Raw genomic sequence first — 72,089 nt, 5'->3', positions numbered from 1 at the left:
ACTGGATGTTCAAATCCTGAAAAATAACAATGGGAAGAACATTTTAATTATACACAAACCAATAACATAAGCATTTGAAATTATAGATATTAGTACACTAGCTCATTCACAAACCACAAATTCTCGACCAAGAGAAGATAATGTGACAAAAAAAACATGGGGTTAATATGATTTTTTTCCTTTGTAACATGCATCCGTCTTTCAACTTAGCCCTTGTGTGCCATTTTGGACCCTGCGGTGCACCAAAATGGAGGCAAATTTGAGACATTGATGAACTACAGGGCTGGATCAAGGCACAGAGAAAATATACAAAAATTAAGTAAATTATAGGGGCCAAAATGAGAGAACTGACAATGTAAGGCCAAAATATAAAATGGAATATTAACCAGACAATGAAACTAATCCTTCAATTTTTTCCCCATTCTTTCCCTTCTGCATCTCAGTTGTTCTTCATTCAGATAACAATTAAACTTTTCATATATATTTTTAGATACTCTAAAATTTGCTTAACGTAATCCACGACTCCACATTATTTATGTTAACTGCTTTGCAAAGCTAAATGGAAAAATGTTTACTCTGCTGTTGGAGGAAAAAACTCTTAACTCTGAACAGTCACAATTTCTTGGCAACAGATGTGATGGTTTGGTCTTAACCAAGATTCAAAGTTCTCATGGTAGCTTTAGTTCTACTTCTACTGCCGATCTGTTATGGTATAAAGCACACTGCCGGGAAGAAGATGAAATCTCTCTCTCCCTCTCACTTTTTTTTCCATTTTTTATTTGGATTTTTATGTTTGCATGTATCATTCTGATGGAAGTCTGCTTCTTAGTGGAGGTGAGTTCTCCATGTTTTAAACAAGTATTATAGACGTGAAAGTTCAAAAGTATCTTCCAAAAGCCAAGGTGTAGCATGACAAGTTCAAAAGTATTATAGACATTCAGTTAAATGTGATATAAACTTCAATTTGTAAAAATTCAGTCAAACTCAGAGCTATAACAATTATAAACACCAAGTTTATAATAGGTTAGCTTGTTGTCCATCATATTAAGAATCCATACATGTGATATGACTACTACATCGCTCTATTTTATAAAAATTAACACTGTATATCGGACTATGAATTAAATTCTTAAAATGCATTAAATTTCACAAAACTAATCTACAAGCAATTCTTAATAATTCAATTATAGTTCACTGGAAGGTAATTGTTAAATAGAGCAATGAACATGTCACATGTAAAAATGAAGACGAATTACAATGCCTAGGACTGACAATGTTGGACATAACTGAAACTCAAATTACACAGACAATATCAAAAGTGACACGATATGCTAATAAAAATGGGGAATAATAGAACTCCTTTATACATTTTTTTTTACAAAAACAATAATAAGTATACATCATAAATTAACTTCTAGAAAATTTATTGATCATGTAAGATTATTTTCCAAAAACTAAAAAAAAATGTTTTTAAAAGAATGAGATGGCCCATCATGACATAATGAACACATTATGACTTAAAATTACCAAGCCTTAATGTCAGCTTCACTCGAATATCACCTTGTATTCACAAATTATATTAAGATACAGTGAGCATCTATGCATGGCTACCCCCAACAACATCAAGTAATGATGCCAAAATCAATATCAAGTAATTATTTCTGGAGCCAACTTTCCAATTATAGCCAATAAACTTGAAGAAAGATTAAAAAGAAAAACATCATTATTAACTTACCATATCGAGAAAAGTTGGCTATGAGGTTGAATTTAATGGTGAAGACATCAACATAGGTTATGTTGGCATCTGGAAACAGATATCTCAACTGTTTAGAAAGTGCATGAAGCTGAATATTGAACTGCTTAGCAGCTCGGTTGTGAGCACTTAAACAGCCATGCTCATCTTGTTTTGATGGATCTTTCCCGAAAATGGCTATATTTTGTGCTAAGCACCCAAGAGGACCTGTATTATGAATCCAGAATCTCCTAGCGCCTTGTTCATATAATTTCTGTTAGCACTATAAGAAGGTTAAAATTATTACAGTTTAAGAGTATATTTTAAACGAACTAAATGCTTTAAATATTATAGGAGAGGCATATTGATTTCAAGATTGACAAGCATGGAGTGTTAATGAATTGATAGGATAGTTTTGCTAATATCTTGTAGTGTTAACTAGCTATGTCAGCTTAGCTTCCATCGTTAGAATCACAATTTATATGGCAGTTCAAAGTACACTTGGTTCCATATTAAACTCATCCTTAAGAGATGGGCACCTATCTATTATTCATCAAATTGATATTACTGTCAAAAAAAATAAACAACACCTTCAGGCCTCTTTCAAACTCTGACAGTATTGTTGGAATGGAAGCAATGACTTGGTCCTCGTTTTTGGAATAAAAAGCACTAGCAAGATCATTTTGGCCAATATCAAACATATAAAGTCCCTGACTAAAGTAATCTGCTTGAGGCATGTACTTAACATTCAGTTTTCCTGCAAGGAAATTTTAAAAGAATTATCACGCCACAGTTCCAATTCAGATATCAAGCTTGGTAAACTACAAAGAAATTAAAATGTTTCTGCTTGTTTGTTTAAATTTAGGGGTTTACCTCTACTCTCCATATTGCAAATTTTAGAGATTAAATAGAAAATAATTTATATTTTTACCAGAATGTTAGAGCAAGCAATTTCCAATTCATCACACATTAAGAAACTAAATGTATGGCTTTACCTTCACTTAGTAATTGAAGGACTTCATTTTTCAATCGAAGAAATTGAGCAACCTGGACCCCAAAGGAAAATGGACTGACTGAATATTTTGTAGGTGGAAGAATAGTGGATCCAGCCGCAGCAAAGTTGCAACCATTCTGAAAGCTTGGCATACCAATTGAATTCAAGTATGCATTCAAGAAGGGGAAGTCTATAGCATCCACTGCAGCGCTGAATTAAACTGATTAGTCAAGCAACATAAAATGACATCATAGGATAAAACTTGCAGCATAGAAGCTAAAATAGCCAGACGAGGGAAAATAAATTAGCAACTGCAAAGTGTCCTAACCAGTTTGAGCAATAATTATTGCAGTTGATTTATCATCCATCATCTATATTTAACACAAACAAGTTATGGAACTTCCACCTGTCAATACCTTCCTATTAAATATACTGCCACAACTGCTATGGCTACCTTAATTTTTGGATTATCCACCTGTGTGGGTGCATAGAGATGTCTTTTAAGTCACTATTTTCCAGTCTCAAGTTACTGAAGCCTCATCATTTTCCTTTTTCAACTCAAACCATGGATGCTTGTAGCACAGAATATATGTACAATCTTGCCTTGTCTTTATTCAAATTCAGTGTTCTCAATGAACCCAATAAGAATTTGCTGACATCATTTAGATTCTAGAACACCAAGACAAGTGAACTAGTGAAAGTATCTGCTCTGTGAAAAGGTTGAATATCACATATGATGCTAAACTTATTGTTGTTGGGGAAAGCATAGTCTTACCTGGCATCAATTATCGATCATCTCCATACACCTCCTTACGAAATATGCCACCAAGCAGCTTCTATGAGTCATAGTACTTACCGATTGTGGTGCTGCATAGGCATGTCTTTATTTGCCACCTCTAACTCATGAAAAACAAAGAAACTGCTCTCAGTATGTTTCTTTTCCATCTCAGACTTGATCATCAATTGAAGCCTCATCTTTCCATTTTATTTCTGTATGATTTCACTCTACTGATAGAATGGTTCATTTGCTAACAATTTTCCGTATTAAAACTTTTGACCTCAAAATTCTTACTCTGACCAAGTAATATTATGAAGAGACAAAAGGTTGCTCATAAAGCATCAGTGCATTTTCCCCGAGGAATTAACAAGACTCCAACATGATGCTCAGTTAGCTAGTCACCACCAAACAAAGGCAAATCAAGGTCATGGTGTCAAGTTGTCAAATGAGAACATTATGTCAATAAAATTCCACGACCCAAACAACCACCTGTAAAATGTCATCTAACTGATTGACCACTAAGCTCCTTCCCCACCCATTGCATCTTCAAAGGATAGGGTGATAGTCTCAAGCTCCTTAAGTTCATTTTCTTGAAACTGTGACTGACTAACTTCAGTGTCTAAGTGTGACCTTGTACGGCAGATTTCAATATGCAAAATTGACTTTGACACTAAGTTTCCCAGAAATTTCCAAGATCACGAATTTCAACCCAGAAGCCTCGAGCTGTCCCATATAAAATTTTGAAGCATGTTGTACAAGATCTACCATATCACATGTTCTTGCTATGCTGAATGTGTATTGAATCCTGCTCCTTATTCAAATCCAAAATTCTTATTGAAGAACAAAATAATTTGTCAGTATTCTGTGGCTAAGCTGCATTATACTATATAGGATAGATATTCCTGAAATCTGTAGAAAGAGAATTAACACAGTACATACTAGACAGAGTGAAAAGAAATTTTTAAATAAAAACAGAAAGGATTTTTCATAATATGTGCTAGAGATCATACAATCACATAATGATATCTAAGAAAAGAGAATTAATAGGGGAAAGACAGCAATAGGAAAAATGAAACTAGGAAACAGAGACATCTAAAGATATCTTCAACAGCCTACAATATTAGCCAATAATGAACTGGATAATATTATTTAGCTTCTAGAACACGCAATAAAAGTGACCCATTGAACGATCTGCCTCGTGAAGAGGTAGCCTTTTCCGTGCATCTGTGCAGCCGAACTTACCGGAAAATAGTCTTACTAGAAAACGACAATCTTTGCACCAGATAGCAACGAACAACAACTCCAACTCCATCTCACCAGATATAGATCAGAAATAAATAATTTGTCGATGATGAAGGAAAAGGATGTAAAAGGAAATTACTGAGAAAATCGATGACGAGGCGGCCATCGCAAAATCTCCCGGCCGGCCTGGAGAAGTAGCTCCTCCCATTAGGATGCAAGAGGGGTTCCCCGATACCAGCGGCGACGAGATCGCCGGTGTCGGAGTTGGAATCGCCAAAGTTGAACACGGCAGGGAAGTTGAAGTCGATGGCCAAGGTACCGGAGTAGAAAAGGGAGACGACGCAGATGGTGGAGAAGATGTCGCCGAGGGCGGCCATTAGGGCTGTCGGTGCGAGGTCTCTTGGATGTTTCAAGGGAACCGTCTACTGCTAAGTCGTGCCCAGTGACCGTCGTTCGTACATCAAGACGATGCACTAGGAAATAATAGAAAATAAAAATCTTAAAATCAACCTTAACGTTATAAAAAAAAACAAAAAATTAAGGGCACGTTCGTTTTTTATACAATCAAATAAATTTCAATATTAAATTTGTTAACTTCCCTTAGGTGTTAATAATGGATTAGCAGTCCATAATTTATCTTTTTTTTTTATTAACTTTGAGACGGAACATGTTGGGACAAACATATTCATCTTTTAACACCATAAAGTTCCGTGAAAGAATATATCTAGCACTTAACTGTGAGATACTCGAGATTAACACGTTGAGTGATGATAATATCGAACATTAAAGGTCTTAGCGTTTGACAAAGAATTGAAACTAGAAGCGAAAATGCTAGCCCCTTTGCCCTGTTGAAGTTTACAACACATAGGAATTAGTCCGCCAACTGCAACAAGAACTTTCAAGGTTTTGCGTCTTCTCAATTACCGCCGATATAAGTATTATCTTACTCTTGAAGTATGTATGACTAGTACATGCTGTTGAGGTAGAGATAAAGGCCAGCCAATCCGATAACTCCGAGCACTATCGCGATAGGCAGAGCTTGCCTGGAAACAAAAAATGCAAGGAAGTTGGATCGTTTCTTATGTGTTTTCAGCTCAGCTACTAATCAGAGGATTACCCAAAAGCTTCATCTCTTTTGATCTGTGCCTTCCTTGCTTTACGAACATCTACATCGTTGGCGTTCTTGACTACTGCTGGTTCATAAGGCTTGAATCTTCGCTTAGGAGCACTACAAACTGCAAACGCACGAAAGATGCAAGAAAAAATATCACTTATGGTATCTAACAACATACGGAAAGCATGCTCCTGATGGATTTGATACATTGATGGGAAGAAAAGATAGGAAATTCACGATGCTGACTTTGGTTAAGAAGATCTAAATGATGTTCGATCTTATACAAGAAAAATAAATCCATAATTATCTTGTTCTAAAAAATAAATATCATGTGGCAAGAAATTGAATTGAATATGATCAAGAACTATACCCAACAATAAATGAAAAAGATATGAAACAAATTGTTTTCCCTAGACAAATTTAATTATTACAAATAATCTTAAGATAATTCTTGTATAAAAAATCAGTAAGGTTACATTTTCCGAAAAGAACTTTCTGAGACTTTTATGTAATTTTTTTTTGTGTGTTGTGCTTGACATCATAATAAAGGGAAAAAATTATTTTCCCCTTCAACAAGGTGAAGGGTGGCAAGAGCTCATGAACGAAAATAAATGGAAGATGAGAGATTTGCCTATGATGATGGAAAGTTTGGTGGGACAATCTGGAAGGGTCAAATGATGCAGGTTAGGCCAACTCATCGATCTAGTTGGTCTAGGCAGGACGAACCAGGCGTGCATAGCAAAGTGAGTTGAACTATACAACCCATGTGGTCCAAACAAACCAATCAAATGAAAGGGTCAGTGGATTTGGAAAGGTCAATCGTTTCATGTGCAATAGATGTTCTAAGTGAGTGGACAAGTTGAGCTAGTTGGTACAAACGAGTTAGGCGGGCTGATCAATCTATTTGATCTAGGCAAGCCACATGGTCTAGATTAAATCAAGTGAGTTTCAGTGGAGGTCCAAACCAATTTGCAGCTCGATGACTCATCCCAGCCACCATCCATGACCTCCTTAACAGTAAAATTACAGTAGTTGTGAGACTCAAAGGATCAACTAACACTCAAAGGTGACAAACTTGCAAATTAGTTCTCAATCGATGTTAGTTGTCAATTGTCTTGCTTGCTAATCAGTGATGCTGAAAGGTATGATTGACAGCTCCAACGACGGGGCAAGCAAGTCTGCCATGCTAGTTCTACGAACTGAGGGTAGTGTACAATGGAAGCAAGACGAGACAAGGTTTGCAAGAGGGAAGAATGATCGCAACAAAAAGTTGCGTAAGGAGGGTTATCTTATGATTTCACAGGTTTTTCCTTCCACTTTTGTTCTGAGTAAATGAAGGAACATCCATCTCCACTGTTTGTTGGATTCCATTAATTTCCTTTCCTCTTCCCTTGTGCCTCCCTTCCACTTCTCTAGGTGCTTCCTTACCTCCTCTTCATATCCTCCGCCGTAAACAGACTTTCAATCATCACTTGGATACCCAATATATGAATATAATCAATCTAGATGAAATCTATCCAATTAAATCAATCAAAACATTTTTTAAAAGCTGATATGGTAATTAGAAAACAAACTAATGAGAACTATTGCTTTTATCCAAAAACTCGTGTAGATGAATGGTGTTACCAACTAGCCCAAATGCTAATGATTTAATTGAGAGACTCTGATAAAAAAAAATGCTTTATATGAAAAAAAGTCCAATTTAAGCATCCATCCATTTGTCCTTGCCTACAAGCAAAGTACAGATTGAATATGAAGAAATGCGGAATTGGAAATTAAACAAGTGTTAGGAATTTATTCTGTCAAACTTGCATCAAAGGGACTAAATTTTCATGAATAATTTCAGTGATTAGGTTATTGAACTCACCAGGGCAAAAGTAGTTGTCAGGCAGCTTCTCAAAGGGAGTCCTGTCATTGTAGATATAGCTGCATCGTATGATATACAAATGAAGTCAAAAGCAAGGGGATCAAGTTACTGAAGAGATGAAAGTGGCAAAAAAAAAGAAATGACAAAGGATGAAAAAGGACGAGGAACCCGCAGTCGCGGCAGATGTAGGCCTGCTTGGAAGCCACCCGCCTCATGGAGACCTTCGCGCCGGGAGCGGTGCCGCCTCGGCTTACCGGCAGCGGCGGCGCCAGGAGAAGCTGCGCCGAGGGGGAGAAGTACGCCGATCGGAGGACGTGGGAGAGGGGAGGTAGTAGGAAGGTGCTGCGAGAGGGCGTAGCGGCGGAGCGCCGCCCAGCAGCAGCAGCAGCAGTAGCTGCTGCTGCTATTGGTGATGGAGCTTGAAGGGCCATGATTTGCGCTCTCTTGTTGAGGTCTCCCTCAGCCTCTCATTAGAGAAGACGAAGAGATAAAAGAGAAGCGGCGCGACTGACGAGGGTAGTAGGGGATAAAGCAGCATCGTTGGCAAATTGCCACCGCCTTCTTTTCTTTTTTTTCTTTCGTTTTATTTCTCTTTTTTATTTTTTATTTTTTATTTTTTTAAACAGACATTAATATGTTTTTTGGGACAAAATACCTTTTTAGTTGTCTAGTTCGATTGAACATGGATTATAAATGACCGGAGGTGGTTGTAATATACCCATTAAAGCCTCTAATAAACTAGAAGGCAACCCTAATGACCCAAGGAGTGAGTCTGAGTCTGAGTCGTCTCCTTCCCACAATCTTATAGGCACGAGAATTGAAGAATCCTCAGGGCGATCGAAAGGAGTTGGAGTGTGATGTGGGGACGGAAAGGGCCTCCATGTGTCTCCGCTAGAGTCAAGTTATCTGTTTACATGGAAGATAAAAGTTAAGTCAAAAGATCATTAATAAGGTAAGATCAGCCCGAACCGTACTGACCAAGGTTAGATTCGTAAAGCTACTCCGGCTGCTACTCCCGATCGGCTATGGTCGCTTGGGCATCATTTGAGCCAAGCACCAGGAGCTAATGTCACTCCCGCTCAGTCGCGCCTGCCCGAGCATCACTTGAGTCGGATTAGCCAAGTATGATTTTGTAAGTACCCCAAAATAATTTTAATGTGATCAACCAAGTTAAGTTAGGTTCTGTTATATTTTAACCCCTGTGTCTAAATGTGTAGAAACTTAGGAGCACAGGAAGTCGAGCAAAAAACACAGCTAACGAGAACGACGGCACAGCAGACAGCCGACGAGCTTGGTGCGTTCGTAGAACGAGGTGCTGCGGAAGAGTACGCAGGAGGACGAGAAGGAGGCACGCGACGTTTCCGAGGGACGAGAAGCCGGAGCGGAAGATTGCTCGAGAAGACCGGAAAATAAATTCGAGTGAGCCCTATTCTGGATGACCGAAATCACCCAAGCAAGTGAAACCGGAACGGAAGACCCGGACCAATGCGAGAGGAACCGGAGCGGAAGACCGAGACCAAAAGTCAACAAAATGTTGACTTTTCGGTCCATGCGCCCAAACTTGGTCTAGGCGCCTGGACTTGGTCCGAGCGCCCGAACCCCAAGGACAGCCCGGGGGCGCCTCGACTCTGCGGAGTCGCAAATGGCAGTTCAACCCAGTCCAGGCGCCCAGAACCCTTTCGAGCGCTAATAGCTTAGTACAATCACTTGTAATTGTCTATTCTACTACTGTGTGAGCTGTCAACGATGTAAGAGGTTTCTCCGCCTGAAAAGGACTTTGATAGTGAACTTTAACTGCTTTGGATTAGCAATCATCTGATTGCAAACTAAGTAACCTCTCTGCGCCTCTTCTTTCTTTCTAATCAGTTTGTTAATTATTTTTTATGCAAGTGTTATTTTAATAAAACTGTAAAGTTCGAAAGTTTTTATTTCTTTTATTTTTTTATAGGGTTATTCACCCCCTCTAGCCTACCGCTAGGGGACCATCATATTTCACTCAAAAAGTCAGACGGGGCAAAGGTGCAGACTTTGGATTACCAGAGTGACAAACACCTAGGACATATACTTGGTTTCTCGACTGATTATATAATACTTAAGAGGTCCTTTCTTCTTTATCTTGAACCAAAGTAACCAAATTGCCCCAAACTCATGCATAATTAATATATCTCAAAACATCCATGATCATTAAGGATGACAAAATATTACTATAACATAGGAAGGTGTGAATACCAATGAAGAAAGGTCATTAATACAAGAGAAGATCAAGAGTGATCAGATAATCATTGACCATTAATGCAGGAGAAGGTCAAAAGTCATTGAATAATCATTGACCATTAATACAAGATGATCCGACGGTAAGAATGGGGGGCCCACAGAGGGGGTCCCGTCCGAGCGGCGCCAGAGATTATCCAGCCAAAGGTTTGGGTTTCCGACGCCAAAGCAGTAGAACCGGAGCCGAGTGGCCGAGCGGAGGTGTCCGCTCGGCCGAGGACAAAATGGCCGAGCGGGGGTGTCCGCTCGGCCGGAATCATGGCGAGGGAATAGTGATTAGCCGAGCGGCCTATTCGCTCGGCCCGGGATATGGTATGTCAGCAAAGGCATGATGATCAGACTGTGCGCAAGATGACACTATTAAAGGTCATACCATCACGTCATGGAAAGGTTGATACAGTAGTGGGATGGCCTTATGGATGCCCTTCTGACAAGTCCACACCTAGGCATGGTCGAGAGCAGGTGATTGTTTCAACAGTATGGTCTTATGGATGCCCTTCTGACAGGCCCACGACTGGGCATGGTAAAAAACAGACGATTGCTTCGATTGGTGTGCCCAGGCTCCTTCGAGAGGTCTATATAAGGCCTCCACTTCTTCAACCGGAGGTACGCGAGTCTTCATCCGGTAGCCACTTTCTTCATCTATTCCCTCGCCTGACTTGAGCGTCGGAGGGCCGTCGCCGGGACACCCCTCCGGGCTCGGTTTTGTTGCAGGTTCGCCGGAGCACTCGAGGATCCATCAGGGAGCGCCACATCCCCAGCGTCCGTTGACTCCTGGTTCGGACATGATCAAATTGGCGCCGTCTGTGGGAACGCGCCTGATCTGGAACGTGAAGATGGACGACGCCGGAGAGTTCTGCTATTCTCATAACCTAGGTCAGTTTTTCTGTTATATGTTCTCGGTTAGTTATATGATCTGTATTATTTCGAGTCAAGGCCCCCGAGCCGATCGGCCGGGAGGTTTATATCCGAGCCATGGCTCGAAGCCGAAGGCCCCCGAGCCGATCGGCCGGGAGGTTTATATCCGAGCCAGGGGCTCGAAGCCGAAGGCCCCCGAGCCGATCGGCTGGGAGGTTTATATCCGAGCCAGCGGCTCGAACCCGAAGGCCCCCGAGCCGGTCGGCCGGGAGGTTTATATCCGAGCCAGGGGCTCGGTAAACCCCGTGCCGATCGGTAGGAGGTTTATATCGAGCCGGGGCTCGAACTCAAGGCCCCGGCCGATCGGTAGGGAGGATTATATCTGAGCCGGGGCTCGATGGCGAACCCCGAGTCGGCAGGGAGGATTATATCTGAGCGGGGCTCGATGGCGAAGACCCCGAGCAGCGGTAGGAGGATTATATCTGAGCCGGGGCTCGATGGCGAAACCCCGAGCTGATCGGTAGGAGGTTTATATCCGAGCAGGGGCTCGGCCGAGGCCCCGGCCGATCGGTGGGAGGTTTATATCGAGCCAGGGCTCGAAAGGCCCCGAGCCGATCGGCCGGAGGATTATATCGAGCCGGGGCTCGATGGCGAAGACCCCGGAGGCGGCGGGAGGATTATATCGAGCCAGGGGCTCGTCTGAAAGGCCCCGGCCGGCGGAGGTTTATATCGAGCAGGGGCTCGAACCCCCGAGCCGGTCGTGGGATGTTTATATCCGAGCCGGGGCTCGGCCGAGCCCGGCGATCGGTGGGAGGTTTATATCCAGTCGGGGCTCGAACCGAAGGCCCCGGCCGATCGGCGGGAGGATTATATCTGAGCCGGGGCTCGATGGCGAACCCGAGCCGAGCAGCGGGAGGATTATATACGAGCCGGGGCTCGATCAAAAGGCCCCGAGCCGATCGGTAGGAGGTTTATATCCGAGCAGGGGCTCGAAGCCCCCGAGCCGATCGGGAGGTTTATATCCGGTCGGGGCTCGAACTCAAGGCCCCGGCGGTCGGCGGAGGTTTATATCGAGCCAGGGCTCGGTCAAGGCCCCGAGCGATCGGTAGGAGGTTTATATCTGAGCCGGGGCTCGATGGCGAACCCCGAGGCGGTAGGGAGGATTATATGAGCCGGGGCTCGATCGAAAACCCCGAGCCGTCGGTAGGAGGTTTATATCGAGCAGGGGCTCGGGCAACCCCGAGCCGATCGGTAGGGAGGTTTATATCCGAGCCAGGCTCGAACCCGAAGGCTCGGCCAGGAGGTTTATATCCGAGCTAGGAGCTCGATGGAAGACCCCGAGCCGATTGGCGGGAGGATTGTATCTGAGCCCGTGGGCGCCACGGGCTCGATGGTGAAGACCCCGAGCCGTTCGGTCGGGAGACGAGCCACGGGCTCGATGGTGAAGACCGCCGATCGGCCGGGAGGATTATATCTGAGCCGTGCAGGCTCGATGATCGAACCCCGAGCCGATCGGCGGGTTTGAATAGCCCTCCGTAGCCCAGACGTTAAGCCGTAGAGCCGCGACTATAAAAACCCCGGCTTGAAGACCGTCTAGCCCAGACGTTAAACCGTAGAGTCGAACCGGCGACTATAAAAACCCCGGCTTGAAGACCGTCTAGCCCAGACGTTAAACCGTAGAGTCGAACCGGCGACTATAAAAACCCCGGTTTGAAGACCGTCTAGCCCAGACGTTAAACCGTAGAGTCGAACCGGCGACTATAAAAACCCCGGCTTGATGACCGTCTAGCCCAGACATTAAACCGTAGAGTCGAACCGGCGACTATAAAAATCCCGGCTTGAAGACCGTCTAGCCCAGACGTCAAACCGTAGAGTCGAACCGGCGACTATAAAAATCCCGGCTTGAAGACCGTCGAGCTCCGACGTTAAATATCGAGAGTCGAACCGGCGACTATAAAACCCCGACTTGAAGACCGCTACATGGACGAGTTTATCAGATATTCTATCTCCCCCGTTCGGGGTTGAGCGCATCAGTTATTTCATCTCCCCCGTTCGGAGTCGAGGACCAGCTTTAGATATTCTATCTCCCCCGTTCGGGGTCGAGCGGTCGGCACTGGTCGAGGACCAGCTTCAGATATTCTATCCACTCGGCATCATCCTATTCAGTACCACGTGATTGCCAGGTCGACATTTCACGATCGTTCGTTTGATATCCTATGGGCTGCGCAGTCAGCACTTTCATAGCCGTCCGATCGGTATCGCGCGGCATCGTCCGCCCGGCATCTATTTGACCGATCGACATCATCCCGATCGCACGCGCGGCATCGTCCGCCCGGCATCTATTCGACCGATCGACATCATTCCGGTCGCACGCGCGGCATCGTCCGCCTAGCATTTATTCGACCGATCGACATCATCCCGATCGCACGCGCGGCATCGTCCGCCCGGCATCTATTCGACCGATCGACATCATTCCGGTCGCACGCGCGGCATCGTCCGCCCGGCATTTATTCGACCGATTGACATCATTCCGGTCGCACGCGCGGCATCGTCCGCCTGACATTTATTCGACCGATCGACATCATCCCGATCGCACGCGTGGCATCGTCCGCCCGGCATCTATTCGACCGATCGACATCATTCCGGTCGCACGCGCGGCATCGTCCGCCCGGCATTTATTCGATCGATCGCCATCGTTCCGGTCACACGCTCGGCATCGTCCGCCTGGCATTTATTCGACCGATCGACATCATCCCGATCGCACGCGCGGCATCGTCCGCCCGGCATCTATTCGACCGATTGACATCATTCCGATCGCACGCGCGGCATCGTCCGCCCGACATTTATTCGATCGATCGCCATCGTTCCGGTCACACGCTCGGCATCGTCTGCCCGACATCTATCCGTCCGATCGACATCATCCCGATCGCACGCTCTGCATCGTCCGCCCGGCATCTATCCGTCCGATTGACATCATTCTGATCATACGTTCAGCATCTTCGGTGTTGTGTGCCCAGCATCGTCATCGCTTGCAAAGATGTTTTTGTTTCACATTCGGCATCTCCACGGTCGCACACTCAGCATCGTTTGTCTGCTCGGTCTACTCGGCATCAATGTGTCGCTCGGTCGGCATCAGGTCATTTGTCTTGGTATTATTTCTTGTGATACTTCTGGCACGAAAGGCACGTAGATACTGTCCGAGCGGCGTCTATTTGTAAGGTCGGCCAAAAGTATCCAGCTAGCAGGATCTTCTTAGCTAGTGATCGTCCGCCCGGATGCCCTCCGCACGATCCTTGATGTACTTCTTGGAGAATGTAAGCTGAGTCTTCTGAGCTCACGCATTTCAACAGCGGGCGAGAGAAAGCATTTTTGTAAAGTTGGTCGCCGATGAGTGTGAACCGACCGGCTCTTCTTCTCAGCAACTGGGCTTCATTCCGGTCGGCTGATGTAGCTCCTGAGCGGAGGAACTCTATGATGGGTGCCCTCCAGTCGCTTGGAAATGTGAGGCTTTCCATCCGGTCGACGTGCGCCACCAGCAGTACTTTTTCAATTGGTTGTTGAATGGCGACCAGCGCTATAGAACTTGCTAGTTTGGCCAACTCATTGGCTGCCTGGTTCTCCGTTCGGGGAATCTTCTGAATAAGAACCTCTCGGAAAGCAGCTTTAAGTTTTTCAAAGGCCTCAACGTAGAGTTTAAGCCGAACGCTGTTGATCTCAAAGGTGCCAGAAAGTTGCTGAGCGGCCAACTGTGAATCCGAATAGAGAGTCACCCGACCGGCTCCCACATGCCGTGTTGCCTGCAATCCGGCTATGAGGGCCTCATACTCCGCTTCATTGTTGGTGGCTTTGTAGTCCAGCCGGACGGATAGGTGCATCTTTTCTTCTTGGGGTGAAAGCAGCAATATTCCAATCCCACTTCCGAGCCGAGTGGAAGACTCATCCACATATATTTTCCATATAGCTTCCGGCTCTGGCCTTTGCACTTCGGTCACGAAATCAGCCAAGGATTGCGCTTTGATCGCCGAGCGGGGCTGGTATTAGATGTCAAATTCACTTAGTTCTGTCGTCCACTTGATGAGCCGTCCGGACGCTTCTGGATTCAACAGTACTCTTCCTAGTGGACTGTTCGTCCGGACAATGATGGTGTGAGCCAAGAAATATGGTCGAAGGCGCCGAGCGGCTAGAACCAAAGCAAAGGCCAACTTCTCGAGCCCAGTGTAACGAGATTCGGCATCTTTTAAAATGTGGCTCAGAAAATACATCGGTTGTTCCTCGCCTCTGGACCTTACAAGTGCCGAGCCTACCGCATGCTCGGTTGAAGACAGATAAATATAGAGTGACTCACCCCCGATCGGCTTGGCTAGTATAGGCAGAGAATTAAGATATGTCTTCAATTCTTCGAATGCTCGGTCGCATTCCTCGTCCCAGTGAAATTTAGTGGCCTTGCGCAGAATTTTGAAGAAAGGGAGGCTCCGGTCGGTAGTTTTGGAGATGAATCGGGACAATGCGGTTATCCGACCGGTCAAACGCTGCACTTCCCTTGCATTTCTTGGAGGCGGCATGTCTTGTAGAGCTTTCACCTTGCTGGGATTAGCTTCAATTCCCCGCTCGGTCACTATATACCCCAAGAAACTCCCTCCTTTTGCTCCGAACAGGCACTTCTGGGGATTTAACTTGACTCCATATTTGCGTAGCGTTCGGGAGGTTTCTTCCATGTCCTTGAAGAGATCGGCTGCTCGGGCGGATTTGATAAGAATGTCGTCCACATAAACTTCCAGATTCTGCCCGATCTGCTCCCTGAACACTTTGTTCATCAAGCGTTGATAGGTGGCCCTGGCATTCTTCAATCCGAACGGCATCACGTTATAGCAATATGTGCCGTCGGCCGTTACGAAACTTACTTTTTCTTGATCTTCCCGGGGCGAGCGGCACTTGATGATAGCCTTGGTAGGCGTCGAGCATACAAATTAATTCGCAGCCGGCCGTAGAGTCCACCAGCTGATCTATTCGGGGCAAAGGATAAAAGTCCTTGGGGCATGCTTTGTTCAAGTCCCGAAAATCAATGCAGACTCTCCACTTGCCGCCCGGCTTGGAGACTAATACTACGTTAGCCAACCAACTCGGGAACTGGACTTCTCGTATATGGCCGGCCTCCAGAAGCTTCTCGACTTCCGCCCGGACTATGGAGTTCTGCTCGGCACTGAAATCTCTTTTTCTCTGCTTTATCGGCCGAGCGTCCGGTCGGACGTGCAACTCATGTTGCGCTATGCTCGGCGAAATTCCGGGCAACTCATGTGTCGACCAGACGAATACATCATGATTTCGTCGGAGGCATTGGACCAGCTCCTCCTTCTGCTTCTCCTCCAGATTAGAGGCAACAAAAGTCGTGGCCTCCGATCGGGTCGGGTGAATCTGCACTTCCTCTTTTTCTTCATAAATTAAAGAGGGTGGCTTTTCAGTGATGGCATTTACCTCGATTCGAGGCGCCTTCCGAGCGGAGTTGGATTCTGCTCGGACCATCTCGATGTAGCATCGCCGAGCTGCTAACTGATCTCCCCGTACTTCCCCCACCTTGTCTTCGACGGGGAACTTCATCTTCTGGTGGAAGGTTGAGACGACCGCTCGGAATTCGCCGAGCACCGGTCGTCCCAAAATGACGTTGTAGGATGAGGGAGAGTCGACCACCACGAAATTTATTGTCCTGGTCCTCCTGAGCGGCTCCTCTCCCAGCGAGGTAGCCAGCCGGATCTGTCAGGTGAACCGTTACAAGTAAACCCGTAGAGCGGGGTTGTCATGGGAAGCGGCTCGGCTCGATCAATTTGTTGTGGTCAAACGCCTTCTTGAATATGATATTGACCGAACTCCCAGTGTCAACAAATACGCGGTGAATAGTGTAATTTGCTACTACCGCTTTAATGAGCAGAGCGTCGTCGTGGGACACTTCAACTCCTTCCAAGTCCCCGGTCCAAGTGATTTCCGGCCCACTTGCCCGCTCTTGGCCGCAACCGATCTGGATCCGTCGGGCGGACGCCTTTCTGGCTCGGTTGGAGTCTCCTCCGGTCGGCCCACCAGCAATAACGCTGATCTCGCCCCGGGAAGTATTGATCATGTTTTCCTCTTCCCGAGTGGACGGTCGGGACCGTTCTCTGGACGCCCGGCGATTCTCCTGTCTTAGAGATCGGTGCCGATCGGGCGTCTGTTGATGTCGCCTCTCGGTGCGAGTCCGATCGGCTTCATGGGTCCTTTGTCTCCTGTCGATGGGAGGAGACCGTCGTTCGGCATTCCTGGGAACGGGATTAGCCACGAAGGGAAGATTTCGACAATCCCTCGTGTTGTGCGTATCCGTCCGGTGGAAGAAACAGAACATAGGGGTCCATCTCTTCTTTGGCTTGGGCCGAGCGGCAGCCACCTCTGGTACGTGTGATCTGGCGTGGGGGGATCGGATTGCTTCGGCCCTCGGTCCTCTGGGCGGCTGATGAGCGGCGTGCTGTTTCCGTTCGGCATGAATAGGTGCCCGCTCGGTTGGAGTTTCCTTTTTCCGGGCGGCTTGCGCTTCTTCCACGTTTATGTATTCGTTGGCCCGATGTAGCATGTGATCATAATCTCGGGGCGGCTTTCGGATGAGCGACCGGAAGAAGTCCCCATCCACTAGGCCTTGTGTGAAGGCATTCATCATGGTCTCCGATGTGGCCGTTGGAATATCCATCGCCACTTGGTTGAATCGCTGGATATAAGCTCGGAGCGATTCACGGGCTTCTTGCTTGATAGCGAACAGACTAACGCTAGTTTTTTGATATCGCCGACTGCTTGCAAAGTGGTGGAGGAAAGCCGTTCGGAAGTCTTTGAAGCTGGTGATAGATCCGTCCGGCAGCCTCCGAAACCACCGTTGAGCCGATCCCGATAGAGTGGTAAGAAAAACTCGGCATTTTACTCCATCTGTGTATTGATGGAGCATAGCTGTGTTATCAAACTTACCCAGATGATCATCCGGGTCTGTTGTTCCATTGTACTCGCCGATCGTCGGAGGCACGTAATGCTTGGGCAGAGGGTCTCGTAGAATAGCCTCCGAAAATTGGCGATTGATCCGCTCGGGAGATGAGTCCGCTCGGGGGGCTTTTCCCTTTCTATCATCTCGCCTAGGCATCTCGTCTGAAGAAGATCCTCTATCTCTTCGAGCTGGTACGGCTTCAGGGGTGCGAAATAAGGCTCGATGGAATGCGACGGTGGCTGGAGGTGCTTCCGCTCGGCCACCCGACGCAGACGTTGCTTGTTGCTCCGGCCGCTCGGCTGCTGCTTTCTGCTTTTGCTCCACAAGTTTGGCGGCCCTTATCTCGACCAGAGCGTCGAGTTCTTCCGTGGAAAGCGTCACCGTGTGTTGTCGTCCAGCCTCGTTCATTGTTCCCGTTCGGATGCAGGAGCGTTCCCACAGACGGCGCCAAATTGATCCTGTCTAGAAGCTAAGAAGACGAACCTGCCGGTATGACGTGTCTGGAGGGTTTACCGCATCCTCTTGACCCGGTGGTGAGCTATCCTCTACGTTGACCAGATCGTCAGAAGTCCTCCTACGGTCAACTGTACCTGCATCCAGCGACCGGGTCGCCCCGAGCTCTGGTACCTCGGTGCTCGAGGCGAATCCCACAGATATATGAGCAATCGAATACTAATGACAGAATAGTTAACGAAATGTAGAAAAGGTACGAGAACGTACCCTGGCCCAGGGGGGCGCCCTCGGATGGATGGATGATCTGGTCGTGGTGCTGATCGAGTCATCGTGCGGCAGCATGTGCTCTGATACGGCAGGGGTCCAAGGAGACGGCTCATAGGCAGGCAATGGTAATAACACCACGGCGGGAATATCACAACGGCTCATAGGTCGGCGTACAGCGCGCAAGCCAGATAGTGCAGATGACTCACAAACATGGTAATGGTGTGACGAATGAAATACCACGGCCCGATGGCCGGACATAATCTCAGCGCGATGGCCGGAAGAAGCAAACCTGAGTCCGCCGGATGGCGGCTGTCCCGTGGGGCGACGGAGGAGGCTATCCGGAGGCGTCTGCAGCGGCACTCGCAGCCACTATAGGCTGCGGTGGGTGCCGGAAGGAGCGAGGGCAGCGGCTATCGCTGGAGGCGACACGCCCTGTAGGCGTCGGCGGCGGCGATGGGAAGCTCCGATGGCCGCTGGTAGAAGTGTCAATGCCCCTTGGAGCGTCGGCAGTGGTATCCATAGCCGCCGGAGGCGGCATGAGGCAGTAGTGATGGCTGCCGGGGAGCGGCAGCACCCGCCGGAAGCTGCGCCAGCGGTCGGCCCCTGCTGGAAGCAGTAGCGACTATCGGAGGTGGCGCCAGCAGCTGCGGTGAAGGTGGCTGCGGTCGGGAAAGGAGGCGGCGACGATCGACGAGAGGGCTGGAGGCGTCAGCGACTGCCGGGTGCGTCAACGGCGGCTTGACAGACGCTGGAGGCAGCAGTGGAAGTGGGAGATGCCGCCGACCGCTGCAGCTAGAGGCGATCTCTCCCTGTGGCAACTGCGTCAACGAGGGGATGAGGTGGCGGCAGCGTGGAGGAGAGGGAACGGAGTAGACGGCAATGCCTCTCGACTGTGTTGACGTGAAGAAAATCGAAGGAAAGGAAGAGGGGGGGGGGGGTCTGCCGGCCGCTGGTCTCGGAGCCGACGAGGGATGGGAGATGAAGCCCCCCCCTCTCCCTGGCGGCGCCTACCCGCCTCCCTCACGAACCGGCTCCCAAATGCCCCCCTAACCCTCCACCTCCTAAATGACGCATATGCCCCCTCTCTTCTCCCTAATCCCCTCTATGCCCTCTCTTGTGATCCGGATCACAAGCCTCTCCCTCAAGTCCAGTCGAAGGAGGCGTGAGTCCGACTGACTGGACAGTCTATCGTAGCTCGCTCATAATCTTCATAGCCATCTGGTCAGTATCTCTTGGTCGTTTGCTCGATCGTGCCGATCGCTTTGCTCCACGTCGCCCAAGCGTCTACTCGATATCACTCAGTCTCGCTCAGCGCTTGATCGATTTTTCGACATCCGCGAACGCGCGGGAGGCATTATACGAGGAGTTCAACGATTTAATGTCGATATGAAGAATGATGCAGTCTCAGCGATAGACTGTCCTGTCAGTCGGACTCACGCCTCCTTCGACTGGACTTGAGGGAGAGGCTTGTGATCCGGATCACAAGAGAGGGCATAGAGGGGATTAGGGAGAAGAGAGGGGGCATATGCGTCATTTAGGAGGTGGAGGGTTAGGGGGGCATTTGGGAGCCGGTTCGTGAAGGAGGAGCGGAGGGGGCTTCATCTCCCGTCCCTCGTCGGCTCCGAGACCAGCGGCCGACGAACCCCCCTTCCTTTCCTGCAGCCACCACCGCTGCCACCAGTGCGCGCCGCCGCTGCTAGTTTGCGCCGCTGCCGCTAGTGCGCGCCGTCGCCGCCAGTGCGCGTCGCCGCCTCCTGCGACCATCACCGCCGCTTCCTGCGGCCACCACCGAAGCCACCAGTGCGCGTCGCCGCCACCAGTGCGCGTTGCCGCTGGCAGTGCGCACTGCCGCCTCCTGCGACCATCACCGTCGCCTCCATCGGCCGACGTCACCCATACTATTTGTCTATACCGGCCTTCGAGCCAAGATGGTGTTCGGCCGCTGAGCCGATGTAGTTTCGGCCATCGAGCCATTCTGTTTCAATATTCGGATTGTTATTATGCTTGTGAGCCTACTGTTGGACGCTACTTGGAATTCTGTTCTGTTTCCCTTGTTCAAAAATTTGTACAAGAATAGAATTTTTCCTAGCAGCCCATGTGCTCTACAGAAGTTAAGCTTGGATTGCAAACGAAGCATCCCCCCCTGGGCCAGGGTACGTTCTCGTACCTTTTCTACATTTCGTTAACTATTCTGTCATTAGTATTCGATTGCTCATATATCTGTGGGATTCGCCTCGAGCACCGAGGTACCAGAGGCCGGGGCGACCCGGTCGCTGGATGCAGGTACAGTTGATCGTAGGAGGACTTCTGACGATCTGGTCAACGTAGAGGATAGCTCACCACCGGGTCAAGAGGATGCGGTCAACCCTCCAGACACGTCATACCGGCAGGTTCGTCTTCTTAGCTTCTAGACAGGATCACAAGAAAAGATTAAAAATTATCAGATGATTGATCATTAATACAAGAGAAGACTTAGAGCCATCGAAATCATAAATATCATGCATTAGTACATAAAAAAGCAAAAGGTCATCGATGAAAAATATAAAAAGGGTTCAACAAGGAAAAGTAGAGGGTATGTTTTTCTCAGGAACTCTAGTACTTGTTGATTGCATTCTTCTTTTACCTCTTTGTTGATTCTAACTTGAACGTCGGAGTGGCAACGCTAGGGTATCCCAGTATCATTCTAACCCTTTTCAAGTGTATGTAACTCTTCAAGCACTTGAGAAGACAGTGGTTCCTCCCTTCGACCTCCCCCCTTTTACGAACTTCAACGGTAGTAGTCGACACCCTCGCCTCGTCATTGGTGGATCTCCCTCCGACTGTCTTTGGGGCATGATCAAATTAATGTCATCTGTGGGAACTTATATACCTATACCATCACGCTCAGATGAATAACACTGGAAGGACCGCCACCCTCACTATGACGCAAGAATAATTGGATCAGATCGTGGTTGCTATAGTGAGAGGCGTGTTAGAACAACAACAAGTGCATAAGCTAACTTCCTAGGGGCCCTCCTCTTTAATTGGAATACCTCCGATCTCTCAACTGGCGTTGGCACAACCAACTGGCCAAGCACAAGTCCCAATCGGGAATCCTACTAGAGCCCATGCTTGGGACACTCATTCCAACTCTTCTGCAGGAAATATGCCACAACGTGTCATCGCCCGTAATGCAGCGCCGTCCACAATCCACTAGAGAGCCATAATAACTCTGTTCTGCACCAGTATTCTGGAAAATCCGCTACCTCGTCATTATCGAGCACCCATGATTGGCGAGTATAGTGGCACAATTGATCCGGAAGACCATGTGTGCAAATTTGAAAATGCCGCCCTGCTACATTAATATTTTGATGGGTGAAATGTCGGGTATTCCTGACAACACTTTCGGGCTCGGCTCAAAGATGGATCAGTCGCCTCCCTATGATTTCCATTCGATTGTTTGACGACTTCAAAATATTATTTTTGTAGCATTTCGCTAGTAGTCAGAGGTATCACAAAACACCTTTAAATCTATTCGCTCTTAAGTAGAAGCTCAAAGAGACTTTGAAAGATTATATTCAACACTTTAATCAGACAACTCAAGATGTCCTTTCGGCAACTTCAAAGATATTGACAAGTGCATTCTCACAAAGATTGACAAAAGGAAACTTCTTCAGAACCCTGGTAATAAACTATCCCAAAAGTTGTGATGGTCTATTGGGTCGGTCAGTAAAATATGTAAATGTAGAAGAGGTTTAATTTACCCCTCCCCTACTCAAAGCGAAAGGCTCCCTCCCTTTACGTGGCAAAGAAGTTCATTCAAATTATCATCGTCCAAGAAATCACCAAAGAGAGAAGACAATTCAGCGGGTAGAAGCGAAAGTTCAATCGAATCAGAGCGGTCGACAATGGCTCCCCAAGACAAGGGAGCGATTTTGTATTCATCACCAATCAAGAAGTCATTCAACGAAATGTTATGGTTATTCTAACTACCTCAGAAGAACGACCGATCAATAAGCGTTTAGAAGGAAGCCTTCCTTTTACCACCCCTATCCTCCCCCTTTCCGATCGAGCCATCATGATAATAAAGCTCGCATATCAGGTCGGCCAGATCGGGTTTCTCCCAAACGACAGTGAGAAGAAGGTGGTTCTCCCCTTTGACCTCCCCCTTTTGAGGACTTCAACGACAACAGTCAACACTCTCGCCTCGTCATCGATGGATCACCCTCTGACCGTCTTTGGGGCACGATCATAGCCACCATCTAATCAAAACTTTGGTAATTAATACGTTTGTGCAGAGTGGAGCACGCACGGCGAGTAACATGTTCTCGGGCTTGGCTCTACTCCTCTGGGCTCTAGCGATCTTTGATAGGATTTGATCGTCATTGTGATAATACCGCTGCTTTCTTGTTCTCACATTATTCTGAATCACACTTATCTTTCTGACTACAACTACTACACATATTTTGTCTGAAATAACTAGAAGTAGTTCATATTTGCATGCACCAATTAACTTCAGACATATTTATTCTAAAAGGAATAATAACTTACTTCATCTTCAACTGAAATAAGATCCAGAGCATCAACTTATCTTTTTTTTGTCGCATTTTATTATGAAGATTATGCAACAATGCGTTGATCTTCTCAGACTCGCCGTGAGACTTATCGCGTATCATGAAAACATGAACTCTGTTTCCGACCTCAATCTAGCTACAACTTGGTTGCTTCTCAAGTCCTTTATGTTGGAACCGAAAATGTAGCTAGAGGGGGAGGGGGGGGCAGTGAATGTTAGCTAGAGCCCTAGAGCCAATCATTTGATGATTGTATTTTTGGACTTCTTGTATCATATTCTATATAAATAAATGCATTTGGTTTTTTGGTTATTATACTTACTTGTATTGGTGCCAAATAAACTAAGTATAATAACGTCCTTGAGTAGAAGGTTTTTACCTATATCAATCGATTGGTTGAATCGATAGTGAGATGATATAGGGAACACTACTCTTAATCATTCCTAGTCGAGTATTAACATCCAGGGACAATGTTAATGCAATAAGACTAGCATGTAGGTCAACTCGATGACTTGATCTCACAAGTCATGGATATAGAGATATCAAGTTGACACATGAGTATACATTAGAGAATGTATACTGAATGACCCGCCATGAGAAAGTATCATGGATCGTTATATGAGTGGCATATACTTTCTCATGTGGCTATTAGTATGACTACTAGTCCTTAGACCTGAAGTCACCATGGATCCCTACATAAGGAGTTATGTACTTTGGTTTCGTCAAACGTCATCCGTAACTGGGTGGACTATAAAGGCGATTACTGAGTATGTAACGAATTATGCAGAGGGATGTGAGTGATGTAGATGGGATCTATCCCTCCTATATGACGGGAGTGACATTGATATTCTTGATAGAGTGAGACCACGAAGTGCATGACCATGCTCAAATGAGTCAATATGAGATATTGAGCTCATTTGATTGAGTGAGTCTACTTGGAGTTCAAGTGGTCAGAGGATGACACGGTCTATGCCTCACATTGATCAATCTAGATGTCTAGGATAGAAGGACACTTGTCATATATTGTGAGGAGTCACAATTAGTAGTCACAAGGTGATGTTGGATCTCAACATTCTTGTAACTTGGATAATAATGATGTGTTGCTAGATACCGCTCATTACTTATGCTCCTAAATGGGTTTAGGGGCATTGCCAACGTTACAAAAACCTATAGGGTCACACACTAAGGCCAATTAGATGGAGATTAGGTTCATATGATGAACCAAGATGATTAGATTCATTTGATGAATTAAATTGGATTAAGAGTAATCCAAATTGGGCTAATTGAGTTGGACTCAAGTTGATTCATGTATTCAACTTAATTTAATGAATTAGATTCATTATATTAAGTTGGCTTGAATAAAATGGTTAGATTAGATCAACCATGGAAGAGATTTGGTCAAGTTTGACTTGACTTGAGAGGAAGAGGAAGAGTCAAGTTTGACTTGACTAATTGCTACATCATTAGTGAGATGGCAAGATGTGGACCAATGATGATGCTCCACATCATCATGGTGTGCCACCTCATGGAGGTTACAAGCCTCCTTTCCCATTAATGTGGCCGCCCACATTAAATGAGTGGGAGTTACTCATGTGGCCGGCCACACAAGAGAATGAATGAAAATGAATTTTCATTCAAGATTCATTCCATCCATCTTCTTCCTCTCAAGCTCTCCCTCTCCCTCTTCTCCTCTCTTGCCGTGACCTATCAAGGTGCTAGCACACCTTCATTTAGGTCTTTCTCCACCTAATTAGTTCGTGTAGATACTTCTAGAGGAGTATCTATTTTGATACTCTTGAGATCCGGCACCGTTTGGACGAGCGGGAACGCGAAGGGCTTCGTTTCAAAGGTATAACATTTTTTCCATGTAGATCTAAGAGTAGATCTTGGTAGAAACTCGTATTCGTAGTTTTTGAAATTTTTCTTTGCACGGATCTGTTGGCTTTGGGGCTTTCGGGGTTTCCACGACGCGAAAACGCGGTTTTCGCGGCCTGAAAAACCCAACAGTGAATAGCTCGGCGTAATCTCGTGCTCGTCGTTGTTTGTTTCTTGCGATGATATGCAGCGGAAATATACAAGAAAACAACACTCAACGCTACCACTAAGAATTTACTTGGTATCCACCTCAAGAAGAGGTGACTAGTCCAAGGATCCACACACTCACACACCCTCCACTATGTAAACACTCATTTTCGGTAACTACTGAAGGCGGAGAAGCCCTACAATACTCTCAACATAAAAAGAAACAAAGAAAAGCAAATACAAGGGAAAAATTATACGGTTTATACAAGAAACCCTAACCCTAGCTTCTTCTTCTTGTTGTATTCTCGCCTCTTGACTTGGATGTGCCTCCAAGATCCTTCAAGAACTGGCATGAGAGTGGAGAAGAAAGCTGTGGAGAAATCGCCTGTGGTCGCGTGGAGTAGAATCGAAGGAGTTGCGCAGAAGTACGCTCGCCAACGGCTTTATCTGCGCCAACGGTCGAATCCCAATCGATTGGGGAGGCTTTGGATTGATCGGCTGATCGATCCAGAGCACTTCTGTGCTCTCTGGAATTACCTGGATCGATCGGTCGATCGATCCAAGGTTTATCGCGTGAAAACCCACCTCCCAATCGATCGCCCGATCGATTGGAGGCTTCCAATCGATCGCCCGATCGATTGGGAGACTTTATGTTCGCGCGACACTTCTTCCCAATCGATCAGTGATCCACTGATCGATTGGGAGGAGGTTTGTCACGGGGACTCACCCAATCGATCAGCTGATCGATTGGGCATGAGCCAATCGATCGGCTGATCGATCCAGCTCTTGTTTTTGCCCAAAAACAAGTCCAAAGTCCCCTATACCAACATCCGGTCAACCATGACCCGTTGGTATATCATGCCTAATATCCGGTCATCCTTGACCTGCCAGGACTCCCTCACTAAGTGTCTGGTCAATCTCTTTGACCCACTTGGACTTTTCTACTCGTGCCAAGTGTCTGGTCTTCCATGACCCACTTGGACTTTCACCAGATGTCTGGTCAAATCTTGACCCATCTGGATTTCCTCGTGCCAAGTATTCGGTCAATCCCTTTGACCTACTTAGACTTCCCAACTGCCTGACTTCACTCACCAAGTCTTTCCTTACTGCCTAGCTTCACTCACTAGGACTTCCCAACTACCTAGCTTCACTCACTAGGTCTTTTACCTGGCTTCACTCACCAGGATTTTCTTCTGCCTAGCTTCACTCACTAAGACTTTCCACACCTGTCTGACTTCACTCACCAGGACTTTTACCTGGCTTCACTCACCAGGATTTTTCAATCAAGTATCCAGTTAACCTTGACCTACTTGACTCTCCTTCACAATCTCCCCACATGAACAATCGCACCTGCAATCTCCATGTATTGTCTATATGTATTGTCAAACATCGAAACCCAAACATCAAGACTTGAGCTTGAACCAATTCAAGCTCAGTCAACCAAATCAACCTGACCTAGGGAATATTGTACCAACACTTTATCCTTCATCCTTAACCTAATTTTTGCTGCTTCATTTCATCTATCCTTCGAAGCATAGATGTTTGACAACAACATGTAAGATCCGACATTGTTGGGCTCTGCTTCCATGAGATTCTTAGCTGCTAAATTCCCAATTTTAACATCCTCATGGACATTACAGTCTCCAAGAAGCGCCCCCAAGACAGAGGGTGATGATGGGCTAATATTTAACCCTTTAATGAAACTTAAAGCTTCCTTAAGTCGCCTTGCTCGACCCCATAGGCCGACTAAGGAAGCATAATGATCATCTTGCACCTCAATTGATGGATCATTCATCATGCACTTGAAAAGATTAAGCCCCCCGTCAAACAAACCAGAGTTGCTAAATGCTGAGAGATAGAGAGCAATCCCACATACGTAACATCGCTAGGCTTGAATCCATTCAGGTGCATATTTTTGACGGTAAATTAGAGAAAAATCCCCAATCACAATGTTAACTTTGCATGCAATCCCCATGTTTAAAAAACTTTGTTTCCACTCCCTGCATGCAAAGTATTACTTATTTCAACTCCCTCATGCAAATATTGATACCTAAATTGTCCCTCAAATTTTTTAGGTACAAAAATTTCAAAATTGAGTACAAAAAGTCCAAAAATGAATATAATTCTTCTTAAAGTCAGTACTTTATATTAAAAATCGAGTATATTTTCTATCAAAATTGTCCCTTTTATTTTTTAGGTATAAAAAGTCTAAAAATAAGTATAATTCATATTAAATTCAGCACTTTACACTATAATCTAGTACTCTATACTAGGATCGAGTATATTTTCTATCGAAATTAACCCTCATATTTTTCAGTACAAATAGTCAAAAAATGAATATAATTCCTATTAAATTCAACACATTAAACTAAATTCGAGTATATTTTGAGGTGAAAAAAGAATCGTATTCAATTTGATAGAAAATATACTAGATTCTAAGTTAATATACTCAATTTAAGAGGATTTATACTAATTTTTAGACTTTTTGTACCTAAAAATATCATGGGTAATTAGGTAAAGATGTTTGACTGGGGAGTGAAAACAAAGATTTTTATGGATGGGGACTCCATGCAAAAATTTATTTGTCAATAGGGGCTGCATGCAAAATTACCCATGTTCCTTTCCTCTTCCCTTCATTCCTTTTCTCTTCGCGACATGGAAGAGCTCTCCTTCCCTCTCTGCAACAAGGAAGGAGGCTCTTCTTCCCTCTCCATAGCAAGCAAGGAGACTCTTCTTCCTTCTCTGCAACAAGAAAGGAGGAGCTCTTCTTCCCTCTTCGCAGCAAGCAAGGAGGAGCTCAAAGGTAACCCTAAATTTCACATTTCTTATACAAATAGAATCCCAACGAGCATCGGTTGTGCAAACCAGCCACCTACCGACCGCATGTCCCCTTCGTGTGCGTCTGTACGCGAAGCGACCATTCATCGCCTGATGAGGCAGCGACCCCCTCGTGTGCGACCGCACACGGAGTGAGCGCTCTTCACCTGGCGAGGCAGCAACCCCCTTGCTGTGTTTTTTTTATATAATTATTTAGAGATGGTTCTGTGTAAATTTCATCCAACTTAGTCCTCCAAGGTCTTATCTTTTACATTTATCAAAAATTTATTCTCCTTGAGAAAACTTTCTAATCCCACATGGGGATAAAGTGAGTTTCCTAGAAGTAGTACATGAACTACATATCCTCAATCACAATTAATGATGTAGAACTAGCGATAGCTAAAATTGTTAATTTCAAAATTTCTATTAGGTTTTATAGTCTTAAGTATTATTTGAACTATTTTGGGATGACTTACATGTTTCTTATTCTTCCATTGTGCACGAAGGCCCAAGTATTCTAAATTTGGAAGCTCATCGTTGTGCATTCATTCAATTTCTTAATTTAAATTTCCATTTAACTTCATTGGCAGAGGTGCCTTGCTAGATGGTTAGTGGAGAAAGGTAGGCAGCACGATCCGTTGTTTATACTTGAAAGCAATACTCAGGTAGAAAATTAAAATCTTTGATAAGGAATCAACAGGAGAAGTGATAAGTAGAATGTCTGCAGGCACAATACTTATCCAAGATGCTATTGGTGAGAAGGTAGAGTTCCTGGATTACAACCCATAAGGCATACAATCATCAATCATGTTCTTTGTCTTACTAGCAATTACTATTTTCCAGGTTGGCAAATTCATTTAGTCATCTTCAACCTTGTTTGGTAGCTTTATTGTTGCATTGACAAAAGGTTGGCTCCTATCACTCGTTCTAATGTCAAGGATACCTCTTATTGCTGCTACTGGAGCTGCCATGTCATTAGTTATTTTCAAATCCTCAAACAGTGGGCAGAAGGCATATGCCCAAGCTGGTACTATGGTTGAACACACAGTTGGATCTATTAGAACAGTATGTTTAAACTCTATACAATTGTTTGTATTTGGTGCAGTGTTATTTATAGCTCTAAATTCTAGTCCACCTTCTCTCTTTTATTTACCATATCAATTATCAGGTTGTGTCTTTTAATGGCGAGAATCAAGCAATGATAGTTACAAGAAACTCACAAATTAAATAAATCATATAAAGCTACTGTTGGTGAAGGGACTGCTTCTGGTTTTAGAATGGGTGTCGTTATATTTATTCTTTTCTGTTCCTATGGTCTGGCTGTATGGTATGATGCTAAGCTTATCATAGAAAAAGGTTATGATGGAAGAACTATTTTCAATTTTATGATAGCTGTCACTACCGGTGGAATGTAAGTCCTCAAACAAATCTCATAGCATTTTAGATACTTTCTTCAATCTGAGCAGAATCTAGAAGTCTTAGCTATATATATATATATATATATATTCTTGGATTAATTTCATTTCTTTTGCCCCTCAACTAGGTCTCTTGGCCAAGCATCACCATGCCTGTCCTCCTTTGCATCGGGCCAAGCTGCAGCATACCAAATGTTAGAGACAATCAACTAAATACCGAGTATTGATGTTTCTGACACCAACGACATTTTGTTGGAAGAAATCAAGGGTGATGTTTGACTCAGAGATGTTCACTTCAGCTATCCATCGAGGGTTGAACAACTGATATTTGATGGCTTCTCCATGTGTATTTCAAGTGGTACGACCATGCCTTTAGAAGGAGTGGCAATGGAAAATCTACTATGATCAGATTAGTGGAGAGATTCTATGATCCACAAGTTGGCAAAGTACTGATAGGAAAGAAATCATGTTACTAAATAAATTAAATAAATTCCTTGTTATAAGTCTGGAATGCTACTAAGTCAAATCATATTATTTTTTGTGTGATATTTATATGTGGTATTATAATTATATGTGATATCTTTGTGGTATAATAAGTATATGGTGCTAAAATTATTTAAGTTTTGATTTTATATTTGTGTGACATTGATAATTATATGTGATTAACATCACATCCTACTTGTAGTGCGCGGTATGTACTACAAATGCTCTTAATGACAATGCACAGCATGTGTTATAAATGCTCTTAATTGCAATGCGCAATATGCGTTGCAAATGCTCTTAACCGCAGTGTGTACCATGCGTTGCAAATGCTCTTAACCGTAACACGCATTGCGAATGCTCTTAACCGTAGCGTGCAATGCGCACTGTTGATGTCTTGTAACCTTCAACAGCTTACATTTGTGCAGCGTGTAATACACGCTGTGGATAGTATATTTGCGCGCTACGAAAAGTCATATTTGTTGTAGTGTAAGCTCAGATTATTTACCGCCCTAGATCAAAGTAGAATAAGAGATTGGGAGAATATTATCACTCTAATAAATATTTAACTACTATTAAGTATTATCGGCTCTCTAATAAAATATAAATAAATAAATTATAACAAATATTTTATCTAATTCATAATCATCTTTTTGATTATTATCTTTCACTTATATTTTTCATCTAAACTAAATTTTAAATTAAGAGCCTATAACCGTTAAGAATGAATGATAAATAAAAAGGTTGAATCCATATTATAATAATTTTAAATCACAGTTCTATTACAATATAAATATTTTTAAATATATTTAATTGGATACACCTCGAATGTACTCAAGAGAAATTGGATAATTATATATGTGTTGATGATGAAGTGAGACATCTGTTTGATAAAAAATCAATATATGATATATTTTTATGATTTAAAAAAATAAAGGTGAGTTTGACTTATGTCCTTTAAAAAATATATCATCAAATAATATTTTTTTCTCTTTATAAAATTCATCCTTCTAAATTCACTAAACGAGTAAGTTATCTCATATTGAGTTGATTAATTGTTGATCTAGTGGCTCGATGACTTTACAATATGTTTGGGGTTATGATATTATGATAAGATATTTAGATGATCATCTAAGTATCCACGATTTTAACTGAGTTTATTAATTAAAGACAATATAATATACACCCGAGGACTAATCAATAAACTAATTAGATTTATCAATTAAATGAGTTTATCAATTAAAGACAATATAATATACACCCGAGGACTAGTCAATAAACTAATTAGATTTATCAATTAAAGACGTGACGCAATACATGCAGAACAAGTTTGGAGGACTTAGTAAATTTGGCTTAACATGAGGACTTTATTAAAACTTGGCAATCACTTTTTATAATATTTGTAATATAATAAATATAGTTAACTGTTCTTAATTACTTATTCTTAATCACACAATTATTCTGAATTTTGATATTGCATTTTCATACCAATCAAAACATAAATATTTAGTAAATGACTGATTATTTTTCAAATAAATCTTCCCATATTCATTGTTATATCTCTTTCTATCCTGTTAAATTTTACGAGTATACTTGTAAAATTAATTTTAAATTTACTAGTTCAACAAATACATTTTTCTTTTTAAAAAAATTTAAAAATAATTTTTAATATACTAATATTTATATATTTTTTAGATTCTAATTTTTGAAATTATTTTAGTAATTTTCAATGATATTAGTGGCCGGGTTGGGGCGGCGCAATGAATGGAGACTGGTCGATGTCTGTGGCGGCGGTATGCCCGCTACTACTGCCGTCGTGCATGTCCGCTCTCCGCCTCTGGAGGCATATTCATGTCCCCTCCTCCGCCTTGAGCCGCCGCCGTCGCCTCTCTGCCCGGCCTCCGGCAACTGGCTTCAAGCCATTCCCCTCTTGCACCCGGAACAAAGCGTAGACCGCCGAGCCAACTACACTATCAGCTTGCTCAGTCGTCAGGGAAGGATGTTCGACGCTCGCCAACTGTTCGACAAAACACCCCACAAGGACGTCATCTCCTGGACCTCAATCATCTCCGGCTACATAAGGTGCGGCATGCTCCACGAGGCAAGGCCGCAAGGGCGCTCTTCGACCGTGCGGACGCACAGAAGAACGTAGTCACCTGGACCGCCATGCTATCCGGTTACGCTCGGTCGAAGCTTATCAACGAAGCCGAAGAGCTCTTTGAACGCATGCCCGAGAAGAATTGTATTTCTTGGAACACCATGATCACCTGCTATGCTAAGAAAGGCCAGCTCGATGAGGCCTTCCATCTGTTCAGGAGAATGCCGTGTCCTGGAACACGATTATGATCGCTATGGCTCAATCTGGTTGCTTAGATGAAGTATATCGGCTGTTTGACGAAATGCTCGAGAGGGATGTGATTTCGTGGACTTCAATGGTTGCAGCCTTATCGCACAATGGGAGGGTTGATGAAGCTCGAGCTTTGTTTGATAGAATGCTGGAGAGAAATGTGGTTTCCTGGAATGCCATGATATCAGGTTATGTCCAAAATCTCAGACTTGATCAAACTCTGGAGCTGTTTGTAAAGATGCCTGAGAGGGACATAGTTTCATGGAATACAAGATTACCGGGTTTATAAAGAATAATGATTTGAGCAGGGCACAGGGCACAGGGCACAGGGCACGAGGTTTATTCGAGGAGATGAAAGAGAAGAATGTGGTCACTTGTGGATTGCTATGATCACAGGATGCGTCGAAGATTGCGGCATATGCTCATCATGGGAATGGTCAAGAAGCACTGAATCTTTACCCATGTTAGGGTAATTTTACATACAGTCCCTATTGGTAAATAAATCTTTACATACAGTCTCCATCCATGAAAATCTTTATTTTTACTCTCCAGTCAAACATCTTTACCTAATTGCCCATGATATTTTTAGGTACAAAAAGTCTAAAAATCAGTATAAATCCTCTTAAATTGAGTATATTAACTTAGAATCTAGTATATTTTCTATCAAATTGAATACGATTCTTTTTTCACCTCAAAATATACTCGATTTTAGTTTAATGTGCTGAATTTAATAGGAATTATATTCATTTTTAGACTATTTGTACCGAAAAATGTGAGGGTTAATTTCGATAGAAAATATACTCGATCCTAGTATAGAGTATTAGATTATAGTGTAAAGTGCTGAATTTAACATGAATTATACTTATTTTTAGACTTTTTATACCTAAAAAATAAGAGGGACAATTTTGATAGAAAATATACTCGATTTTTAATATAAAGTACTTACTTTAAGAAAAATTATATTCATTTTTGGAGTTTTTGTACTCAATTTTGAAATTTTTGTACCTAAAAAATTTGAGGGACAATTTAGGTATCAATATTTGCATGAGGGAGTTGAAATAAGTAATACTTTGTGATCCGGTGGTAAGAATCCGAAACCCCATAACGAGGGGTCAACGCCACGGGAGGTCAAAGGGCCCAGTGGCCCGCCGGAGAAGGACGAGCCGACCGGATTTGGAAGAAAGGGACATCTGGTAGTAAAAGGCACCCTGGTAAGGACCAGGGTTCCGACGCTCAATGAAACAGTACATAATGACCGAGCGGAGGGATGTGCCGCCCGGCCGACGCAGGGAATTAAGGCCGTCCGGACGTCGTTCTTCGCCTGGTCGGCCGGACGGACGTCCCGGCCGGACGGTGGGTAAAGGAAGGGAACACCCTCTGACAGCCGTCAAGTCGCATGGCTACGTCATACTCCTAGTCTGGTAACGGGGTGTCCTGTTGTCCCATCGAAGACATGCTCGGACTGTAGCAGTATGGTGTCAGGTAAGCTCTCTGACAAGTGCATACCGAAGTATGGGTTGTTGACACGTCTACACCTCGGTGAACGTGCATTAGTTCTCTCCTCGCTCTATAAATAGACGGAGGTATGCGCAAGAAACATCTCTGGAGCCACCCTTTTACACTATTTGCCTGACTTGGGCGTCGGAGGGTCGCCGTCAGAACCTTTCCGGCCCGACTTACATGCGGGTTCGCGGAGCTTCGCGTGACCGCGGAGGCCTCGCCATCGACTGAAGCGCGCCCGCGTGCCAGGCGTCCTTTGATTCGGATTCGGACAGATCGATTTGGCGCCGTCTGTGGGAACGCTCCGCATCCGATCGGAAACAATGGGCGAGGCGGACGACAACACATGGTGGCGCTTTCAAACGAGGAACTCGGCGCTCGATCGAGACAAGGGCCAAGCTCGTAGAGCAAAATAAACCGCATCCGGCCGAAAGAAGCAACATCAACATCCGGTGGCGGCGGAAGCACCACCGCCACCGCCGTCGCATTTCATCGGGCCTGCTCCGCACCCCTGCGTACCAACTCACAGAGATAGGGGCCTTCTTGGATGAAATGCCTAGGCGAGATGACAGGAAGGAAAGCCCCCCGAGCCCGAGCGGACGCCTCGCCCGAGCGGATTAATCGCCAATTTTGAGGCTATTCTACGAGACCCTTTGCCCAAGCACTACATGCCTCCGACGATCGGCGAGTATAATGGGACAACCGACCGGATGATCACTGGGTTTGATAATCTTGCTCACAGTCCGGATGGAGTAAAGTCAAGTTTTCTCACCACTCTCGGGATCGACTCAACGGTGGTGGAGGCTCTCGGACGGATCCATCACCGCTTCAAGGACTTCGGACGGCCTTCCTCCACCACTTCGCCAGTAGTCGCTATAAAACGAGCGTGAGCCTGTTCGCCATCAGCAAGAGGCCCGGGAATCGCTTCGAGCTTACATCCAGCGATTCAACCAAGTAGCGATGGACATTCCAACGGTCACCTCGGAAACCATGATGAACGCCTTCACACAAGGCCTAGTGGATGGAGATTTCTTCCGATCGCTCATCCGAAAGCCGCCCCGCGATTATGATCACATGCTACATCGGGCTAACGAGTACATCAACGTGGAAGAAGCACAGGCGGCCAGGAAAAAAGAAACTCCAGCCGAGCGGCCTCCTCAGTCCGAACGGAAACAACATACCGCTCATCAGTTGCCCAGACGGCCAAGAGCTGAAGCAATCCGATCCCCCCACGTCAGGTCACATGTGCAAGAGGTAGCCGCTGCTCGGCCCAAGCCAAAAAAGAGATGGACCCCAATGTTCTGCTCCTTCCACCGCACAGATACGCACAACACAAGGGATTGTCGAAGTCTTCCCTTTGTGGCTCATCCTGTACCTCGGAATGCTGGACGACTGTCTCCCTCAGTCGACAGGCGACAGAGAACTCAGGAAGCCGATCGGACGCAAGCTGACAGGCCACGACAACATTATCTCGATCGACATCGTTCTCCAAGGCAAGAGAATCGCCGAGCGTCCAGAGAACGGTCTTGACCGTCCGTTCGAGAAGAAGAAAATAGAAGCAATACTTCCCGAGGCGAGATCAACGTTATTGCTGGCGGGCCGACCGGAGGAGACTCCAACCGAGCTAGAAAGGCAAGCGCCCGGCAGCTCCAGATTCATGCAGTCGGCTGTAGCCGAGAACAAGCGGAAGGACCCGAAATTAGTTTCGGGCCCGGGGACTTGGAAGGAGTTGAAGTACCCCACGACAATGCTCTGCTCGTCAAAGCGGTAATAGCCAATTATACTATTCACCGCGTATTTGTTGACACAGGGAGCTCAGTCAACATCATATTCAAGAGGGCGTTCGATCAGCTGCAAATTGATCGAGCCGAGCTGCTACCTATGATGACTCCGCTCTACGGGTTCACGGTCAGTCGGTCGGCCAGATCCGGCTGGCTACCTCGCTGGGAGAAGAGCCGCTCAGGAGGACGAGAACAATAAACTTCGTGGTGGTTGACTCTCCCTCGTCCTACAACGTCATTTTGGGACGACCGGCGCTTAGCGAATTCCGGGCGGTTGTCTCAACTTTTCATCAGAAGATCAAGTTCCCTGTGGAGGACCAAGTGGGAGAAGTACGAGGAGACCAGCTAGCAGCTCGGCGATGTTACATCGAGATGGTCCGAGCAGAGGCCAATTCTGCTCGGAAAACGCCCCGGGTCGAGGTAAACGCCATCACCGAAAAGCCACCCACTTTAATTTATGAGGAAAAAGAGGAAGTGCAGATTCATCCAACCCGGTCGGAGGCCACAACCTTTATTGCGTCCGATCTGGGGGAAAAGCAGAAAGAGGAGCTGATCCAATGCCTACCGAAGTCATTGTCGGTCTGCTAGACAAACTGAAACCAGCGAGAAGAACTTCTTATGGACGGACGAAAGCAAAGAAAAGAGATTTGGGGGATGAGGCATTCGGCTTGCCGAAACCTGTAGCTATATACGCGAGGTGCAGTTCCCGAGTTGGCTGGCGAACGTAGTATTAGTCTCCAAGCCAGGCAACAAATGGAGAGTGTGCATAGATTTTCGGGATCTTAACAAGGCTTGCCCGAAAGATTTTTATCCTCTGCCCTGGATAGATCAGTTGGTGGACTCTACGGCCGGCTGCGAATTGATCTGTATGCTCGACGCCTACCAGGGCTATCACCAAGTGCCGCTCGCCAGTGAAGATCAAGAAAAAGTCAGCTTCGTGATGGCCGACGACACTTATTGCTATAATGTGATGCCGTTCGGATTGAAGAATGCTGGAGCCACATATCAGCGCTTGATAAATAAAGTATTCAGAGAGCAGATCGGGCGGAACCTAGAAGTTTATGTGGACGACATTCTAATTAAGTCCGTCCGAGCGGCCGACCTCTTCAAGGACATGGAAGAAACCTTCCGAACGCTGCGCAGGTATGGAGTCAAGCTGAATCCTCAGAAGTGCCTGTTCGGAGCGAAAGGAGGACGTTTCTTGGGATACATAGTGACCGAGCGGGGCATCGAAGCCAATCCCAGCAAGGTGAAAGCTCTACAAGATATGCCACCTCCAAGAAATACAAGGGAAGTGCAGCGTTTGACCGGTCGGATAACCGCTCTGTCCAGATTCATCTCCAAAACCGCCGACCGGAGCCTCCATTTCTTCAAAATTTTGCGCAAGGCCACTAAGTTTCAATGGGATGAAGAATGCGATCGGGCGTTCGAAGACTTGAAGATGTATCTGAACTCTCTCCCGGTATTAGCCAAACCAACGGCGGGTGAGCCACTTTATATGTATTTGTCTTCAACCGAGCATGCGATCGGCTCAGCTTTAGTAAGGTCGAGCGGAGAAGAGCCTGTATATTTTCTTAGTCACATTTTAAAAGATGCTGAATCTCGCTACACTAGGCTCGAAAAGCTAGCATTCGCTCTGGTCCTCACCGCTCGGCGCCTTCGCCCATACTTCCTGGCGCACACAATCGTTGTCAAAACCAATAGCCCGCTCGGACGTGTGCTACTAAATCCAGAGGCATCCGGACGGCTCATCAAATGGACGACAGAGCTGAGTGAATTTGACATCCAATATCAGCCCCGCTCGGCTATCAAAGCTCAATCCTTGGCCGATTTTGTGACTGAGGTGCAGAGGCCGGAGCCGGAAGCTATGTGGGGAATATATGTAGATGGATCATCCACTCGGCTCGGAAGCGGGATCGGAATATTGCTGCTCTCTCCTCAAGAAGAAAAGATGCACTTATCCGTCCGGCTGGATTACAAAGCTACCAACAATGAGGCAGAGTATGAGGCCCTCATAGCTGGCTTGCAGGCTGCCCGGCATGTGGGAGCCGGTCGGATAATCCTCCACTCGGATTCGCAATTGGCTGCTCAGCAGCTCTCTGGCACCGTCGAAATCAATAGCGCTCGGCTTAAGCTCTACGCTGAAGCCTTTGAGAAGCTCAAAACTGATTTTAAAGAAGTTGTTGTCCATAAGATACCCAGAGCAGGAAATCAAGCAGCCGATGAACTTGCCAAGCTCGCGAGCTTAATAACGCCGGTCACCATTCAGCAGCCAATTGAAAAAGTACTGTTGGTGGCGCACGTCGACCGAATGGAGGGCCTTACATTTCCAAGCGATTAGCGGACACCCATCATAGAATTCCTCCGCTCTGGCGCCGCACCATCAAATGCGTATGAAGCCCGGTTGCTAAGAAGGAGGGCCGGTCGGTTCACACTTATCGGCGATTAGCTTTACAAGAAAGCTTTCTCGCGCCCGTTGTTGAAATGCGTGAGCTCGGAGGACTCGGCTTACATCCTCCAGGAAGTGCATCAAGGATCATGCGGGGGGCATCCGGGCGAACGCTCGTTAGCCAAGAAGATCCTCTTGGCCGGGTATTTTTGGCCAACTTTGCAAGCAGACGCCGCTCGGACAGTATCTACATGCCTTTCGTGCCAGAAATATCACAACTTTTCCCACCGACCGGCCGAAGAAATGAAGGCATCCACCGTTTCATGCCCGTTCGATCAATGGGGAATGGATATTGTCGGTCCATTTCCGATGGCGACCGGGCAGAGGAAATTTTTGCTAGTGGCGGTCGACTATTTTTCCAAGTGGGTGGAAGCCGAACCGCTGGCGAAGATCACCGAGCAGATGGTCAAAAAATTTATCTGGCAACACATCATCTGTCGGTTCGGCATCCCTCGCCGATTGGTTTCCGACAATGGGCGGCAATTCACAGGCAAGGTGCTAGAGAACTGGTGCAAAAGTTACGGCATCGAGCAACATTTCACGTCCGTGGCCTATCCCCAGAGCAATGGTCAAGCCGAAGTAGCCAATCGGGAAATTCTTCGTATTCTGCGCGCTCGGCTCGACCATTTAGGAGGGAGTTGGCCGGATGAAGTGCCGAGCGTCTTGTGGGCCATCCGAACGACGCCGAAGGAAGGGACGGGCGCCACACCGTTCCATTTGGTGTATGGCGGCGAGGCAGTCATTCTGGTTGAAGTCGGCGTTGAGTCCGTCCGGATCCAGAGCTATGATGATGGGAATGCCGAGCGGAGGAACATGGAGCTGGATTTGATCAAAGAGGAGCGAGCTAGGGCGTCCGTGCGACTGATGGCATACCGGCAGCGGATGAAGCAGAACTACAACCGCCGAGTAATCCCCAGATCATTCCAGGTCGGCGATCTCGTCTGGAAGAAAGTCAAGCCTGTCGGCGACGTCGGCAAGCTTGAAGCTCCCTGGGCGGGTCCCTTCAAGGTTATTGAAAAACTCCGCTCGGGCGCTTACTACTTGGAGGATGAGGACGGGCGGCAGCTGGATCAACCGTGGAGTGCAAATCATCTCCAGCCCTATCGAGCTGGATGAAAGGTGCACGATTGTAATTTATTCTGGTGTATATGCTAGTCGCCTATGTACTTGTAATACAGGAAGCAAAAAGATGAAAACACATTGAGCATTCTCTGCCGAACGGCTTACTGCGTGAAGACCCCTTGCCGTTCGGCCTGGGCATATAACTTATCCAAGCCAAGCGCTCGAATAGCGAGGCCCCCGAGCCGATCGGCCGGGAGGTTTATATCCGAGCTGGGAGCTCGAGAATGAAGGCCCCTGAGCCGATCGGCCGGGAGGGTTATATATTTAAACTCGTAAGCGAATGATCCGTGCTGTTCGGCCGGGCATAAATATTGTTCGAGCGCGGGATATGATACGAAGGCCAAGGTCACTCGGCCTGGTAAGGAGTTAGCCTTGAAAGGCCGACGAGCCCCGTCGTTAAAGATCGATAGCCGCGCCAACCGGCTATAAATATCCGCGCCGTCGAGCTCCGACGTTAAATATCGAGAGACGAGCCGGCGTCTATAGACGTCCGAGCGGAAGGCCGACGAGCCCCGTCGTTAAAGATCGAGAGCCGCACCGACCGGCTATAAATATCCGCGCCGTCGAGCTCCGACGTTAAATATCGAGAGACGAGCCGACGTCTATAAACGTCCGAGAGGAAGGCCGACGAGCCCCGTCGTTAAAGATCGAGAGCCGCACCGACCGGCTATAAATATCCGCGCTGTCGAGCTCCGACGTTAAATATCGAGAGACGAGCCGGCGTCTATAAACGTCCGAGCGGAAGGCCGACGAGCCCCGTCGTTAGAGGTCGAGAGTCGCGGTCGGAATAGCGTCGAGCTCCGACGTTAAATATCGAGAGACGAGCCGGCGTCTATAAACGTCCGAGCGGAAGGCCGATGAGCCCCGTCGTTAAAGATCGAGAGCCGCGCCGACTGGCTATAAATATCCGCGCCGTCGAGCTCCGACGTTAAATATCGAGAGACGAGTCGGCGTCTATAAACGTCCGAGCGGCTCGCATGCGAAAATCCAGCGAAAACCTCTTTGAGGTGAGGCGCGAAGCAAAAGATGGTTAATCGGAATGGAGAAGGCAAACAAGCGACGTCTGCGCGCTGAGCGGCTGCTCAGTCGCATGATGAAAGACATTAAAGACAGTTCATGTCTGGCATAGCGAGGTTCCGAGCGGAATAGTTTTAAAGAACACATAGTCGTGATGGGGGAAAATTTTCTTGCTAAAATAAAAAGTGAAAGGAACAGAAGATTATCTATTATGCAAGCAAAAAAAGTCATTACAGAGATAAGCCGGGCCGAACGGCGGAAATACAAAAAAGTTTATAAAAAAACACTCTTCACACATCAAAATCAAAAAGAGCGTCGGGGATGGTGTCCATCACGCTCGCTAGATCCTTGGGGGGGATGGTCAGCTCGGTAGGCAGGTGACCTTTGGTCTTCAGATAGCCCACCGCCGCCTTGATCGCCTCCTCGAACGTGAGGGATATCTTGTCGGTGAACTTCTCTCCGAAGTCTTCCGAGCGGAGGAACGCCTTCCTCACTTCGTCCGAGCGGGCCGACTCCCCCTCTTTGTATTCCTTGAGCGTGGCGTGAGCGGCGTCATTGGCGGCTTGGAGCTCTTTCAAGTCTCCATCGAATCTTTGGAGATCCGCCGAGCGGCTCTCCTTCTCGGTGGTCAGCAAGGCGTCCAAGTCTTTGATGCGTTGCTCCAGCCCCCTGATCTCCACCTTCATCCGGTCCATATCATCGATGGCCTGGAGCTTCCGGGTGGTCGCCGTCTTGATATCTTTATCTCGTTGCTTGATCATCGCTTCAAGCCGGACGACCTTGCTCGCCAAATCGTTAGCCCTTTTCCGTTCGTCGTCCAGTAGTTTTTTGGCCTTCTCCAAAGCGGCCGTCGACTGCCCGTTGCCCCCTGCAGCTTTTTTCAACTCGTCCTCCAGTTCGGCCAATCGATCGCTAATAGCGATCTGCTCCACCCAGTTCTGCCAGCAAATGTGCGCAGGTTAAAAACATAATTCGAATATGCCAACCAAGAAAAGGAGAACATACCCCGGTGGCCTGTTGTAGGTTGCTGTCACCGAGCTGCCCGGGAGTCATCTTGGCTATTCGACGCCGAGCGTCTATCCAAGCTTGTGCAAGAGGGCCCGTCAAAGTAATCTGCTGCTCGGGGACCACTGGCCGATCAGCAGCAGCCATGTACGCCTCTGAGGGGAGGCGCAGAACGGTCTTTATTAAATTCGAGCCGCTCGGCTCGCTCTGGGAAGCACCGGCCTTGCCGGTGGACGAGGAAGGAAGCTCGCCCAAACACCTGATACGGCGCAAAGTTCTTGAAGGGCGGCACCTCCGAGCTGGCCCTCGGAGAACCCTGAGGGGTCGGGGTACTCTCGAGGGAAACTGTACCGGACAACACCGGTACATCCGCGCCCCGCTCGGGTTGTGGCTCGTCAAATGTAGAGGCACGTGCGGAATCCGGTCGTCGACGTTTCCGAGTGTGTAGCGGCACATCATCGGCCGAGCGGTCCTCCACCACAGCTTCGGTAGGAGGTTCTATGCCGCCCGCGGCCTCATCAGGAGGAGCGGGGACGTCTGAAGCTTCAGGGATAGTTGGTGTCCCCGCACCTTCTTCGCCGGCCGGATCAGCCGGAGCAAGGCCCCGTTCGGCGGCCTCCTTGCTCATCACCATCTCAATCTGAGCGGCCTTCAATTTAAGCCTCTCGGTAGCTTTGGCGCGCCACATGACTTCAGCTGCAGAAGCAGAAAATAAATCAGTTAGAACATAATAAAGGGGGAGATAAGGGAACTTACTCATGCTACAGGGCAGATCGGCTGGGGTAGAAGACAAGCCGAATATATGCATTACTCCCGGAAGGAGCATCTTGTCAATATGATAGCGCTGACCGACTAGCCGCTCGGCTGCATAGAGATAGTCCGCGTCGCCTCTAAACTTGCCGAGCTCCGGTTGCGCGAGCATAGCCGTCTGCCACTTGGTGCGGAAAGTTGGCCGCTCGGGAAAACGTATATAGAAAAAATGCTCCTTCCAATGTTTGTTGGAGCTTGGCATATGATCAAAAAGGACGAAGCCTATCCTAGACTGGAAAACAAAGGTACCCCACTCGGCTTGCTTGGGATAGTAGAAGTAGTGGAAAATTTTTGGGGTTAAGGGGATGCCGTTCAGTTTGAACAAAACTATCACTCCGCTCAGCAGCCTAATAGAGTTAGGAACCACTTGGGCGAGCGGAATGCGAAAATAGTTGCAAACTTCTAAGAAAAACTTAGGGGGTGGAAAACGCAGTCCGGCCAGGAATTGGTCTCGGAAGAAAAGAACAGTGCCGGACGGCGGTTCATGAGACCGATCGGCCGGCGTGGCTAGCACTATTTGATGGTCGGTCGGCAGGTCGTAAGTCCGAACGAGACGCAATGTGTCTTCCTCGTCAAAACGGCTCTCCATGGTCGTATACCACAGACCCGGAGCGCCGCCGGCCGACTGCGAGGTGCTGGTCATGATCGAAAGACAAGAATGCGGGATAAAAAAGGAGGGTTCAAGCAGAGAATGGAGGGAAACCAACTGAAGGGGACGAATAACAGAAAGAAGAAAACGTCGAGAGCAAGAAAAAGGGTCTTACAAGTGAGGGAGATGGTCAGAAGAAGCCGTATGGTCGCCGGAAAGCCTGAGCACAAGGTTGCCGGCGAAAGAAGGAGCAGCAGGGTGTCTGGAAATGAGGAGGATGAAATGCGGCGAGGAACATGGGTCGGGAGCTTTATATGGACGGCCGCCATTATTGTCCGCCGTCCGATCCAGGTCACGGATACCCAGATCATCATCCAGCCGCTCATTTCGAACGACGACTGTCCCATCGGAAGTGACGCCACTGCCATACGCTGACAAGCACACGATCGCCACGTGTCAACGGGATACTGGCCGCATTTAATGAGCTCCCCTTATCGTGCGCAGTGCACGTGATAAATAGTGGGGAGGGGAGCATTGGACATGGATTCCGAGAGAAGCACAAGGCACGGACAAGACACTGCCGAACGGATGAGCATCCTTATGCCTGGCCGAGCGGACTAATGCAAGGGTCATTGCTCAGTCAGATCGGCAGTCCAGTCAGTCGGACTTCGCCTCCTTCGACTAGACTCGAGGGGGAGGCAAGTGATCCGGTGGTAAGAATCCGGAACCCCATAACGAGGGGTCAACGCCACGGGGAGGTCAAAGGGCCCAGTGGCCAACCGGAGAAGGACGAGCCGACCGGATTTGGAAGAAAGGGACATCTGGTAGTAAAAGGCACCCTGGTAAGGACCAGGGTTCCGACGCTCAATGAAATAGTACATAATGACCGAGCGGAGGGACGTGCCGCCCGGCCGACGCAGGGAATTAAGGCCGTCCGGACGCCGTTCTTCGCCCGGTCGGCCGGACGGACGTCCCGGCCGAGCGGTGGGTAAAGGAAGGGAACACCCTCTGACAGCCGTCAAGTCGCATGGCTACGTCATACTCCTAGTTTGGTAACGGGGTGTCCTGTTGTCCCATCGAAGACATGCTCGGACTGTAGCAGTATGGTGTCAGGTAAGCTCTCTGACAAGTGCATACCGAAGTATGGGTTGCTGACACGTCTACACCTCGGTGAACGTGCATTAGTTCTCTCCTCGCTCTATAAATAGAGCCTCTTACTTCGCCGCAGGTACGCGCAAGAAACATCTCTGGAGCCACCCTTTTACACTGTTTGCTTGCCTGACTTGAGCGTCGGAGGGTCGCCGCCGGGAACCTTTCCCGGCCCGACTTCTGTGCAGGTTCGCCGGAGCTTCGCGTGACCCGATGGAGGCCTACGCCATCGACTAGAAGCGCGCCACGTGCCCAGCGTCCTTTGGTTCGGCGATTCGGACAGGATCACTTTGCATGCAGGGAGTGGAAACAAAGTTTTTTGAACATGGGGATTGCATGCAAAGTTAACATTGTGATTGGGGATTTTTCTCTAATTTACCAAATGAACATCGGCGTGGAAAGGGAAGTTTAGGGTAATAAAAATAAATATGTTGTAAAGTCTTTTAATTGCGCTGACGCCGATAAAAGTTTATTTTAAAATTTAATAATATTTATTGGCGGTGTATATTTTTACATGTTGTCATTTATATATATATATATATATATATATATATATAGTAAGCATTAACAACACATTCTGCCTGCTATTAATATTAAGTTTTAATAGCACACTTTGCACATCATAGAAAAGTTTATTGACAACATAATTTTTCTGTACATCGTCATTTACATAAATATTATACTATCCGCAGCGCACATAATTGGGCACGTCATAAAAACTATTATTAACGGTACGCTTTAATTGCGCGTCGTTGATGATGTACTGCGGAAAGTTACTTTTGTTGTAGTGTTAGTTAAACAGTAAAAAGCTCGATCTCAATTCGTTATCCCAAAGCTCAAGTTTGGTTTGAGTTCGATTCAAGCTTTAATTCTTAAGCTTAAGCTCAACTCATAATAAAATTAAATAGTTCCAATTCAGCTCGACCTCGGCTCAACTAGAAAAAACCTTGTTTAAAAATTAAACAAGTTTAGTTTGAGCTCATTTAAAATAATTAATTATAATAATTAATAATATATTATTATATTTATTATTTATATGATATTTAATTATATATATAGTTATCGTAAAATAAATGATTCCCTTAACAAATATATTCACAAGCCCCTTAATATACATGTTCATAAGTATTTATATAAACATGTTCTTGAGTTTACAAATCAAATACTATTAAGCTCTCAGTTGGTTAACTTTAATTGAATAATTTTTTTTTAACCGAGCCCGAGCGTCGTTTTCACCCCTACTTCGATCTCGGCGGAGCTTCCAGAAGAAATGAGACGTCACGATCAAATGACTTTTGCAATCGCTTTCCTCTCTTTCTCGCACTCCGCTCCGGCCCTATCCTCGTCTACTGTCCCCCTCCTCCATCTCCATCCTCGCTCCCTTCGCCTTCAGATCGTGCCGCTCGTTCATTGCTCCTTCAACTTTGTCAGCGGATTCCCATGGAAGATTCGCTTGTGAGTTTCATTTCTCTGTCCTTGCTTGTTTGATCTTTGTCTTGTTAGGTTATTCTTAATATAGTTTGTTCGACTAGCTTCTGAAGGTAGATATGATGTTAAACCTTGAATTTAATTAAAAAATAACATCATAATCTTTATTGATATTACAAACCAATTTGTAGCAAATATTATATGTACATAACTAAACTGTATCTCTCTTCTTCCACCAAATGTAGTATTGTTTGAAATTTGTCCTTCCATGCTGATTTTCTTCAAAGTAATAATCCTTCGAAGTAGTACTTTTTAATGTCTCTTTAATGCCTTACGACCAAACCTAAATTCTCTACTTACGCTATTGCACCCTCCGTATAAATGCAAGAAGAGATATAGCAAAGCAGGAAGAAGTTTGTGTTGAAGTTGTTAATGGTGGCAAAACGTGAATACGCTCGCTCCCAGTCCCCCGCCAACCCATCCCAAGGTAAACACGGAGGAGGTAAATCACGGGCAGCTACTAGTCTTTGGAATAGTGACTAGCACATAAGGGAGACATTTACCTCGGCTTCGTCGAGATTCGAATCCCAGATCTCATGGTAGTAACACCTCATGTGTTAGTCACTATATAACAATATAAAGAAGAAAAAGAGAGATAAGGTGAGACGTATAATAAAATGACGTACTTTCGAATCATACAAATAACTTTTGATTTAAATATTTTAAATTGTGGCTTGGATGCATTGGAAAGTGGTGTTCCGAGGGAGGGAATTTAGGAGGTTGATGGGAGAGGTAGAAAGAGAATGATATTATTTTTGATGTTCTTTTTGGTAATTTTGAAATTATGTTTATTTTGGTAAAAAAAAAAAATCTGACCATTCCTTTGATAAGAAGTTAAAAATATAAATAAGAGATAATAATAAAAAGATAATTATAGATTAGAAAAAATATTTTTCATAATTTATTTATTTATATTTTATTAGACTGCCGATAATACTAAATCGTAGATAAATGTTTATTAGAGAGCCGATAATATTCCCCCAATCCCTTGCCCTAGTCTCGGCGGAGCGCACTTTCCAGAAGAAACGAGACGTCGCGATCGGATGGCTTTCGCAATCGCCGTCCTCTCTTGCTCACTCTCCGCTCCGGCCCTTTCCTTGTCTACAGTCCCCCTCTTCCATCTCCATCCTCGCTCCCTTCGCCTTCAGATTGCGCCGCTCGTTCATCGCTCCTTCGGCTCCGTCAGCGGATTCCCACGGAAGATTCGCTTGTGAGTTTCATTTCTCTGCCCTTGCTTGTCTGATCTTTCTCTCGTTAGGTTATTCTTAATGTAGTTTGTTCGACTAGCTTATGAATAATTGATAGTTTACGGCTGGTGATCTTTCTCCGTTGTTGATTTCTTCGGTTTAGATGATTCGAGGATTATACTATCAACATAATATTCCTTAACGCAAATTCTTCTCCTGTTTCCTTCTCGAAGAATCCAAATCTTGTGAAATATTCACTTTATATAGGAATCGAATCGGCAACTTGTATCTGTGGAGATTGAAAATGGAATATCCATTAGCGTTTTTGACTTGTTATTTATTGTACTAGAACTAGAGGCACTGAGTTTAATCCCGTTAAATGTATATCAAGTTGGCCCACTTTCAGGTTTATAATTTTTTTTTTTTTCTCATTTGACGGTTTCTATAGGTGAGATATAGCATGGTCCAAATTGTATACTAATTTTTTACTTATAGAGCTTGTAAGTAACTATGTTGGGAATATTGCAGCTAAAACAACAATTAAATCCATGAAACCTGACCATTTATCTTTTGTTATCTTACTATTTTATGCAGGAACTATCCTCGGTCTTTCAATTCACCTGATATATTAGGATCTTCCTCCCCGGTAAGTCTAAATCTTATCTTATTTTTAATTTTGATGTGTGATCATGATTATATGCCTAGTATGAAGCAGTAAGATCTGTATTAGCTGATATTCTTTCAGTAAATCAAGAGGGCAATGCTACAATGAACTTATCATTTCAGAACCTATTTATTCTAGTTTTTCTAATAACGGATTTCAATATGTCAAATGTTATGTAGGTATACTACAAGGAAGCTTAGTGGATTTCTTTCTCATTATATTTGCTAAACTTTGATAGTTTTTTATGGCCATTCAACCTAAAATAGAACAACTACTTTTTCTAGTATCTCCTAAAAATGTGATGATTCAAAGACTGATTGCTAAGCTAGTAAATTTTGAACTTCAAATTCTTATTTTGGTGAAACTGATGGAAGAGACACAAACATGTTAAGGTAAGAGTCATGAATTTGATGTTCTTGTTAGTGGAACAGATTATATTGGATTTCTCTTCTATTACACCAAACATTTGTTAGTGCTAGACTTGACATTTCTTAATCTCTTGATAATCTTTGACAGATCTCTGATCAAGATGACTCACTCCCGATGCCGATAGTTCTTATAGATCAAGATTCAGATGCTTATGCCACAACTGTGCAACTTAGCTCTGGAGACCGTTTAGGAGCACTAGTTGCCAAGGTAATCCTCTTCCATTTCCTACTACAATTTATTAATGGAATGTTATATAGAAATATAAACTACTCAAGTTAGGTAGAATTCTACTTTTGCAATTGTGTATACTTATTTATGATAGTATAAATAGATTAAACTCAAAATTTGAGTTGTGGAGAGGAACTCTGAAAACTAAAGATTTTAAGTGGAACAGAATTTGGCATATGAAATTTAGCTTTAAAAATAATACAAGCAAGGACTAGTTAAGAAGCATTAAATGAATTTTACACAAGAAATTTAGATATTTGGATCTTTTATTCAATAAAAAGTTGAAATAAAAATGCTTTTGAATTATGTTATGTGCTCCTTGAGAACAGGGAAATTTTGTAAGATTTTAGTATGACCCACTATTCTTTATACATCAGTATTGAATGTTGATAATTAGGAAATAACCAAGCTGTTAACAAACTAAGTGTGCTAAGCCTGTCCACAAACAATTGATTCATTTAAATTTTATTTTGCATGTATGAAATTTCTATTTGGAAATACTATATCAATTTACTTAGGTTCTTGTGGCTTTCTTGTTATTGACATATCTCAAAGTTATTATTTTGACTTCAGTTTATCCCATGAGGTGTATTTTTATGCCTCTTGGTTGTTTGTGCAGTTGTATATTGTATATTTGGGAGAGAGGAAGCATGAGAATCCAGAGCATGTCACTAACTCACACCTAAATATGCTCACCTGTCTCCTTGGAAGGTACCAAACTCAACTATAGATATTCAAATTTCTATAGAATCTTGGGTTCTATATTTTAACCGATTGGTATTTTTTTCGACAACAAAAAGGATGCCCTGGCTTCTATGGTTTACAGCTACAAGCATGGCTTCTTAGGCTTTACAGCCATGCTTACAGAAGAGCAAGCAGAACAATTTGCAGGTCACTTCGCCTTCTGTTTTTTGAATCGGATTAAACACAGCAAATGACTAATTAACTGAGCGAATTAATGAATATTGCAGAGTCACCTGACGTGATCAGTGTACAGCCGAGCAGAAACTACGAGCTACAAACAACACGGAGTTGGGATTTTTTGGGGCTGCAGTATGATCATCCGACTGAACTCCTCGAGAAGAGCAACTATGGAGATGGCATCATCATAGGAATCATCTATACAGGTCTTTTTGTGAACTCCAATTCTCTGGATATTTATTAACATACATAGATTAAGTAGATTTAATGGATAATAAAATGAAGGAAATGGAATAGAATGATAATATTCTTTTATAGGGATATGGCCGGAATCCAAGAGCTTCGACGATGACCATGGTTCGTCGGAACGGTCGTGTCAGCTGTCGCGGACACTGCCGTTCCAGTTCCAATATCATTTCGCGGAACAGTCGCGGCGCGGATTTATCAAAAAATCACAAAAAAATTAGAGAACTGGTAATAAAAAATAAAATACATGAAGCCATACAAAATCAATACATTAGTGTATAATTATCCTACAATAATATAACATGATGAAAAAAAATACAATGATAATTATACCTAATCTAAGCTAATACCACGAAGAGTGACGGGGAGGAATCAAATCTTCATTATATTCTCCTTGAGTATCATATTGATTAAATTGATCTCCAACATATGAGCATTGATATAAATTTGGATTAAATTGCCCATATGGATATTCATTTGGTTGAGTTGATGAAATATGTTCAGAATTAGATGATTGACTTTGTAATAATGTTTCATCACGACGATTCTAATATCCAAAACCATGATACCCAATAGAACTGCCAGTACCACTTGACGATTCACGATCACGACTATGATGTTCGATATTGCTCCCAAGAGATGTTGAATAATCTGGAATTGCTTTCTGTGCATTATCAAAATAACCCTCAGATTCATGATGTCTAATTGCACTTGTATAGGATGGTAAATAATCAGATGATCTGTCATATGAATCATATTTGGGTTGATTGCTACTATAATATCCATATCCACCTGATTGATATCCAATTGGACCATGCCCAATATCTTGAGACTCCCAATTATAACTTCTTGATCCATAATCATCTCTTAGTGGAATTTGTTGGTTCCCTCTCAAAGGCAAATGTTTCATATGTTCTTCAACACTCATATGCTGTCGTGAAGATCCAATCGAATGTTCTTTATCATTGGCATCAGCAGATTCTGATAAACTTGTAAAAAAGTGATGTTGTTTCTCCATCCTAGGTCGATATCCATGATTACTATCTTGTGTTGCATAATAATTTTCATGACCTCATGCCCATGTCATACCTGTGTCATGTTGATCATCTTGATGACTTTGATGAACATGATGTTCACCATGACTTTGTTGATTATTTCCATCATTTGAATCATCACTGTCGTCACTTTCATCACTATCTTCACTATCATCTCTTGCTTCTTTTCCTTTCAAATGTGTTGACTTTTCTACATTATTCTTCTTTCTTGAATGACTTTCAACACTTGTAGTTGTGTTGTATTCTTCAGCATCTGATGCTCGAAGTGCTTGATCTAACCATGCCAAATCATCATCTTCTAAAACTAGCGGTTCATTATCTCTCGTCCATTCATTTAAGATGTCATCATCATGAAAAATATGATTAAGGTTTATCGGGCTGTAAAAATCATCATCTTCTTGTTTGCGCATCATGTTTCGTACCCTAAGCCGCATATTATAGTGAACATAAACTAATTTGTACAACTTTTTGATAGCCAAGCGATTACGAAGCTTTGTGTGTATAAGAGACCATGTACTCCAATTTCTTTCACATCATGAAGATGAGCATGTTTGACTTAGAACTTTTATTGTAATTTTTTGAAGGTGTGGGGCATCTTCACCATAATCGCTCCACCATTCAGCTGATACACAAAAAAAAATCAATATCATATATATTTTTTAATTATAAATATTTGTAAAATTTAAATTACATACCTGGGAGACTTTTTTTTATTGTCATTTTTGCTACTGGAGACTCAAATTCACCTATTTGGTCTGTGAATAATTTAATCTAAAAATTATAAGAAAAAATAAATAATTATTGTTTATATTTGGGAAAAAGTATAGGAACATAAAAAAATTACCTCACTGATGGCTGAAGCTTGTGCATTTAAGTCGGGCTCCAATCTCTTAATTACAACCTTTAATCCTTGTTTAATTTCATCATTATAAACATAAGTTCCAGAATATTGAAGTAACGGATTAAGGAAATATGCTGAAATATCAATAAGATAATATGAAATTAGAAATGAGGATTTTGTAAATGATTTTGATGGCATACTTTGTACTCTACAATTTAAGCAAATAAATATATGGTTACATGCCGAATATAGATGTTGGTGTAATTGATTATACCATCGATTATCAATAATATTCCAATATGATTGTCAATCTCTAGTATTATCTTTTATTGTTATTTTTGCTCTATCCATTGCTTCATAGATAATTGACATTGTTGGTTTTTGATCTTGGTCAACTAAATTCAAAACTTTTACTAATGGTTCAATTGCAGCACAAATATCATGAGCCCTCTTCCAAAATCTTCCATCCATTATGATGCTTGCAATGTTTTCTACTTCTTTTCTTCTTTTACTTGTATTATTGTATGCTTCCCAATCACCAGAAGTGCACATTCTTTTTAAATCTGAAGAATGCCGAACAAGACTTTCAATTAAAATAAATTCTATCGCAAATCGGGTTATTCCTGGTCTCAATAATTCATGGTCATTTGTAAATGTTTTCATCAAATTCACAATTTTATCGCTGTTATATATGAAGCTCGTTATTTGCTTGGCTTTCTCATACACTTTTTTGCTTTTGTCGTCTTACCAATATCTTCTAGCATGAGATCAATACAATGTGCTGCACAAGGGGACCAAAACAAATGTTGCCTTTCTATCATCAATTTGGCACCAACGGCCTTATTTGCACCTTCGCTATTTGTGACTACATGCATAATATTTTCCTCTCCGATTTCGTCAGTAATTTTACTTAATAAAGATAAAATAAAATCAGCTGTCTTTGCTTTGTTGGTGCAATCAACGGAATTATGAAATACCATGTTGCGGTCACAATATATCATAAAATTTATGATTGGATGCTTGTTGTGTGTGCTCCAACCATCGCACATTATTGTGCATCCATACTTTGACCATTTTGATTTTAAAGTGTTCAAATATTCATTTATTTCATCCACCTCCTCTTGTAAATAAACACTACCAATTTGACGTCCTGTGGGGCCTTTTATTCCTGTTCCAGCCTCACCATTGGTGTTTATCATGGATTGATAGTATAGACCACTATCTGCTGTATTAAATGGAATAACATTATATATAAACCATTTCGATATTGCTTTACCAACATTTTTTACTTTTTCAGCCCCAAACCAGTTTTTGAGACTCTTTTGTTTTGTGGGAAACATAAAAGAGTCAATTCCTTTTGATGGTAATCTAGAATCCTCTCTTACACTAAAGCTTCGAGACATCCCTTTTTTCAAACCAGGATCTAAGCTAAGCCAGATGAAGAACTAGAAAATCTTACCATTATAAAATTTAGAGTAGTTAAGTACATTAAATTGATAAGATATATACACATAAATTTAAAATATTATTTATATATTTTACCTTAACCATAGGGATTACGCATTTGCTCCTCAATGACTCTTGTTTTACGACTTTCCTTGATGGCTTTTTGTAATTCTCAATTTTCTATATCTCCTATGTCATCTCCACCACTACTACCATTTTCTGATACGCGTGTATTTTGTGTAATTGAATCTAAGCTATTTACTTTTTTCTTTGCATTGAACTTCTACTTGCCTTAGAGTTTTGAAGATGTTTTCTTAACATTGATGATATTTCCTTAGGAGTTTTGTGACATATTTCAACATTTCCAGTAACATGTGCAATATGTTATTTTAGTCTTGTAATTCCTCCGGTTATAACTTTTCCACAAAATTTGCATCGTATTGTTTTACGATTATCACCCACCATTTGACCAAATTGTCAACCAATATCAGGGTTTGGTGTCATTCTAAACAAATAAATAAACAAATAAATAATATTGAATAATTTTGACTTAATGATAATGATAAAAAAACATGATAATGAGAATGAAGCACATAAAATTAAACAATTCTTAATAATTTAATTTATTAAACTAAAAATTAGAAAACTTACCTGTTTGCAAATATAATGGAAATGATTGAAGAAATCAATTAATCAAACGAAGGAACTAGTGACCGTGAGCTAAAAGTTGCATATGCTCAAATTTATGATAGATGCTAAATTAATAAAACTGGTAAAAAAAATTAAAAAACTTGCCTTGTCTATGAATATGATGGAAATGATAGAAGAAATATGTTAATCAAACGAAGGAGCTGATGACGAGAGTCAAATGATGCAAATACTCAAATTAATAATAGATGCTCAATTCTATTAATTAAGCATCTACTTTAAATGTGAACATATGCATCGTTTTTACTCAAGGTTATCAACCCCTTCGTTAATTAATTTCTTCTATCACTTTCATTATATTCACATGCAATCAAGCATTATTTTTAAAGGGTTGGGAAAAAATGATATGAATAACTTAGTATATTAGACTAAAAATTTAGAAAACTTGTGTGTCTGTGAATATAATGGGAATGATATAAGAAATTGATTAATGGAGAAGTTGATGACTATAAGTAAAAAAAGATTCATATACTTAGATTTAAGTTAGATGTTTAATTAATAGAAATGGATGGAAAATTAGAAAACTTACCTTGTTTGTGAATACGATGGAAACGATAGAAAAATGCAATTAATCTGGTGAAACAAAAGATACTGATGAAATGCAAATGCTATCAGTAGATGCATGCTCAATTATAATGAGGGTATTCGTATTGACAAATACGAAAGAAAACAGATGTGATAGTGATGTGATGTTGTTTTTTCTTTTTCAATAATGACAAAATAGTAAAAGATGGAATGAAAAAATAAAGTGATCAATGAAAAGCAATGTCGGCTGAATATATCAATTCTGGTCAAAGGAAATATAGAATCCAACACTTTTTATAAGTTAATCAAGAGATCAATGAAAAGTAAAGTGATAAAAAATGAAATCTAAGGTTTCTTAATCAATTAATCAAGCATAAACATGGAATAAAAGCTTCTTAATCAAGTGTCAGCTGAATATAAAGCAACATCAGAAGTCAAAAATTAGAATCCAAAGCTGTTTAATCCATAATCAAAATGTTTGTTACTGAGCCATTCCGTTCCAGTCGTTCCAGCCGTTCAGTTTCAGTCGTTCCGGCCGTTATAACGCTGAAGAACGGCGTCCCAAAGCAATCGATGTTATACGCTGAAACTTTGGAACGCCATGGGCCGTTCCCGTGCTGGAACGGTCGTTCCGGCCGTTCCGGGTCTGTTCCGACGAACTATGACGATGACGGCTATGGACCGATACCATCACGGTGGAAAGATATGTGCCAGGTCGGCGACGCCTTCGACCCCGCCAACTGCAACTGCAACTGCAAGATCATCGACGCACACTACTACACCGCCGTAATCGACCCTGCCCAGCTCGAGGACTACCTCTCTCCCCGCAATTTCAACGGCCACGACACCTTAACCGCCTCTGTTGCCGCCGACTCCATTGTGTATGGTGCCAACTTCCACGGCTTGGCCTCAGGGGTTGCCCGCGGCGGCGCGCCCCACACCCGCCTTGCAATGTACAAGGTCGTGTGGGGCAGTGCCCGCGGGACTGGTGCCACCAACAGCGCCATCGTTCTGGCGGCTGTCGACGATGCCATCCATGACGGGGTAGACGTGTTGTCGCTATCGTTGGCGCTGTCGCAAGATAACTCATTTGGCGTGCTGCACGCGGTGGCGAAGGGGGTGACGGCGGTGTATGCCGCCGGGAACTCTGGGCTGACGCCGCAAACCGTGGGCAACACAGCGCCGTGGATCATCACAGTCGTCGCGAGCGCGATCGATCGAGCGTTTCCAACCTCGATCAGGCTGGGAAACAACAAAGCGTTTGTGGCATCGACTCAATCTCGACTCTTTTCTTGCATAATTGCCACTGGCTACAAGAGAATCTGTTCTTTTCCTAACAGAATTCCACCATGACTGCTTGTAGGGTCAGTCAATCTTCTACAACAAGACTTACGGATCAGCCAAAAATTTCTGGCCTCTTCCCTACGGTGGAAGGTAAACTCTTCCATTGCATATTCTAATGGCAAGAACACAACTCCGACCACTAATCATCCTATATATCCTGTAATTCACCTGAAATAGCAGTGGACCTAACACACACTGTTGTAGGACAAGGAGTATTGTCTCCGAAAATAGCATGGTTCTCTTTGAGAGGGCCAACTTTACCTTTCCCTGGTGTATTAAAGGTGACAACAAGTCACAGATTGAAAACAAGTGAATACTGATCAACACTTAAACCATGTGGCGATTAATATATTCTTGAAACAACCTAATATTGCTGCACCTGGTGTGAATGTCTTGGGAGCGTATAGGGATGACTACAGGTTGGCCTAAGGAACATCATTAGCTTGCCCCCATTTATCAGGAGTTGTTGCTTTGCTCAAGGCACTCCATCCTGATTGGTCTCATGCTACAATAAAATCTGCACTCGTGACGACAGGTGAGCGATCAAATTCCTTGAGAGATCATCAGTTCCTAATTCGATAGGCAGCCACATTGACTTCGCTTTGTTCTTCGCACAGCAACGAACGTCAACAGCTACGGCATGTCAATACAAGCAGAGTCACTTCCACTGAAGATTGCTGACCCTTTCGACTTCGGCGGCGGCCAGATTGATCCCAACAAGGCCTCCGATCCCGGTCTGGTGTACGACATCGATCCGCAGGAGTACTACAAGTTCTTCAAATGCTCTAAAGGGCAGTTTAGCATCTGTGATCAGGAACTAGAGCCTGTGTACAACCTGAACCTTCCTGCCATCTCCGTTCCCGATCTCATCGATGCCAAAACTGTTGGGAGGACGGTCATCAACATCGGCAAAGCTGATGCCGTGTACAAAGTGTCTATCGAGTCGCCGCCGGGTGTTAAAATGACTGTGGCGCTGTCGACCCTCGTGTTCGATGCCGGCGCCAAGGTGCAAAGTTTCAAGGTGACGTTCATGGCGGTCCACAAGCTGCAAGGAAATTACGTGTTTGGGAGCTTGACGTGGTCCGATGGCGAAGGCCACGCCGTGAGGATTCCGATCGCGGTTCGCGTTGTGATTCGGGAGTAACTCTTGCTCCGTTTGTTCTCTTCGGATGCCCGTGAACATTGTATTCCCCGTTTCTTGGATCGACTATGCCAAATCCCATGGCGCTAGGAGGTGGCCATCTACTTAGGCGATTCTTCTCCTCAGCAAATTACTATATTCTCCACTCTGTTCAATTTGCCTTCGCTTTCGGCACTAGATTTACGATTCCAATTTGTTCCTTATTGGCCTCCTAAATCCCAATCGTCTTGAACCATCTCAAGACGCTTTACCTTAAGGCTAGTGTATTCGAGGTGCATTCCATGAGAAGATTGCTCGATTGCTGTTCGAAACTAGAAGAACTAACATTAGATGCATCTGATTGTTGGGATAGCTCTATCGAAATCGAAGTACTGAGTCTTCGCAAGTACTTTGTGCAAGACACAAATTTGGGACAAGTAATTTGCGTCTTGCACAGAGTATTTGCGAAGACTTGGTACTTCAATTTCGATAGAGCCATTTCAACAATCTGATGCATCTAACGTTAGTTCTTCTAGTTTCGAACAGTAAGCGAGCAGTCTTCTCATGGACTGCACCTCGAATACACCAACCTTAAGGTAAAGCGTCTTGAGATTGTTCAAGACGATTGGGATTTAGGAGACCAATAAGGAATAAATTGGAATCGTAAATCTAGTGCCGAAAGCGAAGGCAAATTGAACAGAGTGGAGAATATAGTAATCATCACAGCGTGGCCTTCGCCATCGGACCACGTCAAGCTCCCAAACACGTAATTTCCTTGCAGCTTGTGGATCGCCATGAACGTCACCTTGAAACTTTGCACCTTGGCGCCGACATCGAACACGAGGGTCGACGGCGCCACAATCATTTTTACACCCGACGACGACTCGATAGACACTTTATACATGGCATCCGCTTTGCCGATGTTGGTGACCATCCTCCCAACAGTTTTGGCATCGATGAGATCGGGAACGGAGATGGCAGGAAGGTTCAGGTTGTACACAGGTTCCAGTTCCTGATCAGAAATGCTAAACTGCCCTTCAAAGCATTTGAAGAACTTGTAGTACTCCTGCGGATCGATGTCGTACACCTGACCGGGATCGGAGGCCTTGTTGGGATCAATCTGGCCGTTCGTTGTTGTGCGAAGAACCTAGCGAAGTCAATGTGGCTGTCTATCGAATTAGGAACTGATGATCTCTCAAGGAGTTTGATCGCTCACCTGTCGTCACGAGTGTAGGTTTTATTGCCGAATGAGACCAGTCAGGATGGAGTGTCTTGAGCAAGGCAACAACTCCTGATACATGGAGGCAAGGTAATGATGTTCCTGAGGTCAACCTGTAGCCATCGCTATACGCTCCCAAGATGTTCACACCAGGTGCGGCAATATCATGCTGTTTCCAGAATATATTGATCGTCACATGGTTTAAGTGTTGATCAATATTCACTTGTTTTCAACATGTGACTTGTTGTCACCTTTAATACACCAGGGAAAGGTAAAGCTGGCCCTCTCGAAGAGAACCATGCTACTTTCGGAGACAATACTCCTTGTCCTACAACAGTGTGTGTCAGGTCCACTGCTACTGCAGGTGAACTACAGGATATTTAGGATGATTAGTGATCGGAGTTGTGTTCTTGCCATTAGAATATGCAATGGAAGAGTTTACCTTCCACCGTAGGGAAGAGGTCAGAATTTTTTGGCTGATCCGTAAATCGAGTTGTAGAAGATCGACTGACCCTGCAAGTAGTCATGGTGGAATTCTGTTAGGAGAAGAACAGATTCTCTTGCAGCCAGTGGTAATTATGTAAGGAAAGAGTCGAGATTGAGTCGATGCCACAAATGCCCTATTGTTTCCCAGCCTGATCGAGGTGGAAACGCTCGATCGATCGTGCTCGCGGCGACTGTGATGACCCACGGCGCGGTGTTGCCCACGGTTTGCGGCGTCGGCCCAGAGTTCCCGGCCGCATACACCACCATCACCCCCTTCACCACCGCGTGCAGCACCCCAAATGAGTTGTTTTGCGGTAGCACCAACGATAGCGACAACACGTCTATCTCATCATGGATGGCATCGTCGACAGCCGCTAGAATGATGGCGTTGTTGGTGGCGCCATTCCCGCGGGCACTGGCCCACACGACCTTGTACATTGCAAGGCGGGCGCGGGGCGCGCCGTCGCGGGGCGCGCCGTCGCGGGCAACCCCTGCGGCCAAGCCGTGGAAGTTGGCACCATACACAATGGAGCCAGCGGCAACAGAAGCAGTTAAGGTGTCGTGGCCGTTGAAATCGCGGGGAGAGAGGTAGTCCTTCTCGAGCTGGGCGTGATCGATTCCGACGGTGTAGTAGCGTGCGCCGATGATCTTGCGGTTGCAGTTGGTGGGCCGAAGGTGTCGCCGACCTGGCACACGCCTTGCCACCGTGATGGTATCGGTCCATAGCCGTCATCGTCATAGTTCGTCGGATCGGCCCGGAAAGACCGTTCTGGCACGGTAACAACCCATGGCATTCCAAAGTTTCGGCGTATAACGTCGGTTGCTTTGGGAAGCCGTTCTTCGGCGTTATAACGGTTGGAACGGCTCGGTAACAAACAATTTGATTATAGATTAAACAACTTTGGATTCCAATTTTTTGGCTTCTGATGTTGCTTTATATTCAGCCGACACTTGATTAAGAAGCTTTTATTCCATTTTTATGCTTGATTAATTGTTTAAGAAACCTTAGATTTCATTTTTTAGCACTTTATTTTTCTTTGATCTCTGGATTAACTTATAAAAAGTGTTGGATTCTATATTTCTTTTGACCAGATTTGCTTTATTCAGCCGACATTGCTTTTCATTGATCACTTTATTTTTTCATTCCATCTTATTATTTTGTCATTATTGAAAAAGAAAAAACAGCATCACATCACTATCACATCTGTTTTCTTTCGTCTTTGTCAATATGAATACTCTCATTCTATTAATTGAGCATGCATCTATTGATAGCATTTGCATTTCATCAGTGTCTTTCATTTCACCAGATTAATTGCGTTTTTCTATCATTTCCTTCGTAGTCACAAACAAGGTAAGGGTGCGTTTGGTACGCGCGTTTTTCATTTTCATTTTTTGAAAAGCGTGCGTTTTCTGAAAAATGTGTATTTTCTGAAAAATGGTGTTTGATTTGCGTTTTTCGTGTATGTTTTTTTAAAAAATAGATAGCGTTTTCTAGAAAAACAGAGAATGACAAAAAGTCATTTTCTGTTTTCTAGAAAACGTGCATTTTTCAAAAAATGAAAATGAAAAACGCACATACCAAATGCACCCAAAATTTTCTAATTTTCCATCAATTTCTATTAATTAAGCATCTAATTTAAATCTAAGTATATGAATCTTTTTTTTACTTATAGTCATCAACTTCTCCATTAATCAATTTCTTATATCATACCCATTATATTCACAGACACCTAAGTTTTTTAAATTTTTAGTTTAATATACTAAGTTATTCATATCATTTTTTCCCAGTCCTTTGAAAATAATGTTTGATTGCATGAGTACCCTCCAATTCAATTAATTAAGCATCTATCATTAATTTTAATATTTACATTTTTTAGCTACTGTCATTAGATTATTTCGTTTGATTAATTAATTTCTTATATCATTTCTATCATAATCACAAATAAAGTAAGTTTTTTATTTTTTCATCCAATTCTATTAATTAAGCATCTACTTTAAATGTGAACATATGTATCATTTTTACTCAAGATTATCAACTCCTTCGTTAATTAATTTATTTTGTCACTTTCATTATATTCACATGTTTTCGAATTTTTTAGTTTAATATATTAAGTTATTCACATCAGATTTTTTTCCAAGCATTTGCTAATAATATTTGACTGCATGAGTACCTTCTGATTCTATTAATTGAGCATCTATTATTAATTTGAGTATTTACATCTTTTGGCTCTCGTCATCAGCTCCTTCATTTGATTAACAGATTTCTTTTATCATTTCCACCATATTTATAGACAAGGCAAGTTTTTTAATTTTTTTTTACCAGTTTTATTAATTCAGTATCTACTATAAATTTGAGCATATGCAGTTTTTGGCTCACGATCACTAGTTCTTTCGTTTGATTAATTGATTTCTTCTATCATTTCCATTATATTTTCAAACAGGTAAGTTTTTTAATTTTTTAGTTTAATAAATTAAGTTATTAAGAATTGTTTAATTTTATGTGCTTCATTCTCATTATCATGTTTTTTTCTCATTATCATTAAGTCAAATTTATTCAATATTATTTATTTGGTTAGAATGGCATCAAACCCTGATATTAGTTGGTAATTTGGTCAAATGGTAGGTGATAATCGTAAAACAATACGATGCAAATTTTGTGAAAAACTTATAACCGGAGGAATTACAAGACTAAAACAACATATTGTTGGTGGGAGAAGTATCCGACGATTGTACTAGTATTTTGATAATGACAAAGGATTCAAAGTTAAGGTTATGTTGTGATCTAACAATTTGAATGAGTTTGTAGGAAAATCCTAAGTGTACTTAGGCAAAAGTCCTAACTGAGGTTAGGCAGGTGGAAAATCGTAGGGGGTGGTAATCTTAGGTCATAGGGGGTGGTAACCCTATGCGGAAAGTCTTGGTGGGTCGAGGGCTTCAGGCAAAAGTCCTGGTGGTGGTAACCCTAAGTGGAAAGTCCTGGTGTCGCGAACCAGGTGGAGGACTGGACGGGTCGAGCAGCGGATGTCCAGCAGAAAGTCCGGAAGCATCGAGCACTAAGCAAAAGTCCAGTCGATCTGGAGGATCGCACTGGCAACAGGTAACTCTCCTGAGAGGAGTAGGTGAGGACGCGTTCTCCGCAGAGGGAACAGTTGGCGTCGGATCGACCTAGGGTTTCCGATTGGAAATTCGAAGTCAGACCCGGACAGTTCAAAAACTGTCAAACACCTTTCTTATCATATTTATGTGTGCTAACCTTGTCTTGCAGGGCATATGTGTATTTTGTGTACTAACACATTGTGCAGGGACAAAATAACACACTTGACCTCTGATGAACAATGTCTGAGACGCCTCCATGGAGCTTGGAGGTGCCTCGGGTGCAAAACTGAAGCCAGTTGCGAAGAGGAGATGGAGGCGCCTTGGACCGCCGGCTGAAGGCGTCTTGGAGGGCGTTGGAGGCGCCTTCAAGTGGATGAGGTGCGACCTGGCTCGATTCGATCCACGCGACTGACTCGGCTTGTTGGAGGCGCCTTAGATGGTGTTGGAGGCGCCTTCAGCACAGTATAAAAGAAGATCTCGAGCAACCGTCTAAATGAATCAAGTTCTAAGCGATCCTTCGACGGTTGGCTGCTCAAGATACGCCCCCGGAGTGCTGTTGCTACATCTCGACAACCAGGAGCTGCGACTCTACGATTTTCTATTGTCGGTATAAAGTTATTGTTGTTTTACTTGTATTACTCTACTGTAAAATTTTTCACGATTATAGTTGTTGTCCAAAGTAAACGCTCAACGAGCGTGGGCCTTGTAGTAGGAGTCGACACCGGCTCCGAACCAAGTAACTAGTGTTTGCGTGTGCTCTTTTCTTTACTTAATTCCGCTGCGTAATTCGACTCTGTTTTAATCGAACAAAATAGCCACGAGCACTATTCCCCCCCTCTAGCGCTTCTCGATCCAACAATTGGTATCAGTGCGGGGTCGTTTTGATTTGGTGTAATCACCTGATCCTGTCTGAGAAGCTGACCGCGACGGAGATCCGGAAGAAAGGAACCCAATGTACTGAGGAAGAACAATTCCGATAGAACTTCGATCCGAGAAACCCAAAGCGGATCGAAAAAAAATCAGGATCACCGGAAGTAATCTGATAAGCAGGAAGAAATCGTAATCCACAAGGGGAGAGAAACCAAACTCCCAAGCTTCGAGGCCCCCTGCACACAAGAGACCAACTAACACTATTGTCAGTGACCTAAGACCGGGGTGGGAATCCCTGGCTAGGCCCTCCGATGCTCAAGTTAGTGACCTCTCTTGATGTGAAGAAGGAAGAAGAAAGAAGATGAACAATAGTCAGAAAATTAGGGTTGTGAAAGTACACGATGATGTGAACTTACATAGCCCACGGAGAGGATTCCCCCATTTATACCACTTCATATAACCTCCGCAATCATGAAGTGGACCCCGGTTTGTTAGAGTTCGTTATGACATCAACTGCGTGCTTGGGGAAAATGATTTTTAAGGAATCTTTTTTGTACCCCAGATGTACCTTCTTTGTCGTTTAGCCCCTGCAAGACAATTTGAAAGCATATTTTCTGCCAAAATATATATTCTCTATCATGAATTATTCTATTCGATATATTCATGTATGATTTTTCTTCATGCGACTTCTATTTGTATCTTTGTCGTGTCAAAAAATAATATTTTATTCAACATGTTTCTAAGGTATTCATTGAAGGAACTGTGTGGGTTCTTTGCTCGAAAGAACCTCTTGACCGATATTATTGGTCTATCTTTGCTCTGAAGGTATGTCCCGACCGATATTGGCTTACCTTCATTCGGCAGACATGTATCGACCGATATTGGTCTATCTTTGCTCTGAAGGTATGTCCCGATCGATATTGGCTTACCCTCATATGGCAGACATGTATCGACCGATATTGGCCTATCTTTGCGTTGAAGGTATGTCCCGACCGATATGGCATGTATCGACCGATATTGGTCTATCTTTGCTTTGAAGGTATGTCCCGACCGATATTGGCTTACCTTCATACGGCATGCATGTATCGATCGATATTGGCCTATCTTTGTTCTGAAATTATGTCTCGACCGTTATTGACCTACCTCCTTTGACTCTTTCTTCTTTTTCTTTCTTCATCTGGAGACCCATAAAACCTAACCCATATCACTAGCCTTCCCCTTAAGTCTAGTCGAAGGAGGTGTAGACGACTGACTAGACATAAGTATGGTCTTGTCTTTTCCTACCCGTGACTCTGCTCCAGATTTTGAAATGACCTCACAGATTTTGTGTACTACTGTCTTAATAAATTAAGTATAGCAATCCTGTGAGCCTTTTTCTCCTTTAAATAGGGCTACAACCTTCTCTTCACCCACAACCCCTCTCAGTTCTTTTTCTTCCTTGCCACTTTTTGTTGCTAAGGCCATGGTCGTGGATCCTCCTTTTTGAAAGTAACTTTTGTTGGACCAGGTGAGATATATATATGAGTTTATTAGGATTTTTGCTCCGGCTACTCCAGGGGTTCAAGGGATCGTCTTAAGAGAGGAAGCTTCACAGTTCAAATCTTCTATCCAAAGATGCAGGTGCTCTGAAGGACCTAAGAAACTTCAGAGAAATTTTTACTACTGATAGAGGTGCAGCCAAATGATCCATGGGTGTTGTGTGAAGGGCACAACACATGATACCCTTGGGCTAAGATTGGTTGCTCCACTTGCAGAGCTCATACTGCTTGAGAGGGGAAGTGGTTTCTACATTTATTTTTCCTTGATGGAATGAATCAATGTTTCCCCTTCTTATCGCCCTTGAGCTTTTGTCCTTTGTTGCTTTTTCGTCCAGGGCAAAATATTGCTTCTTGTGCGCCTTGGCAAGCTCGGACGAAGTGGGCTTTTTCCATCTCTGCTCCATGGTAAATTTGAATTCAGTGGGACTAAAATTTTCTGAGTGCCCTAAGAGTTTATGCTTGTAATATTTGTTATCTATTTGAGGTTTGTTGTTCCTGAGGAAATGTGACGCTATGTATTTGATCAGATTCTAAGTGTAAAGACAAGTTTTTGTATCTAATCAAAGGCTTTTACTGAATCCCTCTATTATTTACGATGTGGTGTTGTGTTCATCATTTCTTCATGTATCCTATGTATCATTTATCATAGCTAAGGTTATCTTAACTATTAGTATAATTTGATATTATAACCAATGTTATATCAACTGATGTTGTCTTATTGACTGGAATCAATATCATACTTATATAACATAACCACAATTGCCCTCGTTAATATAAAAATATTTTCAATAAATACTAAGTCATATTCTACACGGATAGGTTAAAATTTGTCACTCTTCTAAACTTTTACTCTTAAAATATTTTTGTCTTTAGTGTGGGTGTGGTCAAAAAGTTCTGTCATTTCTATTTTATTATGTCCAGTTGTTCACGTCTTCTTTCGAAACTTTCTAATTAATGATTGTCTTTCCATCGGGTGAGAGAATGTTCGAGGCACTACCAACCCCTTTGCGATCTGGTTTATCACATTCGATGTAAATGACCTGACACTTACCTTTTCCGGCCGCCATGTCGCGCGAACTCTTTTCCTCTGATCCTTATCATCCGTTGGGCTAGAAAGCATTTTATTTTATCTATAGTGGTATATTTCTCGAACCCTAAACCCTTCGTCTTCCTCTCAACCTCATTTCTCCTCTGGCACCATTCTCTTGTTGCCGTCTGCAACCGAAAAAACTTCGTATCTGCTACTTCTCGACGTTCCTTTTTATTGCCCCCAGTAAGTCTTCTATTGTTTCGCTAGCCTATACCTTTGCCCATGGCTGAGGAAGTAATTGCTCCTTGGTATGTCCCTATGTCTTCTGTCTTTGATAAGAATGCTAGATTATCCATCCATCGTCAATATGAAATTTCTAAGGAATATAGAATTATAATCCCAACACCGAATGATCGACCTCATCATCCTCCTGATAACTGCGTGACTTTTTTCAGGGATCAGTTGATAGGGGCTTAAGATTCCCCATTCCTCCTTTCTTGATTGAGATAAGTCGGTATTTTGATATTCCTTTGCAGCAGTTTGCCCCTAATGCATTTCGCTATCTGTGCGGTACTTACATGTTGTTTCGTCTACGAGATATTCCTCCTATTCCTCAAAATTTCTTCCTGTTTTCCTATCCCAAGTACTCGGAACCTGGTGTCTTCTTATTCCAGTCACGCACTAAAATGGTCCTTTTTAGAGATATGTTGTCGTCTCTCAAAACCTGGAAATCTCGTTTTTTTTTTCTAAAATTTCCGGGGCCTATTCCTTTGTCTCATGCTTGGAAATCTTTCTTGCCTCCTCTGCCTGACGTTAGAGAGTTTCACCTTCTTCCCTCTTTTCCTGTCTATTGTGAGAAATTATTAGGTCACCGACACTCGATCCCGAAATGGTTGAAGGTCGAGCTTCTATACCTATTTAGTTTAAGCCCCGTCAAACCTGATACCCATATTTCCTTAGGTAACATCTTGTTCTTTTCTTCTCGCTTTTAACTACTTAAACTGTTTTTCCTTTCTATACAGTGGAGAGTTTTTATGATGCTCTGATTGACGAAGAAATACGTGTGGAAGAAGACTTGCTTCGCGCCAAGGAGGTCGAATTTCTGGCAGCTATCACCTCTCCACCCTCAATTGAAGTGCCGGCTTCCTTAGTCGAAGTACCCAGCTCGTCAGGGGCTCGTGAGGATCCTGTTGTAGAGATCATTCCCCATCCTATACCCACTGTTACCTCTCCCGTGGTTGCTGCTGTCTCCTCATCTGCCTCTCTTCCTTTAATTGAGCTCACGTCTCCTGGTAGTTCGGGTAAATTGATAGCTGAAGTCTCCGCCGGCAAGCGTTCAGGACGTAAACTAACCCGGGCTCCTCCCTCAAAAAGGAGGCTCGTTCTATCTACCGATGGACTAGCTTCAGAAGATTTTGTGTCAACTGGCCTTCTCTCCGATGAGCCGACATTAGCATAACTTTATCCTTCCTTGAATTTTCCTACCTCTCCTTTTCCTAAAACTAATATTTCTGGTGACGTCTCTTTTACTTTTCCTTTGTCTATTCCGACTTCAGGATCTGTACCCTCTTCACCTTCTTCTTACTTGGTTTTTGCTCCACCATCTATCCCTACTTCTTCCTTCTCAGCTGACTCTTCTACCATTCCTGTCCTCCCTATATTACTGGGGGATTCTTTTGCTAGCTCTTGGGATGAGGTTCATCCTCTTTTTGATGAGCTTTCCCTTCCTGAGACAATTGATCGCTTTTCTCATAAAGAGAATAAGGTATGTTTATAGACTTCTGCTTTCTATTTTTGAAGTACTATCTCACAGTTTTGAATATGCTTCCAGCGATGGCTAGAGAATATGAGTTTCTCCCGACTATTACACAACCTATACACTGAGAACGAAAAATTGAAATCGGAGAATAAGAGGCTGCAACAACAAGTTACAGAACTATCTTCTGCTGAGTTTTCTGCTGCCGCCAAGAAGCAACTTGAAACTCAAATTGAGAGTATTGAGGCCCGATTCAAATTGGTCACGGACCTCAATCAAGAGCTGACCTCCAAACTTGGCGAATTAAAAGATAATTATGAAGCAGAATTGAGTGAAAAGTTGAAGGTCTTGCAACTGAAAGAAAATGAGGTGGCATCTCTAAACAATTCCCTTGATTTAACCAAAGACGAGGTTGCTGTTAGGGAAAACGAACTGAAAACCTCTCAGATGGCGATGGTGGTCTATAAAGAGCATGAAGATGTTCGTTACAAAGAACGAGCCACCGTCATGATCGGATCTACTGAGTTCAACTGACCGATTGTGAGATCCATCTTGTCTGCTTTTACCGCAGGGGCCAAAGGAGCAGTTCGACAATTGGAAGAGGAGGGCTACTTAGCTCGCGTTCCTCCTATTAATTTCCTGAACCGTCGTAGACTCATTGAGGAAAAACCTCCTGATCTGTACCCAAAACTAACTCTAACTTAATTTTCAGTTATTGTGAAGAAGGGGGATCGAGACTTTACAATGATCCTCCCACAAACTTGCTTGGTTCTGAATGTTATCTTTTAATTGCTAATCTTACACTATATCCGGATAATTTATCTGTTTCATGTAAATGTACCAAATGTTACTTGGCTCGTCAATGCTCGATCTTTCCCCTGCGATTCATTCTTCAATGACCCGGCCGATACATAAGTATCGCTCGAGCAGTTCGACAATTGGAAGAGGAGGGCTACTTAGCTCGCGTTCCTCCTATTAATTTCCTGAACCGTCGTAGACTCATTGAGGAAAAACCTCCTGATCTGTATCCAAAACTAACTCTAACTTAATTTTCAGTTATTGTGAAGAAGGGGGATTGAGACTTTACAATGATCCTCCCACAAACTTGCTTGGTTCTGAATGATATCTTTTAATTGCTAATCTTACTCTATATCCGGATAATTTATCTGTTTCATGTAAATGTACCAAATGTTACTTGGCTCGTCAATGCTCGATCTTTCCCCTGCGATTCATTCTTCAATGACCCGACCGATATATAAGTATCGCTCGATATTTCGATGGAACTTTCGATATCGGTCGATTTATTTTATTCGACTGATTTTCCTCCTTGTCAGGTCTCATGGGTATTAATATTACACGTCCTATGTGACCGATTATGATGAGTCTTTAGTCAACAGATTTGAGTTACTTTTGTCTCGATCGATCTATCAGGACAGCTCGATTTAACCAAGTTTCATCTATTGATCAATATCCGATGCTTGACTCATATTTTACTACACCCATGCTTTGAACCTATATTTATAATACTAAATTTTGCTTTGTCCTCATCAAGTCTCTTCAAAAATTATTTCTAAGGAAACTTTACTTCCTTTCCGAGGTAGTTTATTTGATTTTATCTCTTTCCCTTGAGTTTATTCTCTAATATTATTACCTATTTATAACGATTGACATTCTATGCACCTTTTATCCTTCTTTTCCCTTTCGTCTCTTCTGTTTAGAGGTTTTAGCACAGGACTAGAAAAGGGACAAGGGTTTACGGAGTCTTCCTCTGTTTTCTTCCGTCTATCATTTCGCTTCTCAATTCTTTTTCTTCTGACCACTTCTCTTTATGGCGGTTTCCTCTCCGGCGTGGTTCCTCTCGTGTTCTTTTGACCTCACAGATACAGAAGAAGTGGATTTACAGGCAACCTATGATTTTCCCTCTTATATTGTCCGTCCTGCTCCTCATGAGGGTCCTCACCTCCTCCCTTAGGCTGTATCTCCATCTTCAGGGACCAAGTCTTGCAGGGTTTTAGATTTCCCCTTCACCCTTTCTTTTGTGAGGTTAGCCGTTATTTTGCTATCTCGCTAAATCAGTTCGTCCCTCAATCCTTTTCCATTCTAATGGGCTTCATTGGAGTATCCAAATTGTTAGATTTCCCACTGTCTCCTCGTATTTTCCATCACTTCTTTATCCCTCGTCGGGTAGATGTTGGTGTTTTTAAGTTTCAGTCTCGTCCCAAAGCCATTCTATTTAATCGCATTCCCCCTCAAGGTGAATGATATAAATTTTTTTTTATATGCGTCTTCTCTCTCCTCCTCCATTTCCTATTCAATGGATACATGATCTGCCCCCGCTTCCTGGCACTCACGATCTTCTCAATGATCCCTCTGTTGCCTCTGTTCTGCCTAAACTGCGAGGGGCAAAGTTCAGTTTGCCGCATCTGATTGAAGAGGGTTTGATGTTTCCTTTCGGGATAGGCCCCATTGACACTCCCTTGGACAGTTCCTTTGGTAGGTATAATTATTTTGTCTTGCCTATGCTAATTAGCATATCCTTTTTGATAATGGTGTTTGCTCTCTGTATTGCAGCTGATGGTCTTCTTCCAGCCTTCATGTACAAAAATTCTGCTATGACTAAATCTTTTATCAATAACCTTGGGGCAGAATGATTACATACCCGCCGATCCGATCCTAATCCTAATCCTTCTACTTTGGGATTGCTTTCAGAGGAAGAACGACAGGCAGAGACTGCCTCACTTGCCGAAGAGGAGGAAGAAGAGCTTTTTGTTACCTTGGTTCAGAAGCCAAACCTTACTAAGACTTCTTCTTTTAGTGATTTTCTTTGGTACTTTTGTGCAAGCTCCTCTCGTCCCAGCACCCATCTCTCTTGAGAGAGGTAAGGCCCCGACAGCTCCCACTCATCTTATTTCTAATCCTGCTCTTAGGATGATGAGACCTGGCCTGCTTATCCCTTCTTCTTCTATTGTTTCAGCTCCTCCGATTTCTGCTCCTGGGAAGGATGATATCCCTCTTGCGTCTTCTGCTCCTTTGGCATTGGCCTTGTCCCCCTTGACCTCTAGGTCTCGAGTCAAACGGACGTCTTGTTGGAGATCCTCTCCAAATATTAGCCCTTCAGCTGTTGAATTCCCCTCCCTTGTCTTACCATCGATTCCATCTACTTCTTTTTCTGCTCCTCTTGTTTCTTCTTTTCCTTCTATCGCGTCTTCTTCTTCTTCTTTACCTCCTGTGTCCTCCATTCCCCGACCTTTGTTCAGACAAGCTCTGGGTCTTCCTTCTCAATTGGGACGACCCTCTGAACCGTCTAGCTATGGCTCGTTACAACTACAGGGCTTATTAGCTGAATCTTGGTCACAAGGTCAAGAGCAGCTATAGGGCCTTAGTCTTCCTCATCGAGCTGATCGTCATAGTCGCCAGGCAATAACGGTAAACATTTCTAGTTATATGCTATCAATTTTGTCTATTGATTCCTAATTACCTTACCTTTTTGTTTAGTTACTTGCCTCAAGTTTACAAATTGATCAGTTGCTCGTAACTAAAGATCAGGAGAACCAGAAATTAAAAACTCAACTGGAAACATTAAGAGCCGCGTCTCCTTCTTTTAATAGTGACCTGACTCAATTACAAGAGAAAGTAGTCCTACAGGATCAACAGTTGGAGATCCTAAAACAAGAGTTGGAAGAGTGCCAGTAATTATTAAAAAATAAAGTGCTGGCTAGGAAAACTTTAGAGTTACAAGTGGATCGACTGCATTCCGGTCTTCGACTAGAGATTGCTTTAAAAGAGAAAGCTCTTTTAGATGTTTCTCAGAAAAGTCTTATTTTAGAGAAAGTAGAGAAGCTTCATCATGCCTGTCTTTCTGACCAAGCTCAAGACCTGACTTCTCATGATTTCGCTATTCTACAGGAACAAGAGCAGAGGAAAGCTCAAGATCACGAGTTATCACTGCTCCAGAAGGAATTGGAACAGCTGAGATCGGAGAAGGATGTTTTAAGAGAACAAAACACAAAACTGCAAGCTGACTTCCAGAGCTATAAGGAGCAGGAAAAGAGTCGGTGAGAACAGTGGCGGCAGGCTTACTTAAAATCTTCAGCCTTTGCCCAGGAATTTGTTCGCAGGATAGTGGGTGCTCTAAATCATTCTGTATCGGGAGTTCTTCAACAGCTACGAGAGGATGAATATCTACCCAGGGAATCTTCCATTTCTTTCATAAGTCACCGCAGGCTTAATGAAGAACTACCCTCAGATTTGAAAGGTTCTTTTCCGAATATTTAAGGAATTTATTCATAAAAACTTGTAAAGTAAGAACTGACAATGAGAAAAAGGTGCAGTTGATACCGAATGATTAAGTATTTGTAAGGTATAAGAAGATTTTAACACTTATTTGCTTATTCTTTATGCTAGTTTGAGAATACCCCTTCTGGAATGCTCTTGATTGCTGAATATAAACTTTATTTTAAAAATCCCTTGTTCATCTTTCAAAACTGAGCCTTATCTTGATGAGTTCTTTTTGAAGTAACATCCAGCGTGCTTCGTATCTCCCCATGGATGAATAATCTTAGTTGAAAATATTCGGACTCCCCTATAGAATCCCCTCTTGATTCCTGGTTAATTAGGTTTCGAAGCCTGGAGATTCCTTGCTTAATTATACTTTGCGCGGGTTTAGAATCTCTGACTTCTTCTGTGAAAACTCGCCTGATGTATTTCATAGAATTTCCCAATCGGCTCTGATTTATAATCAACGTTCCCAATCTCCGGTTCCTCCTATGAAAACCTGATCGAGTTACTTCATAGAATTTTTCGATCGACATTTGCTCTGGAATAGTTTAGAGTCTCCTGTTCCTCCTATGAAGACCCGACCGAGTTAGTTCATAGAATTTCCCGATCAACTTTGCTCTGGAATAGTTTAGAGTCTCCGGTTCCTCCTATGAAGACCCGACCGAGTTACTTCATAGAATTTTTCGATCGACTTTTGTTCTGGAATAGTTTAGAATCTCCGGTTCCTCCTATGAAGACCCGACCGAATTACTTCATAGAATTTCCTGATCGACTTTGCTCTGGAATAATTTAGAGTCTCCGGTTCCTCCTATGAAGACCCGACCGAGTTACTTCATAGAATTTCCCGATAGACTTTTATTTTATCTTGGTTTATAGTCTCCGGTTCCTCCTATGAAGACCCGTCCGGGTTACTTCATAGGATTTGCCCGATCGACTTTTACTTTGGAATAGTTTAGAGTCTCCGGTTCCTCTTATGAAGACTCGACCGAGTTACTTCATAGAATTTCCCGATCGACTTTGATTTATGAAAATATAATATTTAGGCTAACCTCTTGTTAGCTCACACTTCCTTGAGGGGAGCTGAATAGGACTCTTAGGATTTCCCCTTATTTTACTGCTTGAAAAATAGAAAAAGAAGGATTCTTCTGATGCTTATCAATTTGCATGAACCATATTTATTTTCTGCGTCGATATTTATCTTGCTTGGTTTTCATCAAATGAAGCAAAGTACATAAACTGCAGGTATCTTAATTCACCTGGGATTTCCAATAATTGTGAACACATTTAAAGTAATATGATCAAATCAGGCTCGATAAGGTTGCAAATGATTAGCGCTCCAAGGGCGCTCCAAAATTCTTCCTTCAGCATCTTGGAGATAGTACGAGCCTGATGCGAGTGTTTCTATTACTTTATAAGGTCTTCCTCACTGTGGTGCCAACTTGCTAACATCCCCCACAGGCTTAACTCGCTTCCATACCAAATCTCCTACTTGGAAAAATCTGGGGATGACTCTTTTGTTATAGTTTTGTCTCATCCGCTGTCGATATGATATAAGACGAGTAGCCGCTTTATCTCTTATTTCCCCAATCAAGTCCAGCTCCATAAGTCGTCGGTCTCTATTATCCTCATCATACAATTGTCTTCTGTCCGATTCTCCTCCTACCTCAATGGGGATTACTGTTTCTCTTCCATAGACTAACTGGAAAGGAGTAATTCCTGTAGCTTCACGAGGCGTAGTACGATATGCCCAAAGAACACTAGGTAACTCATCTACCCAGCTACCTCCGACATGATCCAACTTAGTTTTCAGGCCTCTAATAATCTCCCTATTAGTTACCTCTGCTTGATCATTGCTCTGCAGGTAAGCCACGGAGGTGAAGGCCTGGGTAATCCCATAACTGTTGCACCAGTCTAAAATCCTATCCCATTGGAATTGTCTTCCATTATCAGAGACCAATTTATGAGGAATGCCAAACCTGCAGATTATATTTTTCCAT

General features: G+C 43.8%; 2 protein-coding genes, 1 long non-coding RNA gene and 3 pseudogenes across 6 annotated transcripts in view; 2 read left to right on the top strand and 4 right to left on the bottom strand.

The window, feature by feature from the left end:
• Positions 1–5,238, bottom strand: part of LOC122050952 (GDSL esterase/lipase At1g54790-like) — a 5,788-nt gene extending 550 nt beyond the window's left edge. Inside the window, exons 1-5 of the mRNA XM_042611826.1 lie at positions 4,886–5,238; positions 2,728–2,928; positions 2,323–2,489; positions 1,736–2,006; positions 1–16 (exon numbers count right to left, since the gene is read on the bottom strand). The exon at positions 1–16 is cut by the window's left edge and continues 550 nt beyond it. Coding sequence (XP_042467760.1) covers positions 1–16; positions 1,736–2,006; positions 2,323–2,489; positions 2,728–2,928; positions 4,886–5,123 — 893 coding nt within the window. The 5' untranslated portion in view covers positions 5,124–5,238. The remainder of the gene's footprint in view (positions 17–1,735; positions 2,007–2,322; positions 2,490–2,727; positions 2,929–4,885) is intronic.
• A 260-nt stretch (positions 5,239–5,498) lies between these two features.
• LOC122050953 lies at positions 5,499–8,253 on the bottom strand. Its single transcript, XM_042611828.1, has 4 exons — positions 7,896–8,253; positions 7,728–7,786; positions 5,864–5,981; positions 5,499–5,789 (listed from the first exon to the last, which is right to left on the bottom strand). The coding sequence occupies exons 1-4, from the start codon at positions 8,156–8,158 to the stop codon at positions 5,711–5,713; spliced, it is 519 nt and encodes a 172-aa protein (XP_042467762.1). The 5' UTR covers positions 8,159–8,253; the 3' UTR covers positions 5,499–5,710.
• A 19,498-nt stretch (positions 8,254–27,751) lies between these two features.
• On the top strand, positions 27,752–29,958 carry LOC122050951. 4 transcript variants are annotated; one of them, XR_006131281.1, is made up of 5 exons: positions 27,752–27,939; positions 28,544–28,574; positions 28,654–28,715; positions 28,797–29,364; positions 29,497–29,958. It is a non-coding gene; the product is annotated as an uncharacterized LOC122050951 (long non-coding RNA). The 4 variants fall into 4 exon arrangements; XR_006131282.1 differs by having other exon boundaries at positions 28,544–28,715; positions 28,797–29,018; positions 29,122–29,364; XR_006131280.1 differs by having other exon boundaries at positions 28,544–28,715; positions 28,797–29,018.
• Positions 29,959–46,066: 16,108 nt separating this feature from the next.
• LOC122053445 lies at positions 46,067–56,000 on the top strand (annotated as a pseudogene).
• Positions 56,001–56,435: 435 nt separating this feature from the next.
• LOC122053444 lies at positions 56,436–57,338 on the bottom strand (annotated as a pseudogene).
• Positions 57,256–58,484, bottom strand: LOC122050946 (annotated as a pseudogene).
• Between the last annotated feature and the right edge of the window lie 13,605 nt (positions 58,485–72,089).

The sequence above is a fragment of the Zingiber officinale genome, chromosome 3A, assembly GCF_018446385.1.
Source record: "Zingiber officinale cultivar Zhangliang chromosome 3A, Zo_v1.1, whole genome shotgun sequence".
Taxonomy (NCBI): domain Eukaryota; kingdom Viridiplantae; phylum Streptophyta; class Magnoliopsida; order Zingiberales; family Zingiberaceae; genus Zingiber; species Zingiber officinale.
This window is presented reverse-complemented; position numbering and strand designations above follow the sequence as displayed.

What these genes read in the sequence shown, in the direction of transcription:
- LOC122050953 (XM_042611828.1), bottom strand. Translation starts at nt 8,158, where the DNA reads ATGGCCCTTCAAGCTCCATCACCAATAGCAGCAGCAGCTACTGCTGCT. An exon ending in TACATCTGCCGCGACTGCGG is followed by an intron (nt 7,787 to 7,895) that starts GTTCCTCGTCCT and finishes CATACGATGCAG; the next exon opens with CTATATCTACAATGACAGGA. An exon ending in TGACAACTACTTTTGCCCTG is followed by an intron (nt 5,982 to 7,727) that starts GTGAGTTCAATA and finishes GTGCGTTTGCAG; the next exon opens with TTTGTAGTGCTCCTAAGCGA.